The following is a 72089-nucleotide window of genomic DNA, read 5'->3' as shown; positions in this document are numbered from 1 at the left end:
AAACAATTTTACTGTAGCGTTTTGGAGATATGTCACTTTATTCGACTTTGGAGGCCTATAATGACCTCAATTCTAATAAGTAGAAAAAAAGAATGGTCAGTTCTAGTACAGGACGTCCCATACACTATGCACAACTTATTTGAAACAATTTTACTGTAGCGTTTTGGAGATATGTCACGTTTTTTCACTTTGGAGGCTTATAACGACCTCAATTCTAATAAGTAGAAAAAAAGAATGGTCAGTTCTGATACAGGAAGTCCCATACACTAAGCACAACTTATTTGAAACCATTTTACTGTAGCGTTTTGGACATATGTCACGTTTTTTCACTTTGGAGTCCTATAACGACCTCAATTCTAATAAGTAGAAAAAAAGAATGGTCACTTCTAGTACAGGATGGCCCATACACTAAGCACACCTCATTTGAAACCATTTTACTGTAGCATTTTGGAGATATTTCACTTTATTCGACTTTGGAGGCCTAAAACTACCTCATTTCTAATAAGTAGAAAAAAAGAATGGTCAGTTATAATAAAGGACATCCCATACACTATGCACAGCTTATTTGAAACCATTTTACTGTAGCGTTTTGGAGATATGTCACGTTTTTTCACTTTGGAGGCCTATAACGACCTCAATTCTAATAAGTAGAAAAAAAGAACGCTACAGTAAAATGGTTTGCATAGGGTATGGGACATCCTGTACTAGAAGTGACCATTCTTTTTTTCTACTTATTAGAAATGAGGTCGTTTTAGGCCTCCAAAGTCAAATAAAGTGACATATCTCCAAAATGCTACAGTAAAATGTTTTCAAATCAGGTGTGCTTAGTGTATGGGACATCCTGTACTAGAACTGACCATTCTTTTTTTCTACTTATTAGAATTGAGGTCGTTTTGGGCCTCCAAAGTCGAATAAAGTGACATATCTCCAAAATGCTACAGTAAAATGGTTTCAGATGAGGTGTGCTTAGTGTATGGGATGTCCTGTATCAGAACTGACCATTCTTTTTTTCTACTTATTAGAAATTAGAACTTTATAGGCCTCCAAAGTCGAATATTGTGATTTATCTCCAAAACCCTACAGTGAAATGGTTTCAAATGAGGCGTGCATAGGGTATGGGACGTCCTGTAGTAGAATCGACCTTTATTTATTTCTACTTATTAGAAATTAGGTCGTTATAGACCTTCAAAAAGTCGAATAACGTGACATATCTCCAAAACGCTACAGTAAAATGGTCTCAAATAAGTTGTGCTTAGTGTATGGGACGTCCAGTAACTGACCATTCTTATTCTAAATAATTTAAATGAAGTCTTTAAGGGCCTCTGGAGTCAAAAATGTCCTATATCACATGGGGTGTGTATAATGTATGGGACACTGAATACAAAATAACCAAAAACATATGCAGTAAATGTATTTAGAAAGAGACACTTTATTTTTTCTGCTTGTGCTGAAAACATTTACATAAAACAATGTATTGAGATGTGACCTATAAAGAAAAAACATTAGTCAAAGACAATGTGAGTTTTAACCTCTACAGAACCGTGCTATAGCCGAAAGAAGGCTACAGTGCAGACCTGAACTGCAGTGAGAGCGTCCCAGGACATCCTCACGGGCTCGAGCGGCCTGCACGCCCCCTGCAGGGCACACTCTGTGATCAGCAAGTCAATGCTCTTCTGTGCCACCTGCCATTGCACAACAGTGCTGCCTACCAGTGACCACCAGCACCATCCATTAGTGCCGCCCATCAGAGCCCACAGTGCCACCTATCGGTGTCCACTACCAGTGCTCATAAGTATCACCTGCCAGTGCCCATCAGTGTGACCTATCAGTGCCCATCAGTGCCTATCAGTGCTGTCTCATAAGCGCATATCAAAGAAGGAGAAAAATTACCCGTTTGCAAAATTTTATAACTATGAATTTTAAAACTATGAAACATTATTTCTTTATTTTTTTCAAAATTTTCAATTTTTTTTTGTTTGTTGTTTTAGCTAAAAAAAAAAAAAAACCCAGCTGTGATTAAATACCACAAAAAGAAAGCTCTATTTGTGTGAAAAAAAATGCTAAAATTTCATTTGAGTACAGTGTTGTATGACCGCGCAATTGTCATTCAAAGTGTGTCACCAAAGCTGAAAATTGGTCTGGGCAGGAGGGAAGTTTAACCCTTTCATGACTAAGCCTATTTTTGGCATTTGGTGTTTACAAGTTAAAATCCATATTTTTTGCTAGAAAATTACTTGGAACCCCCAAACATTATATATATATATTTTTTTTAGCAGAGACTCCAGAGAATAAAACGGCAATTGTTGCAATATTTTATGTCACACGGTATTTGCGCAGCTGTGTTTTAAACGCAACTTTTTGGGAAAAGTGACACTTTCATGAATTAAAAAAAAAACTAAACAATAAAATTAGCTAAATTTTTTTGCATAATGTGAAAGATAATGTTATGCCGAGTAAATAGATACCAAACATGTCACACTTTATAATTGCATGCACTCGTGGAATGACGACAAACTACGGCACCTAAAAATCTCAATAGGCGGCTTCACTGTGCTCGGCTGTGTTAGCCGCTGTAGAGACTGATCTGAGCTGTGAAGGGGTTGTGCCGACTGGCCTCGCAGCCCCACCCCCTTAAACTCGGGGCGGGCTGTGTGTTTTGTCACTACCGTACTCATCGTAATAGGCGCACACACAACTTTTTTTTGGGCGGCTGGCTAGACCGTGCATTTGCAAACCACGGCTGGCTTGACCGCAGTATAGAATCCTCACTGTCTCACGTAGGCTTACACGCTGTTACACAGCATAGCAGGTCATGATTATCATCATTCTGATACTCACGCAGGCAGCACAGTCAGCATGTGCTCTGTCATGGATCTGTCAGTGTGTCATATTGCTGTTTGGTGCTTACTTTGTTATTGCTGTATGCTATTGCAGGGTTCAAGTTTGTAACACACAGTACAGTCATCAGTTAACAAAGTCAGCACCCAAAAGCCATGCGACACTGACAGATCCATGACAGAGCACATGCTGACTGTGCTACCTCTGTAATTTCCATATTTCTGATAATCATAAGACGCTGTGAGATGCTACACTTTCTTGGGGGGGGGGGGGGGCAGTAAACATGTGCCTCCCAATCACCCCCTTTAACCACTTCCTGTCCAGCAATGTACTGGTACATTGCTGGATTGGGTACATTGCTGGATTGGAAGGGTGATATCTTGGTCATGGCTACAGCAATGATCAAGATATTATTTTTTAGCCCCAACAAGTCTGCACAAAGTAAAAGTAATCCTAGTGGCCAAGAAGCCCCTGGATTACTTTTGCAGGCAATGGAAGGGGGTTTCACCACCGTTGCTCTCCCATGCATTTAGGGGATGTGGGCAGCAACATCCAGTTCCTGGGACACAGTGAGAGGAGCTGATGATGTGCTTCCTACTTACATGGTCTCATATAAGCAAGCCATTACTGGCTTAAACAAACATCTGATCAAATCGATCTTTGTTTGATCAACTGCTTTGGAGGCCAGAGGAGAGATTTGGGGTCTAATAGACCCCAGATCTCTCCAGAAAGATGACCTGTCACTGCCCTATGCTATCAGAAGGGATGTTGTTCATCCCTTCTGATAGCAATAAAATAGATACAAAAGGAAATTAAAGATACAGTGTACATTTTTTTTTGTAATAAAATAAAATTGAAAACTTTATTAAACTGCCTCTGCCCCCCTGTACTCATGCACAATAATGCACACGTGTGCATATGTAAACAGTGACAAATCTGCAGAGGTTGGGTCAGGTGAGGAGCCTGGGGTGGGGACGAGGGCGGGGTTAAAGGGGACCCCGTCGGGTAGGCTGTACGGGGCCCCATGATTTCTAACAGCAGCCCTGTCCACAGTGAGTATAACAAGCATGCTATGCTGCATATACAGACTGGTTTTACTGTTGTGGGTTTAGTAACACTTTCATGCATTCCTTACATGAAGGTAAATAATGTTAATGCATTATTATTCCATCCAGTGCTGCACACCTCTGCAACTCTACTCTACCTTCACTTCCTGGCTTTGCTGAAGCAGAGGGATCAATTGGCTCCTGCTGCTGTCAATCAAAGCCAGTGACGATGGAGCGCTGCTTTCAAATCTCAATCGATACGGACAGCGAGGCTCAAGAGCAAGCCCACATGAGTGCCCCATAGAAAGTGGAGCAGGAGGAGAGCAGCCAGGAATGCCGGCAGGGGACCCAAGAAGAGGAGGTTCGGGCTGTTCTGTGCAATTCCATTGCACAGAGTAGGTAAGTAGAACTTTTTTTTTCTTTTTTCATTAACATTTACAACCACTTAAAGGGGAGGTCCACCCTAAAAATAAAAAAAAAATGCATAAAAAGGCTGCAAGAAAAAAAAATGTTTTCACTTACCAGAAATGGCTGTTGCTAGGCAGATCGTCCTAATCTGCCTCTTCCTATTCCGCGGTGATCTTCTGTCTTCTCCTCCTCACATTGTCTTCTGGGGAATGGGGTGCGGTGCGTTGTGGGAACTGTGTGTCCCACAACACAGCATTCCCCATTTACAGAGCGCTGTGCGACTCGCGCATGCACAGTAGGAAACGGGCAGTAGGGTTGCCACCTGTCCAGGATTCACCCGGACAGTTCGGGTTTGGAATCATGTGTCCGGGTTTCAGACTGAAACCCGGACACATTATTTAGACTGGACTATGGCTTCCCAGCAGGATTGCTGGCTGCAGTTGTCTCAGCTGAGAGTGTCTGTTACACTCTTTCACACTGCCTAAAGGCAACGCTAACTTCCCCCCCCCCCAAAAAAAAAACACAGATCGGAGAGGAGAGAGGGTTCGATCTGCACCTCTTACTCCACCCCTACCCCTTTTTGTCTTCTCTCACTCAATTCCCTGGTGCTGTGCCTCAGAAAAGGAAAGTTGGGGCTGGAAATTTGAAGTCAAGCAGCCTCAGATACATCTGGATGAGAGGTGCTGCCAAAGGGTGAGTGAGCTCATCATACATCCCTGTCTGTGATTGAAGTCTCACCCCCCTTCTCTCCCCTGCCTCTGAGTAAGTACACAAAGGTAAATCAGGGTTCTCAGAGCACCCCTTACATAAGAGTTCCCCTTTACACCAGAGGCCACAGTGTTACCCAGTGTTATTAGAGACTTCTTCGTACATCAGTGTTCTCAGTGTTCCCCCTTAAATCGGGTTTTCCAGAGCACCCTTTATGTTAGAGGCCCCAGAGTTCTCCCTTACATCAGAGTCTGCAGAGTCCCCCCTTACAGTGAAAGGGAACTCTGTGAGTTCAGATGTAAAAGGGGAACTCTGTGGACTCTGATGTAAAGGGGGACTCTTTGCTGTGCGCCGCTAAAGTGTTTAGGTTTGACTTGAACAAAAGTTGGCAACCCTAACGGGCAGTGAAGCCACAAGGCTCTACTGCCTGTTTCCCTTACTTTGAATGGCGGTGCCGGGATCCGAGAGCCAAGAGATAGGTCTGCCTCGGGCGGCCGACATAGCGACATCGCTGGCACCCTAGAAAGGTAAGTGCTTATTAAAAGTTAGCAGCTACAGTGTTTACAGGCTTCATTTAAAGTCCCACCCCATCCCCCCCCCCACCTATTTGCAGCTACAGTGTTTGTAGCTGCTGAATTTTTATTTATTTTTTTCGATGGCCCACCCCATGAGTTTTACATGTGTGAATTCTGCTTCTACAAATATTCTACAAATATTCTACAAATAAAATATTTTTAACCCCCGTCCCCCCCGTAATTTTCCGATCATGGATGGTTTTAGCCTACTTTATTGTGGAAGTAAACTTTTTGTATTTAAAATCTTCTGACAGGTAGGGTATTTATGACAGAAAAGACCGTATTGGTCTCTTCTGCTATAAACGCATCCTTCTGCATGTCAGCTGTCATGTTCACTGAGCCGCGTATGCGCAGCTCAGCGAACATTTACAGCCCCGATGCGGTCCTGATGACATCTGACACATCCAGTTGGTATTTAGGGGGTGTATTCAAGTTGCTTTAGGCTTATGGAAAAGGGAGGCAGACAGAGGATCCTAAGTTTTTGGGCCACGGCAACCAATTATATGTGTTCAGGGTGTGGGTGATGAGAACAAGGCGTAAGGATAGGTCACTTTTTGATAAGCACAACTCACAGCCAGCCTGCAAGTGCTACTGGGGTGGTGTGCCTAGAAACTGCCCACTAGAACCATCTAGCTGGGGTTAAGATCAATAAGAAATGCTGAAATTCTGATTAAGGTCAATAATGGAGCATTTTCCTGGAATGCCCTATTATACAATGCCTTGCGAAAGTATTCGCCCCCCTTGAACTTTTCAACCTTTTGCCACATTTCAGGCTTCAAAAATAAAGATATAAAATTTTTATTTTTTGTGAAGAATCACCAACAAGTGGGACACAATTGTGAAGTGGAACGAAATCTATTGGATTTTTGAAACTTTTTTAACTAATAAAAAAATGAAAAGTGGGGCGTGCAAAATTATTCATCCCCCTTGCGTTAATACTTTGTAGAGCCACCTTTTGCTGCGATTACAGCTGCAAGTCGCTTGGGGTATGTCTCTATCAGTTTTGCACATCGAGAGACTGAAATTCTTGCCCATTCTTCCTTGCAAAACAGCTCGAGCTCAGTGAGGTTGGATGGAGAGCGTTTGTGAACAGCAGTTTTCAGCTCTTTCCACAGATTCTCGATTGGATTCAGGTCTGGACTTTGACTTGGCCATTCTAACACCTGGATACGTTTATTTGTGAACCATTCCTTTGTAGATTTTGCTGTATGTTTGGGATCATTGTCTTGTTGGAAGATAAATCTCCGTCCCAGTTTCAGGTCTTTTGCAGACTCCAACAGGTTTTCATCCACAATGGTCCTGTATTTGGCTGCATCCATCTTCCCCTCAAATGTAACCATATTCCCTGTCCCTGCTGAAGAAAAGCAGGCCCAAACCATGATGCTGCCACCACCATGTTTGACAGTGGGGATGGTGTGTTGAGGGTGATGAGCTGTGTTGCTTTTACGCCAAACATATTGTTTTGCATTGTGGGCAAGAAGTTCAATTTTGGTTTCATCTGACCAGAGCACCTTCTTCCACATGTTTGGTGTGTCTCCCAGGTGGCTTGTGGCAAACTTTAGACGAGACTTTTTATGGATATCTTTGAGAAATGTCTTTCTTCTTGCCACTCTTCCATAAAGGCCAGATTTGTGCAGTGTACGACTGATTGTTGTCCTATGGACAGACTCTCCCACCTCAGCTGTAGTTCTCTGCAGTTCATCCAGAGTGATCATGGGCCTCTTGGCTGCATCTCTGATCAGTCTTCTCCTTGTCTGAGCTGAAAGTTTAGAGGGACGGCCAGGTCTTGGTAGATTTGCAGTGGTCTGATACTCCTTCCATTTCAAAATGATCGCTTGCACAGTGCTCCTTGGGATGTTTAAAGCTTGGGAAATCGTTTTGTATCCAAATCCGGCTTTAAACTTCTCCACAACAGTATTACGGACCTGCCTGGTGTGTTCCTTGGTCTTCATGATGCTCTCTGCGCTTTCAACAGAACCCTGAGACTATCACAGAGCAGGTGCATTTATACAGAGACTTGATTAAACACAGGTGGATTCTATTTATCACCATCAGTCATTTAGGACAACATTGGATCATTCAGAGATCCTTGCTGAACTTCTGGAGTGAGTTTGCTGCACTGAAAGTAAAGGGGCCGAATAATTTTGCACGCACCACTTTTCAGTTTTTTATTTGCTAAAAAAGTTTAAATTATCCAATAGATTTCGTTCCACGTCACAATTGTGTCCCACTTGTTGGTGATTCTTCACAAAAAATTAAAATTTTATATCTTTATGTGTTGAAGCCTGAAATGTGGCAAAAGGTTGAAAAGTTCAAGGGGGCCGAATACTTTCACAAGGCACTGTATGTTGAAAGACATTCTCACTTTATCCCCTTCCCGCCGAGTGTACACAGATGTGCGTACTCAGCTTTCGGGGGTTATACCGGGCTGATGACAGCAACTGCAGACATCATCCCGATACTGTTGTTTAGAGCGGGCGATCGGCTTTCCGAGGATAACAACCGATGCGGTTAAAATCTGCTCGGCTGTTATCCCAGAGGAGCGGGAGGGGACGTCCCCCCTCCCGCCGCCTCCTGCCATTCTTCCCGGGCCTCCCTGTGGCACCGGAGAGCTGATCCACGATCCGGCGCTTCCGACGGCTAGTGACAGACTGGAACAAAGCCGGAAACAGCTTTGTTCCAGTCTCCTTGATGTAAACACGGAAGCGACGTAATGACGTCACTTCCTGTTTACTCGGCTGCCAATGGCGCCGGTTTTAAAATTTTAGATAATATATAGTATTCAGATACACCGTTTTCGGTGATCTGAATACTTTGAAGTGCAAAGGAGGGATTTGAGGTCTTTTAGAACCCCGATCCCTCCATAAAGAGTACCTGTCACCACCTATTACTGTCACAAGAGATGTTTACATTCCTTGTGACAGCAATAAAAGTGATACATTTTTTATTTATTTTTTAAAACACAATTTAATCATATAAAAATAAATAAGAATTTTTTTTTTAAACCGCCCCCGTCACCGCGAGCTCACGCAGCAAAGAAAACACATAAGGAAGTCGTGCCCGCATATGTAAACGGTGTTCAAATCACACATGTGAGGTATCGCCGTGATCGTCAGAGTGAGAGCAATAATTCTAGCACTATAGTTCCTCTGTAACTCTAACCTGGTAACCCGTAAAAAAAAATTAAAGTGTTGCCTATGGAGATTTTTAAGTACCAATGTTTGTCTCCATTCCACGAGTGTGTGCAGTTATAAAGCATGACATGTTTGGTATCTATTTACTAGGAGCAACATCATCTTTCACATTATACAAAAAATTGTGGATAACTATGCTGTTCTGTTTTTTTTTTAATTCATGAAAGTGTCCCTTTTCCCAGAAAATTGCGTTTAAAACACAGCTGCACAAATACCATTTTATTCTCTAGATTCTCTGCTAAAAAAAAAAATATATATATATATATATATATATATATATACTGTATATATAATGTAGCGGCCATAACCCTTTGTAGTGCGGCCTTAACTTATTGGGCTTACCGGTTACATTTGCTTGGCTTGTCCTTCCACTTCCACGTCTAGGGGTACCCAGAGTTGATACCCAACAACTTCCGCACTGACACAAATAAAGTCCTTTTTAAAGGTTTTATTTTGCAGTGATAACATCCAATAACACAGTCTCTCATGGGAACAGAGGGCACGGGTGAAGAACTCAGGCACCTTGAACTGCAGATCTAACAAAGTCTCTAATTCCACCCAGAGAGTAGCCACTCACAGCTGGCCACTTCAAGGTCGAACGGATCTCTAGCCAGAGATCATGGCAGTCAGCACGTTGATCCAAAACTTGAAACAATCCTATGCACGTGTACAGGTTGTAACTATGAGTGAACAGGAACCTTTTTCCTCAGTACCTGGAACGTTCTCCGTCTCCTTAATAGTACTGTAAAAAGTGTGGATTCGTCAATGTCCTTCCCAACTCAGTAACCAGGCACTTCCCAGGATGCGACTTTCTGGCCCTCCTCCGAAGAGTCCTCCCCCGGTCACTTCCACGAGCTATGGTGCCTCTCCAAGCCGAGAGCACACCCGGACACCTTGAATCCTCCCTCAGTTACTGCTCCTCGGACCAGCCGGCTTCGAGACTCGGGAACAGACGGATCCTTACTTCAGACCAGACGGGTCTATTGGGGGTAACTAACAGAAACATGTTGTGGGATGTCGAACACTACACACCACTAATCACTACACTACACACTGACCACTACACTACACACCACACTGACCACTATACACACTGACTACACTACACACTGACCACTACACTACACACCACATACTGACCACTACACTAAACTACACACACTGACCACTACACTACACACCACACACTGACCACTACACTAAACTACACACACTGACCCCTACACATCGACCACTACACTACACTACACACAGTGACCACTACACACCGACTACTCCACACCACACACTGACCAGTGCACACTAACCACACTACACACTGACCACTACATATCACATACTGACCACGACACACTGACCACACTACACTACACACTGACCACTACACACACTACACTAACCACACTACACTACACTACACTACACACTGACCACACTACACACTGACCATCATACGCTGACCACAACACACTGACCACACTACACATCACACACTGACCACTACACTACAAACCACTACACTACACACTGGCCACTACACAACACTGGCCACTACACACCACTGACCACAAACTGACCACTACACACTGACCACACTACACACCACTGACCGCTACACACTACTGACCACACTACACACTGAGCACTACACTACACTACACACCACACTACACACTGAGCACTACACTACACTACACACCACACTGACCACTACACACCAATGACCACACTACACACTGAGCACTACACTACACTACACACCACACTGACCACTATACACTAACCTACCTGATTGCTATACTGACCACTACACAATACACTACCCACAAACCACTACTCAATCAATCTTCTCTGCCTCTGTGCGGCCCTGCTGTCACACTGACAGACTGCCTGTCCCAACAGGGACATGATCGGTGACCCGCCTGGAGGGGAGGAGGAGAAGACGGCGGCCACAGACTGCCTGCCGCGATGGGGACATGATTGGTGACCCGGGCCAAAGAGGAGGAGCAGGAGAAGACAGCGGCCACAGCGAAAGCCAGCCCCGCTCCCCCGCAATTGAGGACAGGCCAGCCCCACCTGCCGCACATGACCCCTTTCACCCAATCACAGGGGTTCGGCCAGAGCATGGTGTCACAGAAAAAATTATTTAGATGTATGGAGCGAGGGTGACACATACTGGCGCAGGATTACACCCACCCTCACACCCCCCCACGCTACACCACTGGATAGGACATACTCCAAACCAGCCTTTCTCAACCTTTTCAACACTGAGGAACCCTTGATATAACTTTCTGGTCTCAGGGAACCCCTGCGAAAAAATACTATATCTACAACTCATGATACATTAGTGTGATGGTCAGTGGGAAGAATACTCCTTATACTTGTGGACACTGGGAATAATTAGCTCTTAAAGATAGATAAAAATATCAATGGTGGCAGTGGGAACTTATCTGAAAGGCAGAAGTTGCTCATTTCTCAAGGAACCCCCAGCAACCACTGGAAGAACCCTGGTTGAGAAACCCTGCTCTAAAGAATATGTGGGAGTGAATTTGGGTAATGTCTGGGTATACACTTTAATGTTTGCAAAACCTTGTTTCTATGTGCAGTTTGTTAAATATCATCAGATCTTGAGAAATTTGCACCTGGATGTAGTTATTAGTTTTATTGTACAGTCTGGAAGGATTCAATGGAGAAAGGCTTGTTATACACACCTATGATTTAGGCAGCTGGATCAAAGTGATCTTTGGGACTGGCAGCGGTAGGGATGAGCCAGGTCAGAGCCGCACTCTTCTCACAGTACTGATCCTGAATGAAGCCTCTGATCTGAGCATAGTACATCTTTTCATCCTCATCAATGACAGACACCACATCACGGACCTGATAGTACAGTCCCTGCAACAAGTCAAACCATGTAGGTTAATGACTCATTCAGCACTACTTAAAATGTTTTAAAAGGAGAATTTTATTTCATTTTGGATAGTGTGTGGAGGTGTTAGCACCCCTGTCCAATTTTTATTACTTTCTGTGTCCCCTCACCATCTTCCCTGGCGCCCTCTCACTGGGAATAAAAATAAGAGAAATCCCATATTTCTGAGTTGTCACCAGAACTTAAAGTGGTGTTCCACACACCAAAAAAAAAAAAATGCTTAAAATTCCAAAAAAAAAGAAAGAAAAATATTTGAAAAAAAAACTGAACTCACCTCTAAATGCCTGTTGCTAGGGGGTCCCTCGTAGTCTGCCTCCTTCAGTGCCTGGGCTCCTGACGTCACTTCCCCTCAGTGCAGGAAGGGCTCAGCTCCACCCCCTCCCTCCTGTCAGTCATCTGGGACACGTGACAGTTCCCAGATGACTGCACGGCCAATCATGGCGGGCGGTGCCACTCGCACATGCACAGTGGGTGCCCGGCTGTGAAGCCACAGCCGGGTGCCCACAGTTGCAATGCCGGCAACGCTGAGAGGGGGGGGGGACGAGCATTCCCCCGCATCGCTGGACCCTGGGACAGGTAAGTGTCCGATTATTAAAAGTTAGCAGCTGCAGTATTTGTAGCTGCTGACTTTTAATTTTTTTTTTTTTTTAGGGGATAGTCCTCTTTAAAAGAGGGGAAATTCTCCTGACAGAGCATTTTTTCCAGTGACAAACATCTAATGCCCTGTACACACGGTCAGATATTCCGACTGAAAAGGTCCGATTGGATTATGTTGTCGGAAAATCCGATCGTGTGTGGGCTCTATCGGACTTTTTCCATTGGAAATCCCGACGGAAAAAGTTTGAGAGCTGGATCTAAAATTTTCCAACAACAAAATCCGATCTCACTTTTTCCGATCGTTTGTAGAGAATTCCGATGGCCATGCCACGCATGCTCAGATTAAATTACGAGACCAAAGCTATTGGCTACTAGCCTCTACGTAGTCCCGTCATACGCAACGAATGTCACTACGCTCCGAATGATCGGATTTTCCGACAACTTTGTCCGTCCGTGTGTATGCAAGACAAGTTTGGCACAAAATCCTTCGGAAAAAATCCAATGGATTTTGATGTTGGAATGTCCGACCGGGTGTACAAGGCATTAGGGCAGATTCGCCTCACTTTGGAGAGATTTCCTCTACTTCTGATTGTGTCTACAGGACAGGAAGTCAAAAGAAAATCTCTGAATTGGACACCGAAGGAAAAAACAACAGCAAAACACACAATTCTAGCTGAAACCACAATCACAATGTACCCAGAAAGTGAACCAATTTTGGAGGTAGCAGGGTCATTCACTTTTTCACTGACTCCCCCTAAAGTACAGGCCCAAGTTTTGCTCCCCGGTACAGTTCATGGTGTGCATTCACTACTTCCAATGTTATGGGGTTGTGACGTTTTACAGTCAGAAGGCCTGTTCTCCATGCTAGAGTGAAAATTAGGCCACCAAGCACGAAGGGATAGCATTTAACCCTAAGGGATAATTATAAAAATAAAAAAATAAAAATGTAAAAAACTTTTACAACAGTGGGTGCAAGTTCCTAAGCTGTGTTTCTTGCATTGCTTCAAAGTTACTGCGGGACATTCATGTACTCAGTTACACAGCACAGAGTAGTAGGATGGATTAGAAGAAAGATTTACTATTAGCTTATAGCTCATTCATAAAATGTTCAACCTCTGCTGCTCTAAAATAGCACTGCATTGGAATAATACTTGCTCCCAGCCAATTCCTAATTATGCCCCTTGAGCGGGTAAATGGAATCGCCATTTATTTATAAACAATTTTGTCATGATTATCAAAATCATGTATTCTGATTAAGCAAGAGTATTTGTTTCAAATACACAGGATGTGTTTATAACTGTCTTGATAGTGTCTAAATGCCAATCACACCTCCAGCTGTAAATGGGCATTTTCCCAGAGAATCTGGAAGTAAAACCTAGGTGCGAAGTGACCATCCCTTTGTGAATATAAATACAATTACAACTTGATTAGACCTTCAAAGAGACGCACAAGACTCCCCCCCCCCCCTTTTAGAGTGTATAAATATAGTCAGATGCCCAGCTTTAGTCAGAACAATATATTTGAATGTATACCATGTACTGATACAAAGTTGTTCTCCCTGCCTATGGCTAAAACCATAGGCTTGTATATTAAATACATCTTTTATAATGTGGTTCAGCAGTCAACATGTTATTGGAATCCCCTAACTTCTGGGGGTTCCCTATCACCTCTCTTTAGAGAAAAATGTGGTTTCATCTTTAGTGAAAAACCCACCATAGGCCCAGTAGTACCCGATGCAGGGGTCACAAATATGTATAAAAAAACATCACACAGACTGTGCTTAACAAGAGGCAGCGAAATTTTGTCCAATTGTGTCGCAACTCTACTTGACAAAATGTCCTCCATTGTGTCTAAACATGACTGTAACATACAATATATTTCAACCAATAATTCTGTGAATAATTCTTCCTTATTTGAAGCATCAATTTATTAAAATAAAATTTAACAGCAGAAAACAGTCAGTATATACAAGAATATACCTTATGAAATAAGGATTCTGAAGTCACTATGGTTGACACGGTCTGCTGCACATGTGTTGAAAAAAGCCCACACCAATGAAGTCTTGGAATTCTGTGGGAAGTCAGCAGTGCCCTGCACCTGTGAAGCTCTGTGGTGTGATGCAATAGGGTGGCTGCCCTCAAGCCGACCCCTGGAGGACATCCTGCCTTGCTGGAGTTGTGCCTCCTCCTCACTTTCCTCCTCTGTTCTCTTAGGCACCCAAGTACAGTCAGTGACTTCATCATCCCATCCCCCTCATCACTGGAGCAAACTTGGCAGTATGCTGCAGCTGGGGGAACATGACTGCTAGTTTCTTGTCCTTCTGTGGCACCCTCTCTCTCTAGGCTCACATTACTCCCTTCCTCAATCTGAGAGCCAACACTGGAGCATTCAAATTGCTGCGGATCCTCCAGCAGCATGTAACCGACACTATGGTCGAAAAATTCTGGTGACTCCTCTGTGCATGATGGTGGGGCTATGGAAGGAGTAACTGTGGACAAGGAGCCGGTGGAATAGGTCGCTTTGGCAGCTGCATTTAACGGCAAAATAGTATGAGCCCCTTGGAACTACAGCGACTTTACTTCCAAGTGCGCTTTCAGTGCACTTTCAAGCGCACTTGCAGTGTATTATATACTGTGTACACCGCCTGCACTGTATTATATACTGTACACTGAGTGCACTGTATTATATACTGTACACTACCTGCACTTATATACTATACACCGACTGCACTGTATTATATACTGTACACCCCATGCACTTTTATACTATACACCAACTGCAATGTATTATATACTGTAAACCGACTGCACTGTATTATATACTGTACATTGACTGCACTGTATTATATCCTGTACATCAACCACACTGTATTATATACTGTACGTTACCTGCACTGTATTATATACTGTACACTGACTGAACTGTATTATATATTCTATACTGCCTGCACTGTATTATATATTCTACACTGACTGCAATGTATTATATACTGTACACTGACTGCACTGTATTGTACTCAAAGTCAAACTGTGGATAGTATGGAAAGGAACAAAGAGCAACAAAGAACATAGACCTGAAGTGTTCCGGGTCATGTGGTCAGTATGCCTAAAAGGGGGCATACCCAAGTATGAAATGTAATGAATGAAATGAAAAGAAAAAGGGAATGGGTGGGTGGGACACAAGAGCCAGCGACCACGAGAGGGGGAAACAGAGGAGCGCAGGCTTTATACAGCCTGACTCCTCCTACAAACACAGGCTGACCTGCGGCCAGCCTTACACTTGTACTCTGAGTAAATCTGTGGATAGTATGGAAAGGAACAAAGAGCAAAAAGAACATAGACCTGAAGTGTGCCGGGGTCACGTGGTTAGTATGCCTAAAAGGGGGCAAAAATAACATAGTAGGATGAAATCTTAACAACCAGATTACACAGTGAATTAATGTCTAACCTGACAAAATCGACAAACGCTTGTGGAATCTCAAAAGTGGCTCTGGGACAAACCCAGAGAAACAAATCGACCTCCACCTACCCAAATACCAAATAATAAGGGTTGGGGCCCCCTGGCGCAAAGTCACAGAAGCCACTCCTACCCTGAATGAATAGCCAAAAGTATGCTTTAGGGTCCAGACCCTGTTTCGCCCAAAAAAATGGGTGGCGGCAATGAAGTATGTACTTAGCTGCAGAAAGGGGAGCGCTAGGAAAAGGCAGCAGAGGACCATCCCAAGGTTTGACAAATGTAACACTAACAAGCTGGTATAAAACCAACGGGCTCCAAGAACCTGATAACAGTGCCCCCCCCCCCCCCATTGCTGCATCTCGCGAACATGCAGATGTAACAGAAAAGGCCGGGGTGCCAACCAGTTGATTGGCTAAAGTAAGCGAGACCCTGGGCCAAAAGCCCAACTCCCCTGGCCTTAGGAACCACAAAAAGCCAGCTATAGCACTGCCTTGAGCACCAAGCTGGTAACCAATGCAAAAGGAGACCTGAGAGTATGTCAGATACGTCACGAAAAATATGACCCACAATGGGAAGTCAGCTGAGCACAGCAGGGGTTCTACTCTGCCGGATCCCTGAGGATGGCTTTAATCGAAAGTGCAGAAAATTAGAAAACCTGATGGGTCATCCAACATGAAATGCTGAAAGTGCTGTGGGCCGATACGAGCTGGAAGAGGCAAAAAACAGAAAAGCAAATAGGAACTAGATGTTAACCATCAGGACTGGAAACCTAGGCTGGAAAGCCTGGAAAACATGCCAAGCAGTGTCATGAGCCTTCCTGGTAATCAAAACAAAACCTAATGATCAAGGCTGCTGCGTCAGCCAAATGGAAAACCAATCCATCACGAAACTGGAACTGAAGAGAAATTGCGACGCCGCCACCTGCTTCTGAGACCCAGGCCTACTGAAACTGGCCTAGGCCCCGAGAGGGTTCTGGGATCCACTAAAGCCCCTGAGCCAGTAGAAGCTGCTGGAGCTGCAATAGGCTGACTTACCAATCGTTCCAAACCATTGCGCAACTCCTGGTCGGACGCAGCTAGGAAATTAAAGGTAGTGTGGAAACGACACACAACTGGTCAGCAACACAACTTGCGAGAGAAACGCGAGCAGACAGAGAAATCTGTGACAAGAATGTAAGCTGCGAGAAGGAAACGTGACTGAAGGAGAAACATGAGTAGCGCGAGCTGATACAAACGTGAGCAGCATAAGAACCAAGGCTGCAAGAAAAACACCACCTGCATAAGAAAGGTTGCATGAGAACGTGAATTGATGAAACAACGAGAGAAATCTAGGAAAAACAAGAGAAATCTGGGAACACGAGAGAAACGTAACATTGCATGAGAAACGTAATATTGCATGAGAAACGTAAATTTCATGAGAGATGCAAATTGCATGAAAACTTACCTGCATTAGAACTAACCGCATGAGAAACTAACCGCATGAGAAACGTGAGTTAGAACTAAATGTGAGCAGTGTAAGAACAGATGAGGAGACTTGCCACCGAACAAGCCAATTAAAAACGATCACCTCAATCTGTTAAACCCATAGGCGTGATGGGTAACCTGCGGTGGAAGAATATGGACAACCCAGCTGTGTGAAACAACCAGAGAATATAACAGACAACTCGCCCATAACATAACAATCCCCCTGGTACCTGATAAGTATAAGGACGTGGGTGCCGAAATGACAGGACCAACAGCGCATGAATGTTAACCTAATGACAACACCACCCTAGTGTATGCAGACGTGAGCCCGAGCAACCTGCAGCGCCAAGACAAGAAATTAAAACGAACACTCAGGACTAAGGTATCCACAGACCGTGGTGGGTAGCAGTACGGTAAGGGTGTAATGGTGAACGTGTACGTATGACGTATGGACTACAGGCGAGAAGATTGTGGGCGTCAATCAATTAAAAACGAAAACCTCAGCCCGTATAGACCTGTAGACGTGACAGATCCTGGATGTAATCCCCAGCTAACGGAAATGCAGCGAACGAAGGGAAATGACATGAAAGGCATATGACATGAAACGTGCGAAACCTGGGAAAATAAAAGAAACGCGAGAAAACGTAAGAAAATGTAAAAAACATGGGAATACATAAAAAAAATGGGAATACATAAGCAACATGGGAGTAAGTAAGGAACATGGTAATATGTAAGAAACATGGGAATACGTAAGGAGCATGGGAATACGCAAGAAACATGGGAATAGACAAGAAAAATGGGAAACGTAAGAAACATGGGAAAGGTAAGAAACATAACATCAGAAATGTAAGAACATGGGAAAAACATGAATTGGCATAAGTCAAAAAAATTGCATGAGAACCACAAAATTGCATAAGAACTATAAAATTGCATGAGAAACAGTAAATTGCATGAGAAACCGTAATTGCGTAAGAACCGTAAATCGCATAAAAAACGTCAACTGCATGAAAACCATAAAAACATAAAACGCACATTGCATGAGAAACGCAAATTTCATGAGACAGGTAAATTGCGTAAGAAACCAATGAAACGTCAACTGCATGAGAAACGCAAAATTGCATGAGCAACGCAATTTGCATGAGACCGTAAACTGCGTAAGAACCGTAAATTTCATAAGAAACCAAAAACATGAGAAAGGTAGAATGCATCAAAAAACATAAATTGCGCGAGACACGTGAATTGCATGAGAACATACACTGCATGAGAACGTAACCGTGTGAGAACGTACACCGCACGAGAATGTAGATTGCCTGAGAAACCGCAAATTTCATGAGAAAACCGTGAATTGTATGAAAAACCTTGGATAACATGAGAAACCTTGAATAGCATGAGAAACCGTGAATTACATGAGAAACCGTGAATTACATGATAACGTAAATTGCATGAGAACATAAATTGCGTTAGAAGCGTAACTTGCCTGAGAAATGTTCTGACCATGCTGCCCCCAAGGACCCCCACAGAATAATGACAGGCAATGAGCAAGCGTCATGTCCTCTCTGCAGCCTGAATTAACCCCTGAAAACCCCCATACTTGACATGCGTGCATAGCACGTGGTAACAGGGCACTAGCAGCATGGCCTCATGTAGGTGAAAAGGCAGCACACTGCAGGCCCTGTCTGTAAAGTGAACTGCCACAGACACCCCAAACCCCAGCCTATATAAATATAAAAAAGCCACCCTGGACTGTACACTGTAACAGCACTGCTGGGGAGTAGGATGGGGGCAGAAAAACCTGAAAAATAACCCATGATGCCCCCCCGATCCACGAAGCCCCCCTGCAAATAAACAAACCCCCCCCCCCGCCCGAGCCGGTACCTGAGCGGGATGGGAGGCATCCGATGCGGGTCCTCGGTAGATGCCACCTACCCACGCTTACCCGAACCACGACCCCCGGGAGAGAGGACCAGCCAGATCCTACAGCCGATCGCACTGCTGCTCTGTAGCGGAAGTGACGACGTGAGCTGTCCTAACCCGGAAATGACGCAACGGCTCACACGAGAGCCAGCGATCACGTGAGGAGGAGGCAGAGGAGGGCAGGCTTTATACAGCCTGACTCCTCCTACAAACACTGCATCAGCCTTACACTTATATACTGTACACCAACTGCACTCCATTATACAGCGTACACCACCTGCACCTATATCCTGATGACCAAGCCCTCCTCATCCTCCTCATCCTCTCTCACCCAGGCTCAGGGTAATAGCAAAGCAGCTGTCAACGCATCCTCTTCCCTCGTCTCAATGTCATCAGTCACTCCTTCCCTAGACCCACCATGTCCTCCTGAGGAGTCCCCCGAACTGTTTGACCACAGTGTTAGGTACATGCTCCAGGAGGATGCACAGCGTTTTGAAGGCTCTGATGATGATACCCAGCTAGAGGAAGGCAATAGCATGAGCGCAGAGAGAGGCGATGCTCAAGAAGGACAGCAATTTGTCAGTCATGTTCCATCAGCTGCAGCAAACTGCCAGGTTTGCTCCTCCTGATGAAGAGGGAGGGGATGATGAGGATAAATATGGCCGGTGGGTGCCAGGGCGGCCGGTTCCGCTGCCGGTTCCGTGGCCGGTTCCTCGGGTGACAGCGCAGCTGGTTCCATGGGTGAAAGCACGGCCGGTTCCGTGGCCGGTTCCATGGGTGACAGCGCTGAGTGCTGGTGTTGGTGAGTGCATGGGTGAGAGGGGGCAGCTGGGCGGCTTAGTGTCTGAGGGCTGCTGACCAATTAGGAAGCCAGCGGGCAGGGGAGCAGGGAAATTACATCATCTCTCACTGCCTTGCATCCCTCCAGTTCCACCCTCACTGTGGGGGAAGCTGTGTGCAGCAGAGAGATTACATCATGTCTCTGCTGACTAACTTCACTCTGGGACACAGTAAAAGACCACCTTAGCAGAAAAGTGACACAGTAGGTGACAATCCGCAATGTGTGGCAGGCAACATGGCAAGTAACAATACACAATGTGTGGCAGGTGACGTGGCAAGTGACATTCTGTAATGTGTGGCACGCGACGTGGCAAGTGACAATCCACAACGTGTGGCAGGTGATGTGGCAAGTGACAATCCACAATGTGTGACAGGTGACGTAGCAAGTGACAATCCGTAAAATGTGGCAGCCGAGGTGGCAAGTGACAATCCACAATGTGTGGCAGGTGACATGGCAAGTGACAATCTGTAATGTGTGGCAGGTGACGTGGCAAGTGACAATCCGCAATATGTAACAGGTGACGTGGCAAGTGACAATCCGCATTTGGTGACAAGTGACGTGGCAAGTGACAATCCACATTTGGTGACAAGTGACGTGACAAGTGACAATCCGTATTTGGTCACAAGTGACGTGGCAAGTGACAATCCGCATTTGGTGGCAGGCGACATGGCTAGTCACACCGTCAGGGCTCCCACTGATTCTGCATTATGGTGACTTGAACCATTTCATTTTATATTACAATGTAATAATAGAAATTATGCGCTTCAATCATCCTGACACCATAACAACCATGGTGCTGTAATGATTGAAGCGCCAATAACAGCCATTTCCCATATATACATTACAAAGAGGCTACCGCGCCACATCCTTTAAGTTCCTGTGCCAGGAAGCATCTCCAAAGAATAAACTGGATTCCGGATATGAAGAAATATATCTTATATGGGCCCGAGCGCTGGAACTGCATAAAGTTGATCTATAGGCACAGTACCCCCGCAGGGGTGTAAATTTCTGGTGAGTGGGGACCCTTGTGGGGGAGCACGCGAGTCACCTGAAGGATATATACTAAGCACTAAAGTCACTTTATGAATATACTCTCCTGCTGGATTTGCACAATTGAGGACTTTTTTTTTTCACTTGTGTTCACTAAAGACTTTAATTTTTGATTGATTTTTTAATAGAGTGGTTTTCATTTATATATTTTTGGTTTCTTGTTTTGTGATATATAGAATTTTTTTGACATATATCTCACGCACTCGAAAAAGTGATTGCCCCCCTTGTTAAAACATACTATAACTGTGGTTGTCCACACCTGAGTTCAATTTCTCTAGCCACACCCAGGCCTGATTATTGCCACACCTGTTCACAATCAAGGCATCACTTAAATAGGAGCTGCTTGACACAGTAAGGTCTACCAGAAGATCCTTAAAAGCTACACATCATGCCGAGACCCAAAGAAATTCAGGAACAATTGAGAAAGAAAGTAATTGAGATCTATCAGTCTGGAAAGGGTTATAAAGCCATTTCCAAAGCTTTGGGAATCCAGCGAACCACAGTGAGAGCCATTATCCACAAATGGCGAAGACATTGAACAGTGGTGAACCTTCGCCGGAGTGGCCGGCCGCCCAAAATTACCCCAAGAGCGCAGCGACGACTCATCCAAGAGGTCACAAAAGACCCCACAACAACGTCCAAGGAACTGCAGGCCTCACTTGCCTCAGTTAAGGTCAGCGTTCATGCCTCCACCATCAGGAAAAGACTGGGCAAAAATGGCCTGCATGGCAGAGTTCCAAGGAGAAAACCACTGCTGAGCAAAAAGAACATCAAAGCTCGTCTCAATTTCTCCACAACACATCTTGATGATCCCCAAGACTTTTGGGACAACATTCTGTGGACCGATGAGACAAAAGTGGAACTCTTTGGAAGGTGTGTGTCCAAGTATATCTGGCGTAGAAGGAACACTGCATTTCATAAAAAGAACATTATACCAACAGTAAAATATGGTGGTGGTAGTGTGATGGTCTGGGGCTGTTTTGCTGCTTCAGGACCTGGAAGACTTGCCGTGATAAAAGGAACTATGAATTCTGCTGTCTACCAAGAGATCCTGAAGGAGAATGTCCGACCATCTGTTCGTGTACTCAAGCTGAAACAAACTTGGGTTCTGCAGCAGGACAATGATCCTAAACACACCAGCAAGTCCACCACCGAATGGCTGAAGAAAAACAAAAATGAAGACTTTGGAGTGGCCTAGCCAAAGTCCTGACCTGAATCCTATTGAGATGTTGTGGTATGACCTTAAAAAGGCCGTTCATGCTCGAAAACCCTCTAATGTAACTGAATTAGGACAATTCTGCAAAGATGAGTGGGCCAAAATTCCTCCAGGACGCTGTAAAAGCCTCATTGCACGTTATCGCAAACGCTTGGTTGCAGTTGTTGTTGCTAAGGGTGGCCCAACCAGTTATTAGGTTTAGGGGGCAATCACTTTTTCACACAGGGCCATGATGGTTTGGATTTTTTTTCACCTTTAATAATAAACACCTTCATTTACAAATTGCATTTTGTGTTTACTTGTGTTGTCCTTGACTATTGTTTAAATTGGTTTGATGTTCCCGAAACACTTAAGTGTGACAAACATGCAAAGGAACAGGAAATGAGGAAGGGGGCAAACACTTTTTCACACCACTGTATATCTATGATCATTTGAGTATATGGTCATATAGGCTTATATATTCTTATAGCCACAATTGATATTTATTTACTACCTCTCATATATTTGCATTTTATAACTTGATGAGTTTATCCTATATAGTTTAACAGTACTTAGACAAAATTTAACACATATTAGTACTTATGCGATTTTAAATATAATCACATTGAGCACTACATTATCACTTTTCACTTTCTCTGCATAAAGCACCTTCTATGGGCACCTATACCCATTTATTTCAACATACTGTCTTTACCCTTTAGGGATTCGGTAACTATAATATATATAAGTCTGTTACGGATATTAGGGGAGAAATCATTGTACTATAAAAATCTGATAAATTGATGGGAAATCTGGATCCTTAGAAACTGGGGTCCACTTTTCCAGGTAGCGCCAAATACCCCATTCTAATATATTATTTCCCATATAAATTGCCCCCAAAAAAACATATTTTATAGCAGTGCCCCTCCCGAGACTAGACTTTGGATCCGCCCCTGGTCAGCGGTAAGGTGCATATTAGCGCTGGCTCATGGTCCAGCAGGCATGGATAGGGACGTTACCTATGTTTCACGGCCCATTGGGTCACTCTTCTGCCAGCTCGGAAGGATGCAGGACAAGGTGCTGTAGTGTTGGAGGTTTTTCCGCCACCATGCCTCCAAAATGCTACTAGTGGTTGTGACACATCTCTCCTCTACCCCCTCCTCTTCTTCCTCCATGGCCTCTTCCAGTGCTTTGTCCTCCGTAGGCATTCAAGGGGCTACGCAAGTACACAGACAAAAAGATGCCATGCCATGCTTGCGCTGGTTTGTTTGGGGGACAGGAGCCACACTGGGACTGGGGCAGATATTTTGTCAGCTCTGCAGGGGCAGGCCGAGAGGTGGTTGGCAACACGCCAGCTTAAGCCAGGAATGGGGGTTTGCGACAATGGCACCAACCTCCTCTCCGCCCTCCGACAGGGACAAATGACCCATGTGCCCTGTGTGGCTCACGTCCTTAACCAGGTGGTGCATGGGTTCTTGGGCAGGTACCCGGGCTTACAGGAGGTCCTGAGGCAGGCCAGGAAAGTCTGTGTGCATTTCCGCTGATCGTTTAATGCCAGTGCTCGGCTGGCTGAGCTCCAAAAGGAGTTGAACCTGCCCAAGAACCGCCTTATATGTGACATGCCCACCAGATGGAACTCAATGTTTGCCATGCTGCAGCGGCAGCACACGCAGCAGAGGGCCATCAATGAGTACCTGTGCAACTATGGCACTAGGACAGGGTCAGGGGAGCTTGTTTTTTTTATCACACCAGTGGGGCATGATCAGGGATGCATGCACTCTCCTGTCACTGTTTGAGGAGGCCACGAGGATGGTGACAATCCGTAAAACGTGGCAGGTGAGGTGGCAAGTGACAATCAACAATGTGTGGCAGGTGACATGGCAAGTGACAATCTGTAATGTGTGGCAGGTGACGTGGCAAGTGACAATCCGCAATATGTAACAGGTGAGGTGGCAAGTGCATGTATCAGTGACACTGTACCTCTTGTCCACCTGTTGGAGCATACGCTGCGTGGAATAATGGACAGGGCACTTGAGGCAGAACAGAGGCAGGAAGAGGAGGACTTCCTTGCCTCTTAAGGCCCCCTTTATCCAGACAGTGTCCCTGCTGTTCCATCACACAGGAAGAGGAGGAGGAGGCTTGTGTCAGCATGGAGGTGGAGCCTGGCACTCAGCATCAGCAGCAGCAGTCTTTTAGGGATGATTTACAGTCCCAAGAAACCTGTGGACTTGTACGTGGCTGGGAGGAGGTGGCTGCGGATCATGTTGTCCTTAGTGACCAAGAGGATTCCGGATCGAATGCCTCAGCTAACCTACGCTGCATGGCCTCCCTGATCCTGCAAAGCCTGCAGAAGGATCCTCGTATTCTTCGGATCAAGGAGAGGGACCATTACTGGCTGGCCACTCTCCTTGATCCATGGTACAAGGGTAATGTTGTGGACCTTATCTTGCCATCGCAGAGGGAGCAGAGGATGAGACATCTCTGGGAGGCCTTGCAGAAAGGTCTGTGCAACACGTTCCCAGAGACTGGGAGGTTACAAACTCCTGGTCCTGGACAACGTGTTGCTGAGGCTTTGATCAATCACAGAAGGAGCGGTGGAGAAGGTGACTGTCTGAACGATGCGTTCAGACAATTTTTTAGTCAGCAGCTCCAAGGTATGATCGGTTCCAGCAACCATCGCGAGTGTCTGATTTACATGGTGCAGGAATATCTAGGAGCAAAGTCAGACTTGGACACCTTTCCCACCGAAAATCCTCTGGCTTACTGGGTCTTGAGGATAGATCACTGGCCAGAGCTTGCACAGTATGCAATTGAACTACTGGCCTGTCCTGCATCCAGCGTTCTTTCTGAACGCACCTTCAGTGCTGCTGGAGGCTTTGTAACCGATCACAGGGTGCGCCTGTCCACCGACTCGGTTGATCGACTGAGCTTCATAAAGATGAATCAGTCTTGGATCACCACCAGCTACCAAGCACCTGAAGCTGATGTAACCGAATAATTTTTTTGAAATGTCACATCCCTTCAAGACTGCCTATGCTGATGTTGAGTGACTGTCCTGTTATGTTGACTGACTATCCTCTTCCTCCTCAGTGATCCTGCTGATAGCTTGGAAGAAAATTTTTGGTTCTGGGTGATGCCACCAGTGGCTAAGGCCCAATTTTTCAGCCCCTGTTTGACAGGGGCATGTAATTACAACTAGAGTATCTGGGAGAGGTTGCAGTGTAATGGCACCAGCACCAGTGCCTAAGGCCCAATTTTTCAGCCCCTGTTTAACAGGAGCATGTAATTACATTTTTTTTTTAATTCTTTATTTAAGGATTGCAGGATATACAATATTAAACTGAGAAAAAAAAAATGTTACTCAGCTCTCCTTGACACCGATCAGTACATAATGCACATTATACAGTTTGAATACAGAAATACATAGCATTAGTGTTACCAACTGTTAAGACTATAAGTTGTTGACTCTGAACCTCTTTACTGACCCTCTTGATAGCAAGGCCCATACCACAAAAGCAATCTCTAATGCATTCCCATCTCGGACTGACCATGAGTGGCAGCATCTAGGGTGGGCATTTTCCAACGGGGGGCAGGGTCTAGTCAAAGCTTCACTAACAGGTTCCACTTATCGGTAAGGAAGGTGAGGAGCCAGTGGGACAGAACCCTGGCAATCACAAGATTTTTTTAAACTTCTGTGGGGCAAGGGCAGAGAGGGGGTTGCGAAAGGGGAAGGTTAGGTCAAGAGGGAAGAAAGCAGTAGGGTAAAAGGAAAGGGAGAGGCAAACCAGAGTAGTTAAAAGAGAGTAAAGCAGAGAAGAGAGACTCCAGTAGGTCCGGTGATCCGGGCCCTCCACTCAGCTCTGGAGAGGGGGCTCACAAAAAAGTCTTATATTCATCTGAAAATCTGAAAAGATTCCAGGGCATCCATCGGGTGTTGTGTTCCTCCTCCCTATCTCCCATGGCCGACGTAAGCTGCTCCATGTGCTGAATGTCGCAGACCCTCGCAAACCGCTGAGCATCCGCCGGCAGGGACTGCTGCCTCCACGCACTAGGGACACACGCTCTGGCTGCATTCAAGAGGTGCTTCAGCAGGAGGACGCCCTTCCGGGGGAGGAGTCTGAGAATGGTGCGTGTCTGTACCTAGCGTGCTGGAGCGCTCCAAGTCCCCCACCGCATGGACAATGCCGCTGTTTGCGGTCCTCCTCTGATCCCCACCCTCCTGTCCTAACCCTCGGCGGAGCCCCACCACTGGTGTGGTGGGTCCTCTCTCTCTCCTACCTTCCCCCTTGGCTTTCTTCCCCCTCGGGTCGGAACACGCTGCATTGCGCTGAGCGGCGTGGCAGGCAGAGATCCGGACCTCCTGTGTGTCTGTGGAGATTTCTGTGTGAGAGCGGAGGGATGCCGGGGATGTCGGCTTTTCGGTAGTACTGGCTGTGCAGAGCAAGGTTAATCTTCTGGGAAGGCTTACGAGTGCTCCGGACGCCATCTACTGGACAAAGTAAGGTACTGCTCTCAAAAGACATTGAAAGGTATTGTGGAAAAAAAAAAAGAGGATCCCAAGAAGGTCAGTAAAAAAAAAAAAAAAAAAAAAACCTAGAACTTAAATCTACAGGAGAATGCTGAATGTCGGGCAGAATTAAAATATACAGATAAACCAGACTGCAAGTAACCACGGGGTAAGTGGTCATATAATGGTCATATAATATAAAGCATTAAAATATTCTGCACTATATTCTCTGTTAAGTAACGGGACGGACTGGAAAATCCGCGAAGATAAAAAGTTAATATACTAGGAAAATACAGTTTCCCCTTTTTTTTTTTTTTTTTTGGTGTAATTGTATGGGCAAGTAAGCAACTAATTACACAACACAACAGTGATCCATCTTAATAAAATAAAATAAAAGGGGACAGATCTTTATATCACGTGAATGCTCTAGATGTAAAAAACAGAGTGAAAAAACGAGTATGCTGAGAATGGAATAAGGGGGTATTAGCGCCATCTCGACGGTAGCACGTAAACACTGCGACAGAGAAAAAATCTTAAAATCACATCTGAGTAGCCATTACAAGAGTAATAAAGGTGCTCAAATATCGCGGTGCCAGATGAAGGGAAAAACAGTAAAAGCAGGGGCTGTTTCGAAATCACCACGCCGGAGCTTGATTACCAGTCCCGGTGCAATGAATAAGTACATTACACAGACAGTAGCTACAGATAAGCAGCACGTTGAAAAACCTCAACACAACAAACCCCAACAGGCGGAAAGCAGTGATAAAAAGGAGAGAGAAAAGAGCAAAAAAGAGAAAAGGAAACATCAAACTCAAAATATCTCCGTACATGACTCAGAAACATTACTTGATGTACCATCAGAAGAAGGAATAGACCCAATAACTGAACTAGATCGAGATGTAGAACCCTTAATAATTCAACAGGTACAACAAGATAACCGCCAAGTATTGCCCACTAAAAATGAGATAATATCTATGTTTGCAGCCCTGGAAAATACTATGAAATCCGAAATGGAAAGATTACATAAGAATCTTGGACACATACTAGAAAGAGTAGAAGAAGTAGAGAAAAAAGTGGAAAGAGATACGAATATAATAAAAAACCAGGAAGTAGAAATACAAAGTTTAAAAAAAGCACAACAAGAGCAAGCATATAAGATCGAAAATCAAGAAAATAGAGACAGAAGAAAAAAACCTAAGAATCCGAGGAGTTCCAGACGCACAACAACGAGAGGATCTGAATGATATAATCAAGAAGATTTGTAACCCCTTAGTGAATAAAGAGATAACTAACGTAATAAATGTAGAAAGAGTGCACAGAGTAAGGAAACCCAAAGGTCTCCCACAAGAAATGCCACGGGACATTATAGTGCGATTCCAAAACGAAGAGGAAAAATATCAAATATGGAGGAACATAAGAGCAAAAACACCATTAAGATATGAAGGGAACGACATTCAGATATTCCAAGATTTTGCACAGGAAACCTTGAGGAGGAGAAGAGCCTTAAAACCGTTATTGACAGTTCTGTTTGAGAATGAAGTGCAATATAACTGGGGTTTCCCTGCAAGTTTAATAGGAAAAAAAAATGGCCGCACAGCAAGATTAAGATTTCTTGAAGAAACTGCAGAATTTTGTAGAAAACTGGGGGTCCCGGTCCCAGGGGGGTGGAGGGGGGAGGAGATGGGGGGGAGATGGGAAACAACCCCGCCCCTCTCTGCCGGGAGGTGGAGGGGGGGGAGGGAGAGGTCGATAGAGATGTAAATTATTGAGAAGGTGGAGTTCTAGTTTTTTGGATCGCCTCTCCCTGCTCGCATTCGCCTTGCCCCTCCCCTTTCCCCCTTGGCTTTGCTGGGGGGGAGGGGGGTGGGGCGGGTTGGGTGGAATTGGGGGGGTGGGGGGGAGGGTGCGGTGGGGGTTGGGGTGCCCCTGGTATGCGGGATAATCACCTTGTCAATGAAAGGCGAGTTGGGTGACGACACCGTTAAACAGAATTCCACCCTAGGGCCAAGGGACAAATGGAACGAGGGAGTTCCAGATAAAAGGTCCCGGACCAGTGGGTCAATTTTACATCTGAAGAGGGGTCAGGGAGGGGGGAAGGACGGGAGGGTAAATGGGAGGGTAAAGGGGGAATGGGAGGTGGGTAGAGGGAGGGGGGGGAGGGTTAAATCTGTTGACAAGAAACCATTGCCACTACTAAAAAAGGATCGAAAAAATGTTAAACACGTATAATGCCGGAAATCAAAATAGTAACATACAACGTCAGAGGAATGAATTCTCCAAAAAAAAGGTACAATATACTAAGGGAGCTGGAGGGTTATTCAGCAGACATCGTGTTTTTACAAGAAACGCATTTGGCTCTAGACTTAAGTATTAGATTAAACACACAGAATTTTCCAACGTGGTATTATGCAGACACCCCAATCAGGGGCTCTAGGGGAGTGGCAATTGGGATTTCTAAAAAAGTCAATTGGAAAGTAGAAGAAATAAAAACGGATCCACAGGGGAGGTACTTATTTGTAAAAGGACTAATAGAAAGAGTTAGATACACATTAGTAAATATATACTGTCCCAATAAAGGCCCAAAGAAATATTTAAACAAAATGCTGAATACTTTAGAAACATGCAAACAGGGCCATATAATCTTGGGAGGGGATCTAAACTTCGCCATGGATCCGTATATAGATAGCACTTCACTGGGCATGGTACACGAAATCAAACAACATAGAACCTTGAAAAAGAAGATGCTGCAGCATCAATTAATGGACACCTGGCGCATACTTAATTTAAGGAAAAAGGATTACACATACTATTCCACAGTACACGATATGTATGTTAGATTGGACTATATATTTGTAGACCATGAACTACTAGAAAATATATTGGAAGTTAAAATAGGATCTATAACCCTCTCGGATCACGCACCTGTAATAATAAAATTAAAAGATCTAGGAAGAGAATATAGTAAAGGGTTATGGAGACTAAATGAGTCCCTTCTGGAGGATGTGGAAACAGAAAACACTATTAAATATGAAATTGAACAATATTTTCTAACCAATGACTCAGAGGAGATCCCAAGGGCTACACTCTGGGAGGCCCACAAAGCCCTAATCAGGGGGAAATTAATATCCATAGGATCCTGGGTAAAAAAAGAGAGTGAAAAGAAGCTAAACGATTTAAAAAAAGAACTTCATTTATTAGAACAAAAACATAAGGGTCAACTCGATAAAAACACATATAAAGAAATAATACATAAACGTATGCAACTAAACAATAGATTGGAGCAAGAAGTAAGAAAGACCTATAAACACGTAGCTAAAGAAAGATACATGTGGGGTAATAAACTGGGGAAACAACTGGCTAGAATAGTAAGGGATAAAAAAGCTATTAATTATATAGAAAAAATCAAAAACGCGAATGGTGAAATAAAATACAGAACATCAGAAATAGCAAACGCGTTTAAAACATATTATAGCGCCCTATACTCAATCAGGAACAAGGAGACTGAAAGTCAGAAGGAGACCAGGAAAATTAAAATACAAGAATACCTGAGGGAAGTTGATCTACCAAAGATAACCCCCGAAATGTCTAATAGCCTAGAGGCTCCAATCACTCCAGAGGAAATTGAGTATGCAATAAAGGACATGCCCAACGGGAAAAGCCCAGGACCAGATGGTTTCACCATCAGGTATTATAAAAAATTCAAACAGCTGTTGGTCCCACAGTTATGTAAACTCTGGAACAAACTGGATGAGCTCCCGAGGAAAGAATCACTCCTAGCTAATATCATACTAATTCCAAAACTGGGTAAAGATCCCTCGAGTTGCTCTAATTACCGTCCAATAGCACTTTTGAATACGGATATTAAATTGTATGCAAAAGTGTTGGCAACGAGGATAAAAAACCTACTCCCAGAATTGATCAACGAAGATCAAGCAGGATTTGTACCAGGGAGGGAGGGCCGCGATAACAGTTTGCGAACGCTGTTATTAATGGGGAATGATAAGGAAACCAATCCTCCAATGATTTTGGTCTCGATCGACGCAGAAAAAGCTTTTGACCGAGTCGATTGGAGCTTTATAATGGAAACATTACAGTCAATGGGACTTGGCCCAAAAATGCTAAAATGGGTAAACAATCTATATACTTATCCATCAGCCAGAGTGGGGGTAAATGGGAGTATGTCGTCCGCGTTCGATATGCAGAATGGTACAAGACAGGGGTGTCCCCTTTCGCCATTGCTATACGTGTTAGCTCTGGAACCCTTATTAGCAAAAATTCGTAACAACCCAGACATAGAAGGTATAAGAATGGGGGGGGAAGAACATAAAGTGGCGGCATACGCGGACGACATACTCCTATACTTGATCAACCCCCAAACATCTCTATTAGGTATGACGAAGGAGATCAGAGACTACGGGGCCCTTTCTAATTTTAAAATAAACCCAATTAAAACAGTTATCCTGAATATCGGATTAGATCTGCATGAGGAAGAAAAGATACGGCATAAATTCCCTTTCACATGGGAAAGAAATAACATATTTAGGGATCAAAATAACAAAAACAATCCGGGGGGTTATATCAAGCTAATTATGTCCCGTTGATAAACGAAGTCAAAGCGGAATTAATGAAGTTAAATAAAGGAAAAATATCTTGGATGGGAAGAATCAATGTGCTGAAGATGGTGGTATTACCAAAAATTATATACAAAATGCAAATGCTTCCGATAAATATTCCTATAGGTTTTTTTTAATTTATTAAGAACATTATTTTCAAAATTTATTTGGCAAAATAAAAAACCCAGGATAAAATTTAATTTATTAACTAGGAAAAAAAATAGGGGAGGAATGGCACTACCTGACATTCACAGATATTATTTAGCAATTATTTTTACGAGATTGGTTGAATGGACAAATCAAAACACGAAAAAGAAATGGGCAAAAATGGAGGAGATATTGACCGGGTCACAATTAAAAAAAAACATATGGATTCCACCAAAATTTAGAGCAATTAGTAGTAGGACGCACGAAATCACTTTAACGGCACTAAAAAAATGGGACACAACACAGCGTAAAAACAAATGGCAATATAATTCACCATTAATCCCTCTGGAGGGAACGAGTTTTTTTACACCAGGGCACGACACATCACTAGGGAATCGAATGAGGGACTTACAATTAAAAGACATTATAAGGGAGGGGAAGATAATGTCAAAACAAGATTTAATGACGAAGCACAATTGGCAAATATTGAAGGACTGGGAATACCTCCAGATTCAGCACTTCGTTAATTCCATCCCAAAACCAATAAGAAATGAAAAAAGGTTAACAGCAATGGAAAAATTATGTACAAAGAAAAGAGCAGTTAAACATTGTGTCTCACAGCTATACGACTGTTTATCGGAAATAGAAGGCCAAGGACATATCCCATTGATAGCTAAATGGGAGAGGGACTTGGGTTATGAAGTTGATGAGACCCAAATGATTAACTCAGTATATCATTCTGTATTTGATATAAGATCAATGGAAGTAAATTATAAATGCCTAATGAGATGGCATTTAATACCAGATAAATTACATAGAATGGAACCATCCAACTCCAAGTTATGCTGGAGAAAATGTGGGAAACAGGGAACGATATTCCACTTCTGGTGGGAATGCCCAGTAATAAACCAATATTGGAGTAAAATTACAGAATATATAGAGAAAATAACAGGGCAAAAAATACCTTTAACCCCAGGGGAATGTTTGTTTTTAGGGGTAGATGTAAAAACGAGTAAGCATTTCAAAAGAAGTATACAAAACTCATTAACACCCGTTTTACTCAATGCCGCAAAAGCTTTAATACCAAAAAATTGGTTACAGGTGAAACAACCCCTGATCAGAGATTGGATCCAAAGAATAGAATATATCAATAATATGGAATACCTAAGAAAAATGGAGGAAAATAAAATGATAAAATACCGCAGAACGTGGTAAAAGTGGAGAATATTTAAAAAGACGAAGCATTATTCCCAAGCATTAATGGAATAAAGAGTAGTGGGTAAGGGGAAGGTCAACAGATGGGGAGAAGAGGGAAGGGTGGGTGTGGAAAAATCTAACAAAATAAGGAGTTAAATAAAGAGATAAGGTAGTAGAATAAGTTGGCAATGATAACCAAGTAGATGTCAATTTTAGTGTTGGTTTTTCTTTTCTTTCTTTTTCCCCTTTTTCTCTATATATGTACGGCTTCTTTTTTTTAATGAAAAATATTAAACTGAATTAAGCTTATAAAAGGAAAAAAATAAAATAAAATAAAATAAATAAAAGAGATTGAGAAAAGAAAACGAAACTTTTGCCACAATGATGTTAAGTACACAGGATAAGATTCAGACAGTCAATCTGATTAGAATCCATAAATAACAAATCTTACTGAGTGGTAACAAAAAAAAAAAAAAGAGGTGCTTCAGCAGAGATTTACAATATTTCCTGCTAGACATGGGAGTCAAGTTGAGAAATATTGCTGCAGGGTTATCCTGGAGGTCAATGTTAGTAAGATTGTAGATGATCCGGAGAACTTGTCTCCAGAACATGGTCAGGGTCGGGCACTCCCAGAAGATGTGTAGTAATGTTCCATTTTGCGTGCCACACCTCCAACACATCGGGCTGTGTGAAAGATGGCAGCTAACACTGTGGGAGTTCTGTACCAGCGAGTCAAAATTTTGTACGTGATTTCTTGGTATATGCTGTATAAGGAAGACTTATGAGCAAAAAGGAGTATCCGATTCTTTTGGTCCTCTGTAAACTGGATATTGAGGTCTCTTTCCCATTTTTTAAGGAATGAGGGGTCCACCTGTGATGTATGTTCCAGTAGGATGCTATATGAACAGGAGAGGGACCTGCGTAGCGGTCCTTCCCCTATGCAGAGCTCCTCAAACGGGGTCAAAGATCTACTTAAGTTGTCAATCCTTGGTAGGGATTTGAGGAAATGGGAAAGTTGGGGCAGTCTCCATCTGCCCATCGCGGAAGCCTCCAGTTCCGTATATACTTCAAAGAGATCTCCCCATTCTCCCGCTCCCATGAAAATAGAGGCTCGCACCAGGTCCTGATCCCAATGGATTTGAAAGGACCTATCTGAGGTGCCTGGCAGAAAGTGTGGGTGTCCTATTATGGGGAAGCTGGGTACCCTCGCCAGTTTAAAGTACCTGCTCAGTTCCTGCAGAGTGGGCTCAATGAGAGGATGCGCCTGAGTCAAACCAGTGAGGCCGGTCCCACTCCAGGGCAATCCCTCAATGGGGAATGGGACTGATTCACGCTCTAGCCGCACCCACAATTTACTAGGCAGGTGTCTGCACCAGTCCACTGTCCTATTCATATGGACAGCCGTGTAATACAATGCCAGATCAGGAAGTCCAACCCCACCTCTGTGTTTTGGTCTCTGTAGTAAGGTCCGGCCGAGTCTCGTGGCCTATTCTGACAAATGTATCTAACAAATGTGGAGTGCAATGCTCTGAAGAAAGTCTGGGGAATCTTGATGGGCAGGGCCTGTAAGAGGTACAGTAATCTCCTCATTACGTTCATCTTTAGAACGTTACACCTACCAAACCATGAGCCCACCAAATTCTTCCATCTCTCTAGGTCTAAAGCGAAGGTTTTTAAGAGGGGTTGGAAGTTTAGTTGATAAATAAGATGTGGGTTCAAGGGGATCTTAGTGCCTAAATATTGGATGGCTTGAGGTGCCCAGCGGAAAGGAAAATTACTGCCTATACGGGCTTGTGTGCTGGGGGGGAGGGAAACATTGAGCGCCTCCGACTTTTGCAGATTGATTTTGAAGTCCGACAGATCTCCATACCGTCGTATTTCAGACAGAAGGACCGGTAGGGAAGTGTGCAGCTCTGAGACGTAAAACAACAGATCCCTCTGCATAGGCAGCGACCCTATGATGATATGATTTTTTTTCTAGCCCTTTAACGCTGGGGAGAGCCTGATGTGTTGAAGCAGGGGTTCTAATGAGAGTATGAATAGCAGGGGGGACATCGGGCAGCCCTGCCTGGTGCCGTTGCTAATTCTGAAACGATTAGCGGTAACCCCATTCACCCTAACTGCCGCTGTAGGGGACAAATAGAGGGCCTTTATCCACGATAACATGGAGGCCAGCATACCAAGGTGCCACAGGGTGGCCAACAAGAAAGTCCAGCTCACCCTGTCAAACGCCTTTTCGGCATCTACAGATAAGAGCATAATCGGGATTTTAAGATGTCTGGCCCTAGCTATTACATCAATGGTCCTCGTAGTGCTGTCTCTCGCCTCTCTATTGCGAATAAAGCCCACTTGGTCCATAGGTACCATGTGTTGAAGCATAGGCCCTAGCCTCTCTGCCAGAATTTTTGTAAATAGTTTGAGGTCACAATTAAGTAGTGAGGTAGGCCTATAACTAGAACAAAGAAGCGGGTCCTTCTCTGGTTTGGGTATGACAGAAATTCTGGCCTGAAGGAGGTCTGGGGGAACGGACTGGCCTTCAAAAATTGCGTTAAGGGCTGTAGTGAAGTGTGCAGCTAGCTGGGTTTGGAATGCTTTATAATAGGGGACTGTAAACCCATCCGGGCCAGGGCTTTGCCCTTGGGCAAACTCGCCAGGGCTGATGCAAGCTCCTCTGGAGAGATAGGTTGTGAGAGTGACTCTACTAAGAGAGGGTACATTCGCTGCTGCGAGGTAGGACACAATAGCTTCCAATCGGTCTTGAAGACCGTCTCCCGATGATTGAGGGTGCAAGTTGTAGAGGGTTTTGTAAAAGGCACGTAAGTTCTCCGCTATGTCTGCTGAGTCGTGGAGTTTAGTGCCCATGGCAGAGGATATGGCCGGGACATGAGAGGCGCTACGTTGAGCCCGTATAGCGTTTGCTAGAGATCTGCTGCATTTGTTCCCATGTTCGTAGAATGATCTATGAGCCCATAAAAGCTTGTTTTTAGATTGAAAAAGGGAATGCTCTCTAATTTGTTCTCGGAGGCCTACTACTTCTGCCTCTAGGGCGCTGTTTGGTTGAGACTTATGGTGTTTCTCGCATGCGTGTTATTTGGAGATCAGGTCAGAGAGGGTTTTTGCTCTAGCTGCCTTGAGTCTGTGTCCATGCTTAATAAGCATTCCCCTAATATAACACTTATGTGCAGCCCACACCGTTAGGGGGTTTGGGAACCGAATCTTTATTGTTCTCAAAGAAATGCTCTATTTACCGGGATATGTCTGAGTGAACCTCCAGGTCCTTCAGGAGGGACTCATTTAGCCTCCAGGTGTTTGGGCTGAATGCTTCTTGATGCAAGCCCAACACCATGGAGATCGGAGCATGATCTGACAGGGCTATATGTCCAATCTGGGCGTTCGTGACCAATGGGATCGTGCTGTGGGAGACCAAAAACAAGTCTATCCTCGAATATGAGCCATGCACCGCAGAGAAGAACGTGTAGTCCCTCTCTTGTGGATGGAGAGTGCGCTATATGTCTATCAAGCGGTAGGAGTGGAATAGCTCTAACTTGGTTACACACTCTCACGGACAGGGCGGAAGTACCCGTCAAGGAGTCTTTGCAAGGGTCAATGGTGAGGTTGAAGTCGCCTCCTATGACCAAGGTTCCCTCCGTGAAGGAGGCCAGGGCATTTAGGCAAGCATCATAGAGCCGGAAGCTGGTCCACGTTCGGCAGGTACAGGTTCGCGAGGGTAAAGGTCTGCGAGTAAAGCGTGCCTTTAAGAAATAGGTATCTGCCTTCTCCATCTGTCTGGAGATCTATCAGCCGCCACGGTACTCTTTTGGTGAGGAGGATACACGTGCCCTTCGATTTGGAGGTGGGAGAGGTGCTGTGGTATGCTACTGGGAAGTGTTTACTGTAGAGTTTTGGTATCTGGTCTGCCCGTAAGTGGGTCTCTTGTAGGAAGACTACATGAGGTCTTTGCCTCCATAGATCCGCTAGACAACTGGATCGTTTTTCAGGGACATTCAACCCATTCACGTTCCAGGAGACAAATTTTAGAGACATAGTGGTGTTTTGACCCCAGTAATTAAAATTTTTGATGCAATGCCTTTCAGCAGGGCTCATTCCTGCACTCCAACTAGAGTATCTGGGAGAGGTTGCAGTGTCGTGGCACCAGCACCAGTGCCTAAGGCCCAATTTTTCAGCCCCTGTTTAACAGGGGCATGTAATTAAAATTTTTGATGCAATGCTTTGCAGCAGGGCTCATTCCTGAACTTCAACTAGAGTATCTGGGAGAGGTTGCAGTGTCATGGCACCAGCACCAGTGCCTAAGGCCCAATTTTTCAGCCTCTGTTTAACAGGGGCATGTAATTACAATTCTTGATACAATATTTCACAGCAGGGCCCATTCCTGCGCTCCACCGAGAGTACCTGTGAGGACTTATAATGTTGTGGCACCAGCACCACCACAACCACCAAAGGCCTACTTTTTCTACCACTGTTCGACAATGTCATGTTATTACAATTCTTGATATAATCATTCACAGCAGGGCGCTCCAGCGCCCACCAAGAGTCACTTTGGGGGCTTACAGTGTTGTGGCAACACCATACCTTAGGCCCACATTTCTGCAGAGCATATAGGGCAGGCTCCTACATTCAAACATCCAACTTACAAACGTCTCCTACTTGCAAACTGAAGGAGACAACAGGAAGTGAGATGAAAAAAGACAAACGGCCCAAAAAATTAAACAGGGGTGATAACCCTTTCCTATGTTTTCAAAAAAGCTTAAAAATAGATTTTTTGACTGGAGCTACACTTTAAAAATGTACCAGTTCAAAATTACAAACAGATTCTACTTAACACAACAAGCCTACACAGTCCCTGTCTTGTTTGCACCTCCTGTATACTGCTGTTCTGAGTATATAGGGCCTGGGGGCCCCATGCCTTTGCTTTTTTAATTTGGGTACGGGGATCCCCTTAATATCTGTACAAGACCCAAAGGAGCTGGTAATGGGCAGGGGGGGCTACCCATGCTATTTTTTTCTCAATGATTTTTATCCGTATTGACAGAACCAGACATTACATTAAAACCGCAAGCAGTTTTAAATGACTTTTTTTCCGTTAAATGTAATTTTGTGCAGGGACTGTTCTAAACACGGGAAACACGTTCCACTTCACAGGCATACTATAGACACCCCCACCCGGCACAATATTTAAAGGAATATTTCACTTTGATTAACATTAAAATCAGTGCTCCCGAAAAAACATCAGTTTTTAAAAAAAAATTGCCATTGATCGATGTCCCCTGGGGCGGGAGCGGGGTCCCTAAATCCTTTTTAGGACAATATCTTGCACATTAGCCATTAACATTAGCACATTTTATTTCAAACTTTCGAGTCCCATAGACTTCAATGGGGTTCTAAAGTTCATACGAATTTTCGGTCCGTTCGAAAGTTCTAATGCGAACAGAACCGGGGGGTGTTCGGCTCATCCCTACTGTAAAAAAAAAAAATTAATAACACATGTATAAAAATTCTCTAGGATGACTATAAACTGGTAATGTTCCTGAGCCAACCTTAGGCCCCTTTCACACATGCTGATGGTATGTCCGTATTTCATCCATCCGTTTGCGGATGAAATACGGACATCCATTCATCCCTATGGGATAGCGGGTGTCTGCGGATGAGCATCTGCAGACACCCGATTTCGTCCGCCTCCGCAACAGTCCGATTCTGCAGACGGAGGAAAATCCTATTTTTCTATCCGTCTGCAGAACGGATCGGACGAACACGGACACACGGTCCGTGCTCGTCCGATCCCCATAGAGGAGAGCGGAGAGCTGACAGGGCGGTCCCCGCACAGTGTGCGGAGACCGCCCTGTCCGCAGCAAGCTCAGCGGGGACAACGGAGCGATCCCCGCTGAGCGAGCGGATCTTCACGGCGAGGATCATTACTGATCCGCCCCGTGTGAAAGAGGCCTAAGAGTAAACATTTTTATTAGCATGTTCTGTGTCTTATATTGGATTGCAGGCAGAGGTTGCATCAGAAATAAATATAAGGGTGACACCTCCAAGGTGTGTAAACTAAGATAGTGGATAACAGATAACAGATGCTGCCTGTAGGCTCTTGTTACATAGTTGGTAAAGTTAAATAAAGGCACCGGTCCATTCGATTCAACCTGTGAGGTTGTGTATGTGTTTAACCAGATGCTGCCATTATTAAGCCAAGGGAAAGGCTAGGTGGTGGTGGGAGATGGAAGGTGGACTTTTCATCTCACCCATGGCTGGGCAGGCAGTTGAAAGATAATGACGTCCTCCGTGACACATTTTTCTGATGAAAAATACCTGAAAAAATAAACTTATTTTTTTTTAAGACAATTTGAAAAAACATATACTCCTCTAGGGAGAGGACTTTAACATGGGCAGGTGGTCATAAAGGTATACAAAATTATATCAAAAATACAAAACATAGTTTAATAATAATAATAATTAAAACAGTGTAAGATACCATATACATTGGAAATGTTTACAGACATAAAGTAACAAGTACATGAAAAATATACATATCCTGTTGTATCGTCTATTTCCTTGATCCAACTGTAAGAAAACATATGTTTGTTCTGACTTAGATACCTAATTTTGTGTCATTTTGTTTGCAGATTTCCTGTTTTCTATTTAATGCAATTTGTCTATACCCCTGATGAAGAGAGTATATATTTACATTCTCGAAACGCGTTGGGTTTTTTGCCCTTCGTCCACTGTGGGGTGTTTTCTTACAGTTGGATCAAGGAAATAGACGATACAACAGGATATGTATATTTTTCATGTACTTGTTACTTTATGTCTGTAAACATTTCCAATGTATATGGTATCTTACACTGTTTTAATTATTATTATTATTAAACTATGTTTTGTATTTTTGATATAATTTTGTATGCCTTTATGACCACCTGCCCATGTTAAAGTCCTCTCCCTAGAGGAGTATATGTTTTTTCAAATTGTCTTGCTTATTAGGATGGGGTTTTGGTAGGCTTTTTTAGACTTGCGGTCTGGGGCATCTTGTTCAATTCTTAATTTTTTTTTTTTAAATACAAAAAAATTCCTATGCACCACTAATACACTGCACTGCAGTTAAATCTGCCAGAAGATGGCACTGCAAGCTAGACTATAAAATTACAGCGTCAAGTACAGGAAAACTGGTCGCTGTATGAACTTAAAGCGGAGTTCCACCCAAAAGCGGAACTTCCACTTATCTGATCCCTACCCCCCTCCGATGCCACATTTGGCACCTTCCAGTGGGTGTACCTGTTTTTTACAGGTACCCTAACCCCACTTCCGGGAGGCCAGGCAATGGCAAATTACATCAGCAGCTCGGTCCCTTTCCTCCTCTTCTGCCAGGCCAGTGAGAGAGTGCAGCGCGCTTCGCCCATTTGCAGTAGGGACCCGGGCATGAAGGCGAAAGGCTACATTTCCGGGTTCCCTTATCTGCAATGGTGGCGGCAGCATCTGACCAGCCGATTTTAAAGGGGCGGGCTGAACTCTGCTTTAACCACTTGCTGACTGGGACTTTTTCTGACATTTGTTGCAATATCAATCAGTATTTTTTGCTAGACAATTACTTAAAACCCCCAAACAGTATATTTAGCAAAGACCCTATAGAGTAAAATGGTGGTCGTTGAAACTTTTTATACACTTTAGTGAATTAAAAAAAAAAACCACTAAAGTTAGCCCATTTTCTTGATCATACATCATGGGACACAGGAGCTTCATTACATAGTGGGTTATATAGGCACCTCTGGTGATTGGACACTGGTTAACCCCCAATTAAGGAAAATTCCTCCCCTATATAACCCCCCCATATGGGAGGCACCTCAGTTTTTTCGCCAGTGTCCATGGTGGTTGGTCACGTAAAACATGTGCTATGAAGAAAGCTCTGTGCAGGTCCCTGCGGGGGCCTAAGGGCTACAATAACCGGATCCATATCTCGGGCCGATATTTTGACTCCCAAGATGGTATGGTACCCGGGCCTCGTCATCTGAAGAAACAAGGTTTTGCCTGTAAGTCCTCTCCTATTGGAAGACTGGGCTCTGGGAAAACCAGACTTGGTGTACTGTTTACACATGTGGCACGAAAGTTTCTGGCAGAGTCTTTTACAAGGTCCAGGTAAGAGGTTCCTCTGAGAAGGAACCCAAAAAATCCTGAAGGTTGGCACAACTCTGCCCGCCGTGATGGGTGAAGGCTGGAATCTGTCTGTTTTCAGCAATTCCTGCGGCGAGGACAGGTAAGGGAAGTTAATCCTATATAAATTATATATTATGGATTTCTTCATTGAGTAGTTGTATGTCTTACCTGTTTTCCACCACTACAGGGAGTAAGAGCAGCCTGATGCATACTTACATTCCTTTCAGATACACACGCTCAGTGAAGCCTGGTTCTCCCAGATGACTCACGTCTCCACTGCGATCTCTGCCACAATGAAGGTAGCGCAGGGGTCCCACATAGTCTGGGGGTCCCACGCAGCTCCGATGGCTATCCCCTTCCCCCCCCTGGATGGCCGGCGGTCCTCATGCACGTGTGCCGAGCGCGCCCCCGTGCTAATGGGGGGGAGTGTGGTTGCGAGCTGTGCACGCCGGTGTGCACGGCGCTGTACTGCGCAGGCGCCAGGCGGTAGTTTTCAAAGCCCAGAGCGCTAGGGGGCTGTAAGTGGAGACACAGGAGCTGTGGGCAGTAAGCATCCTAAGGGATTGGAACCAGACAAACCTAAGACACCTACTCAGCATCAGGTTGTGCAATTTAAGCATATATATTTATTGTGAGACTTTGAGCACAACAGTGATTGCACTTTGTACTAGTACCTCTTCTTTGTAGCTTAGGACTATGTCTCCTCGTAAGAGGGTCTCAGGGGGAGGTAACAAGGGCACTGGTAAATCACCGCCTAGGTCTAAGGGTTCTAAAAATGCCTGTAGGTTACCATCCCCCCCTGCAAGACTGGAACCAGCCTCACAGGATGAGTCAGTGCCCCTGTCAGGTTTTGCAGCCTCTCCTAATATTTCAGCCCCGGTATTTGTCACTGAGGACTCCCTTAGGGCTACATTGGAGGGTTTTGAAGGGAGAATCATGAATTTTATTTCAGCTTCGCTGAAAGATAGCAGGAAAAGGGGTAGATCCCCTCCCTCTGCTGAGATTCCTCTTTCAGATGACACTTCTGACAATGAGGAGAGATCCCTATCTTGGGGCAGGGATCTTGAGCAGTCGGAGGAATCAGAGGAAGAGGAGAGAGTACCCCCCTCCCAGGAGCTCAGAAAACAGGTGCAATATTATACTGATTTGGTGCGTACCACATTCAGAATGCCTGCTGCTGAGGTCGCTACATCCTGTTTCTTCCCTGGGGGTCAGGAAAATCCCACAGACTGCTATTTGCTACAGTAGGTTTTAAAAATTTTTGATTATATAGTTGATGAATTGAGAGTTAAAAAATGTATCCTAATTGTATTTATCCCAACACAGGGTGAACGTGGTGCCCCTGGTGAAAGTGGTGGTGTTGGCCCTCATGGACCTTTGGGATCCCGTGGCCCATCTGGAACTCCTGGACCTGATGGACAAAAGGTATTTTGGGTGTTGTAATAAAAGAATATAAGGGATATAAAACATATGCTTTGAAAATAAAGCTCATGAGCATTACAGCTGTAGTTTAATCAGCAAATCATTCCCTCACCTTTCCCTTTTTCTGACTTCTTCAGATTTAGGCCAGGAATTTATACTAAACATGTTGTTACTACTTGCCAGCACCCTAACAAGTCTTCCTGCAATTATCCTGATCTGTTACTCCTGGTTATAACTCAGCATACTCTCTAGAATCTGTTTCTGACCTTCACGTAATGACTCGGTCTCTAGCTTGGTCTCTGTTATCCACTTCTGATCTGTTGCCTTTAGTTGTGGGTCATTTTACCTTCACCTGCCTGTCTCTTGCCCTGGTCTTCTAATTGGTCCCCAACAATGCTTCTTGGCCACCTGCCCTTTACTGTGGCTTATTATCAACTGTTCATTTCTGAACTATCTATAAGACAGACAATAAATTGAACAGGTAAATATATGCCATGGGACAGAGTGAGTAGCCAACTGGAAGTGGCTAGAACCCAAAGAACTGTAGTATTCCTAAACTGAGTAGAGGTTATCGTGCAGTTTGCATAAATCTGCATGCAGAGTCACAATAAAAATGCATTGTCCTAAAAAGCTACCAAAGTGACCACAAGCTCCAATTCTATAGGTGCAGATGTCATTTAACCAGTTAAAGTTCTTAGAAGCAACAAAAAAAGGTAATCTCACGCGTTGTCTTCAATAAAGCAACTTTATTTAGTCAACAGGCTGCTCTTACAGCTTGTTTGTTCAATAAAGTTAATTCCTGGGAGCGGACATGGTACATTTATGGATGTTTCTAAATCACAACATTAATTAACATGACTCTACTGCACAGGGGCCAAGAATATGATGGTTTTAAAGTTATTGGTTGAGGAAAGTGGAATGTTGGTAACCATCACTGGATATTAATAATGAAATGACAGACATATTTGGCAAAACAGCTTTGATCGTTCTTTAAAGATTTAACACGTTATGACTTCCTCATACCTAGGGAGAGCCCGGTGTTGCTGGTTTGAATGGAGGCGTTGGACCTTCTGGCCCTGCTGGTATTCCTGGAGAAAGAGGTACTGCTGGAACTCCCGGAACCAAAGGAGAGAAGGTAAAATAAGAGATAAGATACTCAACAAGTACCACCAAGTACATGCAAATTTAAACGTTAACCTTACTTATTACTTTCTCAAACCCATTAAACACACACTCCCGCTCCCAAAACAATTGTCGACACTCTAATTTGTTTGAGAATCAAAATATATATAAAAAACAAAAACCCAGTTAGTTCATTGGATGGGTTTACACACAAATAGAATACACAGAAAAAACATTGCAGTGTCTATTCTTACTCTACAGGGTGATGCTGGCAATTCTGGAGATTATGGCAACCCAGGAAGAGATGGCGCTCGTGTAAGTAAATTTTTTATCATGCCTTTTTAAATGGGAAGAGAAATTCCAAATGAATAGGATAAGGATGTCGTGGTGAATAGGTAGAGGACTGCAAAATGTGGTGGCCTTACTTGATGACTGAATTTACTAGTAAGGGATATGAAAACATGGGAAGGGGAAGAGGTAGTCCATGTGGTCCTATTAGATGGGGAGAAACATGTCCTGTGGGTGTCAATATTTGGCCCCACTGAATTGAAGCCTGGCCAGTGGAAAGAGGTAGCAATATTGAATCTCCACAGGAGTACCTACTACACGGGAAGAGGTGGTCCTATGGGGCAGCTGGATGACTGCTTATTTAATAAGAAAAAGTAGCCTTCATGTATGAGTAGAGAACGCCTTTGTGGATGTAATGAAGTATTCCTATTGGGTGAGAAGCAGTGTGCCTGATAGGTGGGAAAAGGTAGACTCTTTGGCTGGAAAAAAGGTGTACAAGTTGAATGGGAAAAGGTGGTCCTACTGGCTGGAAAAAGATGCATTTGGTAGCTGAGACAATTTGGTCTTATTATCTAGGAAGAGGTGTAATTGGTATATTGGACAATTTAGTCCTTTTGGCTGGGAAGAGGTGTGTCTGGAACATGGGAAGAGACAGCCCTACTTTCTAAAAAGAGACAGATCTACTAGCTAGGAATAGGTGGTTTTGCTGGTTGGGAAAATGTGTGCCTGGTAAATGTGACAATGTGATCCTACAGGCTGGGTAGAGATGTGTCTGGTACTTGGGACAAGGTGGTCCAATTGGCTGGAAAGAGGTGTCTCTGGTAAATAGAACAGGTAGTCCTACTGGTTGGGAAGTGGGGTCCTACTGACTGGGAAGAGGAGTGTCTGACAGATGGACGACTGTTTATATTACTGAAAAAAGACAAGGATGTAGTATCCATGGTGACACTATTTTAATATTTTAATTTGTCTTCTTTAGGGTCCAGCTGGTGCTGCTGGTGGTCCTGGTGATAGAGTAAGTACAATTCTTGGATGCAGCTGAACACTGCAGCCTCTATTTTGTAAACCTTCAGTAAGGACAAGGCAATTACTCTGACCCTGATATCTATTTTGCCTTTTTAGGGTGAATCTGGTCCTGCTGGTCCCTCTGGTGTTGCTGGTCCTCGTGGTGCACCTGTAAGTGAAAAATACAAAATTATATTAATATATGTAACTTAAAAGTAGCAAGTGGAGTCTGCCATTTTGTGAGCAGAATCAGTACTTACCAAGAATGTTACCAATGCTTATCAGAGATGTTGCTAGTTTCTCATTATGATACATTTTGGCTCAGTTTTTAAAAAGGCTTGTTATAGGTGTTTGATACACTTTAAAATATAAATATTTTCCTGTTTTGGCTCTGTGCAGGGTGAACGTGGTGAAGCCGGTCCCGCTGGACCAACTGGCTTTGCTGGTCCTCCTGTAAGTAATTAACTTTTTTTTTTATTGAAATATACACTTCTTTTCATTGTCCTAAGGAAATCATTGTAATCAGCCTTTTTCACTTAACAGGGTGCAGCTGGTCACGCTGGAGCTAAGGGAGATAGAGGAGCCAAAGGTCCCAAAGGAGAAGCTGGTTCCCCTGGTCCTTTGGGTGCTCATGGCAGCGCTGGCCCTGCTGTAAGTTATTAAATCTATAAATACATTTACAATGTTTACCATATGCTTTAATATAGAGGCACCAATAAACTGGTCTAATATTTCATTGTTAAAGATCTGAAAGACTGAAATAGATGGTTTGGCTAAGGCTTAGAGTAGGTTGGTGCAAACATCTGTTGGATGTTCCAGAATGGAAAAGAAATAGTAGGACTAGAGTAGACACAGGCATGTTCTGGCCTCAGTGGGTTAGGTGTGATCTAAAATGCAATATATATATATATATATATATATATATATATATATATATATTTTACCTAGCAGTGATAATTACCCAAGAATATTGCTGTACGTTCAGAGTTTTGTGTATATTAGACTGAACCAGAATTATGTATACCATTCGGTGAATGCAGAAGGTAATATGTTATACAAAAGGTACTATAGTAGGATTATTGTTGCTATTTAAAACACAAGCAGTCACAGACAAGTATGCATATTTGACTGGGGGGTACTGGCAACGAATGCACAAAATTTTGCGGTACTTCAGATAAACTGGCATACAACAAGGTATACATAACAGAACTGTTGAGAAATACTAGGCTAGTAACAGTGTTCAATGTTACTTACCTTGAATGATGCAGTCATTGCTGGAGTTCAAGTAACCTACTGACCCAAACCCATAGGATTACGTTTTCAACCAAAGTCACTTATAGCCATAATTAAAAAGTTCTGTCCTTAATATTGTGGGTTTTTTTCTCTATAGGGTCCAAACGGTCCCGCTGGAAGCACTGGAGCTCGTGGTGATGCCGGTCCTGCTGTAAGTCACTCAAGTTGGTCCTTCTGTTAAAAAAAAGAAAAAGCCACTTTGTGATTGTGTTTGTGATTTTAAGAAGCCAGTCATGGTACACTAAATTAGAAATCTTGAGAAGAATTTTTTTTTATCTATAGGGTGCTACTGGATTCCCTGGTCCCGCTGGTAGAGCAGGAGCTCCTGGACCCCCTGTAAGTACACTTTCATCTATAATAGTCTGTTACTGGTAATTGTTTTTAATACAATGACTAAGAAGGGGAATATGAAATGAGAGACACAATGTTGATTTAAAGTCATGTATCCTACCGTATCTAAAGTTACCCAAAACCATTATTTAAAATGTGGATCTTACCCGGTTTCTTTATAAACATTGTCATAATGAAATCCTTGGATTCCTCCCTGATGCTGTATATCCTTATTAAACACCTTATTTTATTTTAATTACATATACCTGTAGCAGGTATAGAGGCATAAAGGAGGGGACAATAAAAGACACCCCAACTAAAAATCGGAATCAATCATATGCCTATCCTATACTTTAGAATGAACTCAGACAGACCTAGAAAGGGCGTGTCTTAGGAAACATGGGAATGAAGAAGATTGATGATGAAAATTCTGAACTTTTAGCTTTATAGAATGCCCACTGTCAAAGTTCCTGATGGCCGTAAAATACCCAACATTATTTTGGAGACATTCACATAAAACACGAATGTTGTACCGCTCCAGGTGAAGGTATCACTCACATGATGCAGTCCCCACGTTGGGTGCTCGCCCCGGCGTGCCACCACAGTGTAGTTATGTGAGGAAAGTTGGTGGCTCACCACACCGTAGAGATGCCAAATCTTTACTCCATATGTTAATCAAGGACAACACAAAGACAGGATGGCTGGAGCTGTTAATGCGTTTCACACATATGCTAGTGCTTATTCATAACAAATTTGCTGGGTAATGTTTGCAATGCTGCTTCTATGATAATAGTGGGTAATGTTCAAACGTTATCGTTTATGCAGACAGTTCCAGTATTGGAAAAGGATATTTGTATATAGGCATGGTGGAGGTGGGGAGAATTAAGATACCTACTGGATCTATTCCATCAACTCAGTTAGTGCAAGCAATTTTATCTTTTGAAGTGGAAGGGCATACTTTTTGTTTTTTGTTGTTCCCCGGTTGAGGAGGTTTACTCTTACTCTCTGCGTATACAACAGAACAGGAAGTTTGGGGGAAATTAAGCAAAGCAAGAATGCAGGTAGCAATAAAGCACCCAACTGATGCTCTTACAAACCAATGTGGGTTACAGTTGCAAGTGTATTTCTAGTTTTTAAATTATATATATATATATATATATATATATATATATATATATATATATATATATATATATATATATACCCTCCGTGAGGTTTTTGAGTCACTATTGAGGATATTTCCCACTGTGTTAGAACAGGTAGCCATTGCTACCAAGGAAGAAAGTGAGGCTAAATCCAAAAATATTAGAGATGCCCCAGAACAAGAAGTGAATGGGAATATTCCAATGGTGACATCTATTTCAGGGACAATTTTCCCTCACTTAAGTAGTTTTCCTCTGTGACTGAGTGAAAGGTTTTTTTCCCCAGAGGTATGTAAACAACCAAAAATAAACTTCCAGGGTTTATTGCATACTTTCCTACTCTATCCAAAACTTAAAAAAAAAGTTTTGGTTTTATATACACTATAAAATAACCATACAGTATAGCAGTCTGGAAACTCTTCTACAGAGAATACAGAACAAATTGTGAACTTCATTTGTAAAAAAAAAGTCTGAGGAAGGCATGTCTCAGTGATCAGGTATCTATTTTCATGCTCCAATGTTGCAGTGAACAAGGAAGTGTGGGAATTAAATTGGCTGCCCTGGGTAGAAACTTCCATAAAAGAAGCTCAGTGTCAGTGATTTTGAATACAAAAGCCATATAAGTATAAAAAGAATTCCAGTAAGCACATCCACAATGTGCCAAACTGGACATAACACCCATTTTCAGATAGTGAAATCAGTTGTCTGCAGCTGCTAGTTTATCCAGCTCAGTTACCTTTCTGCGATTAAGATGAAATGTTTCCTTTGAAGTAAGTCTTAAAATGAACCTTCACAAAAGTTTATTATTTATTGTTGATGTGTTTCACTTGCACTTGTTTTACAGGGCAATGTTGGTTCTTCTGGCCCAACTGGACACCCTGGCAAAGATGGCGCAAGAGGTCCTCGTGGTGACTCTGGCCCTATCGGTCGTCCCGGTGAACAAGGTCAGCCTGGCCCAGTAGGTCTTGCTGGAGATAAAGGCCCATCCGGAGAAGCTGGTCCCGCTGTAAGTAATAGTGCCATTACATTGAATTGTTGATGTTAAAACAAAAGGTGGTCGACTTAGTTAACCAATAGGGATGACCAAATCTGCCCGAGAATGATTATCTGAGGGTTCAGTGAATCTTGTTTGAAATTTGGTGAACCTGAATTTAGCGGCATATTCCAATGAAGACTATGGGAGACAAATCTTGTTAGTAAGCTTTGGCCTTATTGGGGCAAATTTAGTTCAGTTACAGATCCAATAAACTCACACAGTGCTTTCTGGCTCATATAGTTCTTCCCCCCAACCTCTCACAGTGCCTCCCCCCTGCAAGCCCTAAGCCTCCATGGTGTCCCCCCCTCCCAACTTGCTGTGGAGCCTCCAGACCTCCATAGTGCCCCCAACCATGTCCCACAACCACCTTCAGAAACCTCATCCTTTACAAGGCCACTAAGTCTACTGCATAGTCCTCTGACCCATTCCACATCCCCCCATTGTGACATCCAGCCCCATCCAGAGTGACATCTAGCTACATCCAGCCAGCTACAGATCCCTTAACCTCTCATAGTGCTCCAAGCTCATATAGTGCCCCCCAACCTTTCACAGTGGCACACAGTGCCCCCAGGCCCCCTGAAAGCTCTACGCCCCCACAGTGTCCCATCCCCCATTCTTCCACAGTGCCCCCCAGCTTGCTGTGGAGCCTCTATACCTCCATAGGGCCCCCAACTTACAAGTGTCCCACAGCCCCCTTCAGAAATCTCACCCTTTCCAAGGCCACCAAGTCTACTGGAGGGTTCCCTAACATAACCTATTCCACATCCCCATCCCCCTATAAGGACCCCCATCCAGAGTCTTCCAGCATTTCAATTTGTATATCCATTCTTTTATTAAGTGAGCATACATTTATTTTTTTACTGTTGGGGCATCTGGCCTTGAGAACCACTGATTTACTGGATTTGATTAAAGAGTATCAAAACATTTTTCCTTTATTTTTCCCTATCTATGGAGTAGCAGCATATCAACCTAGGACAAAAAGTATGTAAGGACTATAGAACACCTCCCTCTTTATAACATAAGGAAGGTGTTCAGTGGTTCACAGAGGTGAACTAGGCAGAGCCGACAACATTTTTTTATAACACTGCAGAGTGCGCAGGTCAGCAATGGATTTTTTTATTTGTCCAGTGCAGAAATATAATAGTATAATGAAATCACAAAAGTAATAACCCTTTTATATTTTGTATTTGCAAATAGGGACCCCCTGGTGCTTCTGGCCCCTCTGGTGTTCTGGGTGCTCGTGGTATTATTGGTCTTCCTGGAACAAGAGGAGAACGTGGTCTTCCTGGTGGACCTGGCTCAAACGTAAGAACATTGATTAACCATATTTACATTTTAAACCCACAGCAAACATTTCATAAATGTCCTTTATATGACATTAGTGGACCAGGAAGTGACCACACTTGAGAGTACTGGGCAAGACATTTAAATTATTTTCCATATAGAGTATATGTTAGTGTAAAAGAGGAATGCTTGGTCAAGCCATGCTTCTGGATCTTGAAGTTATTCAATGATCACTTTCACTTGATTGTTAAGCCAGATCGTTCTTTCGGCTTGGTATTGTGGTCAATATAAATGGGGTAATTTTAATTTCTGAGTATGGCCGTTTTCAATGGTTTTTGACAGGCTGAACAGGTTGAGACTAAAAAAAAGTTTATCTTGCAGACACTGGGCCTGTGTATGGGAGTTTTATGCACACTGGCAAGTGTCTTGCATGTGCTCTGTGCTTGCATTGGATCTCATTTGCCCCAAGGCTCTTTAGAGATCATTATTGAAATGTTACAGCCATTATTGAAAAGTAGACCAAACTTGGCTAGTATGTACTACACAGGGGTTCACAATAGTGACCTCATGCTAATGAATCCAACAGCAACTACAATGCAAATACAGCACAGTTGCCAATGTGCATATCCTATAGCCAAACAATTTTTTTTTTTTTTTAAGTTTTGGATAAAATAAGACCCCTGTCAAATTTTAATGCTGCCTTGGAATTTTTACATTTCTGAGTCATCCTGGAAACCATTGTTAACGAGACACAAAGTGATGGGAGAGCCAAAAGTTATGCTCATCAACAAAGCAGGTGGTGAAGAGGTATCTTCCAATGTAGACACCATAATAACAGCTCACCTTGGAGGGATTCCTTTTACCTTCTGTTGTGTCTCTTGAAAATGAAATGCAGGAACATTTTCCCAATGGGACAAAGGCAGCAATAAATAAATAAATTAATGAAAACAATTATGGGGGGTTATTAATTCCCTACCAACAAGACAGAATATTTGAATTCTACCTGTGATAATAGGATAGAGGTTAAGGAACAAACATCAACTAGCATAATGAAAAAACAAATATCAGTTCCTGTTGTTTAGAAGTATGATTCTTTTAGAATAGCAATTTCTATTGGGAGCATCTCAATGAACCTTTTTGGTCTACTTCTGCCTTTATTGCTTCCTTCACAAATCCCAATAGGAAGAACATTCCTTAATTCAGAATAGTGCATGGAGCCATGCAGATAACTATTTTTCCCCCCAGAGTTAGCTGTACATCCAAAGCTACTGGTTCACCACAAAGATACAGTCTAATATTTTACAGAAATGTATTCAAAACTGCATATAGCTGTTTCAGAAATATTGAAAACCATGGCTTCTTTGGAGTAGGGCTTGGGGAACAAGAGAAAATATATCTAGATTGCTTAGGGTGGGCTGAAAGGAGCCAGTAAACTTAAGTTGACCATTAAGAATTGCCATATGTGCTTTGTAATCTTTTTGAGAATAGACATTATCCAGATTTTTCTTTACTTATTACCTGAAAAAAACATCAGAACAACATTTTCTAGGTTACTCTGTAGACTTGGAAGTTAATACGTTGGACTGTTGAGAAGTTTAAGTCTCCTGTATAATAGACAAAGTTTGCTTTTATCCACTTTAGGGTGAGCCTGGTCCCTCTGGTCTTGCTGGTTCTTCTGGTCCCCGTGGTCCCCCTGGCTCTGTTGGTTCTCCTGGTCCAGTTGGTCATTCCGGAGAGGCTGGTCGTGATGTAAGTAGTAAATTAAAATCAGGAGGTTTAAAATACATATGAAGGTCAAAGTCTGGTAATATAAGATTATGTAAAAACAGAAGAGGAACAGAGGTGAGAGAAAATATTAGATAAACATTTGTGGATCAATAATCTTCTTAGCCAATGTCTTCTGTTTCCGGATATGTAAAAGTTGCCCATTTTATAGCCAAACTGGATAAACAATGAATTCTTAGGTCACTGTTTTGTATAGGTGTTTTTTATTGATTATTCTTTACAATGTATACAAGTCTGTTAAAGAAAAAAGTAACTAAAGTTCTTGGTTGTAAGTCCTGGATTGTAGTCCTTATTCTGGACAGAACCTCTTCATATGCTTCCACTATTAATATGTTCTCTTCTCAGTGGTTTTAGGTATATATTTTGCCAGCTTAGGTAAAATGTCATTATTTTTAGATGCCCTATTTACTTTACCCAAGATTCCTTTGTTCTCCATTACTTCTATACCACCTGCAATATCACAAAGGCAACAGCCCATCCATATAATTGGTGGATTAATGGGGAATGAGGTGAACAGCTTTGGCTATCTGGCTTGCTACACAAGCATTAGTACTGTAGTTTGCACCCTATGGACATTAACAGTGCCTTAGGATCCTGCCTACATTGACTTGTGGATGTTTAGGCTCTGGTTTCCACTCACTAATGATTCCTTCAAATTACTACCCAAAGCTTTGCATTGAAAGTTAGGCTCCTTGAACTTCAAAAACATGTAAGGGCTACTTGAACTGCCCTGTCCACCTTGCAGGCTGGTCTTTACAATACTTATTACTGTACTTTAAAATAAATAATCAGCTCATTTATGCAAAAAAAAAAAAAATCGTAAAATATTATTTTTTATTTTCCGTTTTATTAGGTAGATAGGAAAGTGTGTTACACAAACTACAAAATGCTCACATTTAACTAATTTCTTCTTGATGTTTAATCAAAAGGCCATAAAGTTACAAACTTGCATTCATGAAAGTAAAAAAGATAAAGTATATCCTAATAACTAACTACATCCAGGTACTTTGTAGTCACTATCACACTGCTTTTCTAACAACAGGATGTTTGTTTCATTAAAATTAACATATTTTATTTTTTTCTTACTTTTTAGGGCAACCCTGGTAACGATGGCCCTCCTGGTCGTGACGGTCTTCCAGGCCCTAAGGTAAGTTTGATGTACCAAATATAACATGATGTGTCAAGAGCTTAAAACAAAAACTGTCTATATTGACAATAGCATTTAATAATCCTGTTCCATGGTGTCATATGCTCAACTGAGAGGGAATGAAAGGAAGAACATATTTGGTTGGTACAACAGCCATTTCTTCCTTAAAGTTCAGATAAAGTCTTGGCTAGCTGCCTTGGGTAGCTGGGCTTGATCAAAAATGTAAACCCATAATAATGTTTCCTGATAACTATCAAGGCAGCCAGAAACCTGCCAGTTTAAATAGTCTTTCAGTACTATGGAGATGTCCCATTCACTTTACCCAAGATCCCTTTCTGCTCCCCTACCACGTTCTGTAGCATCTGCAATTTTTTTGAAGGCAACTGACCTGTAGGATTGATGGTCATGTATCAGCCAATTCTTGAGACAACTACCATTTCTGCCAGCTCAATTTTTAAATAAGTTTTATGACCCAAGAGGAGTTTGAATGCTCTCTGTGGCTCAAGTTAAACATCTAAATACCATTATTATTCAGCTATTCTTCTTACTGCAACATTAACATTCAGTGTTCACTTTTAGGGAGAGCGTGGTTATCCTGGCAACACTGGACCCTCTGGTCTTGCTGGAGCTCCCGGCCCAGCTGGTTCTGCTGGAGCTGCTGGTAAATCTGGAAACCGTGGTGAAACTGTAAGTTGACAGCGTTTATACATTTACAATTTGTTTATCATGTTTAGTGGTATTATCATTGCTTTTTCTGTATCAGACAATAACTGTAATTCTTGTACATCATATAGATAAAACCAAAACAGGCAGATTATTTTCAAGTCTCAATGTCTTGGAAAGAGTAGATACATATACAGTATATAAATGTACTGACCTTACAATATATAGGAAATTGGCAAACTCCAGTTTTACATTTGGGTGAGAGGTATCTTATTTACATTAATTGTATACATTACACCAACATTTCCTCAGTGGCAATGCATATATGCAATAACCAGAAGCACACATGTGTTATAGCACATCACAACATATGTGAATGCCTTGTGGTTGAAGTAGTATGATATAGGTTTCAAGTATTAGTGAGACATTAGTTTGCAGGCAATCTATATTAGAGGCGGTGTTCTTAAACATTCAGTATTCCATAAATAATGTAGTAGACCACATGATCAGGACATTTTTGCTTAAGGGATCAAATGGGTATTCGCCGTAAGTCTACCACTGCTCAAAGTCTACTCTTAAATTAATTAAAGGGGTGTTAGATTGGAAAACAGCAGCAGATAACAAATAGGGGGTAATCATTGATCAGCCAATAGTTTGTGACTTGTTTACTGTATATATCATTTTATTCATGTTTTTCACCATTTAGGGTCCATCTGGTCCTGCTGGTATCACTGGCCCATCTGGTCCAAGAGGTCCTGCTGTAAGTATCTTATATACTGTATATTAACATTCAAAATCTTGAAAGCTCGTTTCATGTTTCGATCTACCTCTTGAACCTTTCATCGAGGTTGCATTATGGGTGGTCATTCTGGATGATCTTGTCACAGGAGTATTTAGCCTACCAAATTTCAACCATAACTAAAATCAGGATGGGAGATCCTTTAAAAACAACACAGAAGAATTAGTGTATGGAACTCACAGCATATATAATAGGGAATGTTGCTGAAAACATATACAGATAATAAAGGGAAAAAGGATTGGTGTTTGTGGTTGTTGTAGACCAGGTGTCTCCAAACTTTCTAAACAAAAAGCTAGTTTACTGTCCTTAAGAGGGGCCGGATTGTGGCCAGTGGAAGTAGAAAAGGTCCCGAAGTAAGTGGGAACAAGCAATGCCCCATCTTTGGTGTGAGAGGAATGGCACCCCATTGTTGGTGTCATTGGGAGGAATTGTGCCCGACCATTGGTGTCGTTGGGCCCCATTGTTGGTGTTATTGGTAGGAATAGTGCCCCATAATTGGTGTAAATGGGTTGGTATTAGTGCATGAAAATAGTGCCCCAAGGGCCAGATAAAGGTAAGCAAAGTCAATTTTATATAGACTCCTGTATTGCCCACCAAATTGATCTCCAGAACCTGCTACCATTTTGTAAGATTTCTTAGGACAAATACCTATTTGGTTTATTTTTTAAAACCATTCTAAATATGTTTTCTATTGTAAACGTCAAAGGTTTATGGTTTAGTCTACAACAGTGGTCTGCAAGCTGCGATTATCTAACCACCTTTTACTTGTAGGGTCCACAAGGTGTTCGTGGTGACAAGGGTGAAGCTGGAGAGAGAGGAGCCAGAGGTCTGGATGGTCGCAAAGGACACAATGGTCTGTCAGGTCTTCCCGGTCCTTCTGTAAGTAAAAAGAATAAAGTCTTTATAAATTATAATATATGTAATTAAAAACATGCAAAGCAAAAAAAATAAAAAATCCTGAGAGCAAAGTAAGTCCAAATACTACTAGGTTTCATTTATAAAGTCACAAAGGAGATTTCAAAATGAACCAGCCTATCATCCAACACTATACGTAGGGAAATAAATACTTCAATAATGTTTTGCATATAGGATCGATAAAACAGGCCTCTATGTCTGCCTCAGTTCTCACTAGAGTTGAATACATGTTGTTTTTTTTAAATGTAGATGTGTGGAGTATGTTGAACTTTACTTACATCTTCATTTAATTACTTAATTTTATTCCACAATATTCCCATTTTTAAAAGATGGACTACAAATCTGATGGATCCAGCCATATGGCCTACCACTTCCTGTCTTTTCTATACTATACTTCCTTATCACTTACCGTATATAGGTTTAATTAGAGCAGAAATAGGTAAGAGCACATATTTGCTGCTCATAAAATCTTTTGAAAAATGAAGATTCAGTAGAACAACATATTGTGTGTAACACACAAATCTCTAAGACGTTTTACAACTAGACAGTGCTTCATCAGAGTATACTCTTGGTGAAAATAAGTTCCAAAGGGTGACCACTGGTCCTAATATATAAACTCTTCTATTTTCAATGTATTATAGAGAACTTTAATTATCAGTGTTCCTTTAGTACAGTGTTCCTTAATTATAGTCAAATTTTCCTTCCAAAGTCGCAGAAAGGCAAATCCAAAGGGATAGTTCTGGACTGGTAAGGAAAATGGAACCCCCAGACAATATAGAGAAGACATTTAAAATTCTAAACAAACAATGCCCACAACACCAAATTATTATTCCTCTAATTCAGAGAGGTTAAATGGCTTTTTAATAATTTACCTCATATTATATTATTATATGACAGGTTCAGGGACCATATCCGGACAGAAATATGGTCGCTGCCTTTGCTTTTGAAGGCGCACTTTCTATTTCTAGTTAATTTAGGGTTAGCCACAACCAGTGGTTCTATCGTAATACAAAGAATGTAATATTCTTTTTTAAAACATAAATATTATTTTCATGAACTGTAATGTATATTGCAATGTAGTTTATCAAATTCCATTCGGCCATTTTTAAAGCCCACCTCCAGCCAAAAATCTTTCCTTTAGGTTTGGATAGAGTTTGGAAGACAAATTTTGTCTGGTTATTTTTTCTGTCTATGACCCCCGTTGGGCAGATTTTCCCACACTTCCTGTCCCTGAGCCATCCAGGCAAGGAATTGAGAGAATGTTAGTCACCAGGAAAGGAAAGATCAAACAGCATTAAAACATTAAGTTCTAACTCTTCCCCACTCCACTAAAAAATTTATTTTGTTTTACATTTTTTTGTCGACAACCTTATTGAAAAAAAATCCTATCACTGCCAAAAAGTCATGGTAAATCTTCCCAACAGGGAAAAAGATGACAATAAGAACCTGATATTCTATCTCACAAAACTAGGGATTCATTTTATTACATCTAAGTAAAATTTTAATAATAGATTTTCTCTTTTTCCTTTAGGGTACTCCTGGTGAGACTGGTCCCTCTGGTTCTGTTGGTCCCGTTGGTCCAAGGGTATGTAATGATCAACCAACAATGTCCAATCAGAGGCATATATTTAGGTATAATGTTTCTTTATTTTATTAATAAAACAACATTTTTTGTTTTTATTACAGGGTCCCTCTGGTCCCTCTGGTCCTCCTGGCAAAGAGGGTCGTTCTGGACATCCTGGTGCCATGGGTCCCGTTGGTCCACGTGGTCCTGCTGGTTTCACTGGTCCTGCTGTAAGTATTTTTTTAGTTTAAAAGAAGAAAATCAAATGTGTCTTTCTTCAGGAAACTTTTGATGTACTATTCAATATAAACCTGAACTCCAGGTTAACAGAATTCCAGGATATCAGCATGTTCCTTGTTATTACAATTGAATGCAGTACACCTGATTGGTTCCCAGTCCTGCCTTTCCCTCTCCCAGTCTAAATAATGCTCTATATGAGATTGCAAAAGGCTGATTCCAAGTCAAATAGAAGTACTTAAGCTTAAAAAATAAATGCAACAATATAACAATGCATACAGAGCTGCATTCATTTTTGAATTTTATATCTGCCTGTGATTGAGCTGTAAAGTCATAATGGAAAATCGTAATTGTACAAGTGCTGGTGATCAATTATCAGGGATTCTTAAATCAAAATTCTGTTCTCACATTTGAAAATTTAAAAAAAAATTGCAATAACTGGGTAGTTTGGTGTCTTACAACTGCAAAAGCAAAAAATTAACGAGGGTTATTAAATAATGCTTATAGATAAGTCAATAGCCTTTAGTGTAAAAGAAAATAATTAGTGGCAATTTTTGATAACTGTCACTTTAGCGTGTTGTTTTATGGTGCAAACAATTTTTAGGATGCTGTTAATGCTAGTATTCACACATAATGGTACAACTGATGCCATTGTAATAATGCATAGGTTTAGCATCAGGTTTAGGGGATAGGTTGAGTTTAAGGGTTCATTTAGGGTTACATTAATGAGCTGGCCGATAACATTTATGTTAAGTTTACAAGTTAAGTTGAGTTTATTGATTAGACTTAGGGGCCAATTTGGGGTTTATACTTAGGTGAAGCTTATGCCTGTTTTTTCTTACTTAGGGTTATGATACATTTAATTTTGGAGTGGAATAAATTAGTGCTTTACAGAAATAATAAATTAGATCATCATATATTAGATGGTTACAAACAAATCAAAAATTTGCTGGTTCACAGACTATGTAAGATCACAGTAATTGCGGTATTTCTCCATTTTTGTTTCTGCAAATCTAAAGAAGATGATGTTAAAGTAGAAGGGTGGCTTAATTAGATTTCATATTTTCTATTTAACAAATAAAGTGCATTATAACATTAAAACTTCAGTATGTATTTACTATTTTTTTTTTGTATAATTTTAGGGTCCACCTGGTCCCCCTGGTCCTCCTGGTCCATCTGGTGGTGGATATGATGGTGGTGATGGCGGTGAATATTACAGAGCTGACCAGCCTGAACGCAAACCTAAGGATTATGAAGTTGACGCTACTTTAAAATCCCTGAACCAACAAATTGAGGTCATCCTGACCCCAGAAGGCTCCAGGAAGAACCCTGCTCGTACTTGCCGTGACTTAAGACTCAGCCACCCTGAATGGACAAGTGGTGAGTAGAAAACCTGCCCAGATTATATATCAGCTTTTCTTAAGATGTGGATAAGGTGATAAGATAGGTTTGAGGAGAAAGCTCGCATTGCAACAAATACTCATTGTAAACTTCCTTTCTAGGATTCTACTGGATTGACCCCAACCAAGGCTGCACTTCTGATGCTATCAGAGTCTTCTGCGACTTCTCCTCTGGCGAGACTTACATCCACGCCAACCCAGATGAAATTACACAGAAGAACTGGTACATCAACACCTCCAACAAGGAGAAGAAGCACCTCTGGTTCGGCGAGATTCTTAATGGAGGCACACAGGTGGGTCCAATTTCTAGCCTTTGTATAGGCATAGAACCAAAGAGTGTTTCCTTTGAAAGCTTTTATTTAACAGTCTGCTACAGTTAGAGTGTAAATACATGTTGAATTTACATCTATAACACGTATGCAGAGCACAATCTGGACTAAAACTCTCCAAACTACCTTATTTTAAGCAGGCTATAGAATAAGCTTCCCGTGTGCTATAATATTAGGTTCAGTAGCCATCTGTTAAAATTCTGCCACAATACATATTTTTTTGCTGAGACTTGTCCATTCTTTATTAGCTCATACTGATGTGAAGCCTTCATATAATGTAACCTCCATTATGTATTTAAGAGAGACAGAATAGTCTCCCTTATTGAAAAAAACTGGGAGATATGCTGTATTCTTTACCTGGGGTAAGCAAAGGCCTGAGGCGCCCAGGTGAGAGAAGCAACAGCACAACTGTCCAACAAAGGTTGGGGAACATGAAACTGCACAGCAGAACACAATAAAACACAGAATAGGGATTTAAAATAACCATTAATAATTAGAGGTCGACCGATATATCGGCCGGCCGATATATCGGCCGATATTTGCCGTTTTTTAAATAATCGGCATCGGCCGATTGTGTTGCTAAAAAGCCGATTCTACAGCGGGACTTTGAAATGACTTCTGTAAGAAGTCAGTGTGAGTTGCCTGAGTCGTCATAGCAACACTTTCCTCCTCTCTGGGCAGACTGCCAAGAAAAGAACTAAATGATACAATGTTTACACTTCTGAATGAATGAAATCATCTCTGTGTAGAAGTTCTCAGTTTAACCATTTAAAGACTAAATCTTTTCTGACACTTGTTGCTTACAAGTAAAAATCCTGTATTTTCTGCCAGAAAATCACTTAGACCCCCCAAAAATTATATATATTTTTTTAGCAGAGATCCTAGGGAATAAAATAGCGGTTGTTGCAATATTTTATGTCACACGGCATTTGCACAGAGGTCTTTCAAATGCATTTTTTTGGGAAAAAAATACACCATTTAAAAAAGTAAAATAAAATAAAAACAGTAAAGTTAGCCCATTTTTTTTTTTTTGTCCAAAAGTTTTGACTACCCGTTTTTTATTTAATATATAGGTTTTTTTTTTTTTTTTATCTAGATCATACATACAAGTAAACTGAGGCGATTCAGTTCGCATTGTGCGCTATATAAGTATTTCATTCATTCATTCATTGGAGGTTTGTTTTGTTTAATAAATGTTTAAAGCGGGAGTCCGCTGGGACTCCGCGTTTTTTTTTTTTTTTTTTTAAAAGCCAGCAGCTATAAATACTCCTGCTGCTGACTTTTAAAATAGTGACACTTACCTGTCCAACGCGCCCGCGATGTCGGCACCCGAAGCCGATCTCTAGATCGACACTCGAGTGCTGCCGCCGCCATCTTGGGTATGGGAATCAGGAAATGGAGCCTTTCGGCTTAATTTCCCGGTTCCCTACTGCGCATGCGCGAGCCGCGCTGCGCAATGAGGACGGTCCCCGCTGCCTCTGGGATCTGTGTGTTTCCCAGCAGGCAGCGGGACACTTGCGGAAGGGGGCGGGCACTTGCGGAAAGGGGTGTAATGTACGCCCCTTTCCGCAGAGAGCTAGCCCGGAAGTGGGTGCAGATACCTGTACTGTACAGGTACCTGCACCCCCCTCCCCCCTGAAAGGTGCCAATTGTGGCGCCGGAGGGGGGGAGGAATCCGATGAGCGGAAGGTCCATTTTAGGGTGGACCTCCGCTTTAAGTGTAAGAAATTTTCTGTATCACTTATGAAGGCTGCTTTCACACTGGAGCGGGCAGACGTTGATGGTAAAACGCAAGTTTTAGCAGGTCTTTACCATCATTTTAGCGGTGCTATTTGGCTGCTAGTGGGGCACATATAACCCAGCTAGCGGCCAAGGAAGAGGTTAAATGCGCCCATGAAGCACCGCTGCCAAATCGCATTGCATGCGCTTCGGCAGTGGTGCCCATTCATATCAATGGGCAGGAGTGGTGGAGGAGCGGTATACACCACTCCAAACGTGCTGCTTGCAGGACTTTTTTTTTTTAAGATCCTGCCAGCACATCGCCTCAGTGTGAAAGCACTCTGTCTTTCACACAGACTGCAGGGGAGCCATTTTGCAGGCACTTTACAGGCGCTATTTTTAGCCCAAAAGCGCCTTAAAAAACGCCCCAGTGGGAAAGGTGTGTTAGATCAAGGGGGATTAAAAATAAATAAATAAAATAAAATCGGCCTAACATATCGGCCCAAAAAAATCGGCATCATATATCGGCTATCGGCCGCCATGATTTCTAAATATCGGCATCGGCCAGAGAAAAACCCATATCGGTCGACCTCTATTAATAATGTTATAAACCTCTTTTACTTTCCCAAAACACTCCAAAGCAAATATGTGACAACTATTGGTAAAATAACAGTTCTGAATAGTTAAAGGTGAAAGGTGTATGACTCTTTCAAGCTTCAGTATTCTCTTTTAAGTATATGTTTATCCAAATATTTAAGCTAGAACATATTCCTTCTCTTTAACAGTTTGAATACCATGACGAAGGAATAACAGCCAAGGATATGGCCACTCAACTCGCCTTCATGCGCCTTTTGGCTAACCAAGCCTCTCAGAACATCACCTACCACTGCAAGAACAGCATTGCCTACATGGATGAAGAGACTGGAAACCTGAAGAAGGCCGTCATCCTGCAAGGATCCAACGATGTTGAGCTGAGGGCAGAAGGCAACACCAGATTCACGTACAGCGTCCTCGAAGATGGTTGCACGGTAGGTCAAGGGGCAAAACAAAATTGGTCCACAATAATCAAAGTGGCTTATTAAAGTTTCAGTCCACTAGACCACAGTTAGTTGACATGTAGGCTGATGCCACGCTTCATCGTTTATTCACCTGGGCTGGTCAGGATTAGTGGCCATCCATGTACATTTACTAACCCCATGGATTGGTATCAAAACAAGCCTGCATCCCATGTTCTGTGACATAGGGGAATGCTTTCACTTCTACTTTGAGTGGTGCCATAAGCAATCAAACAGCCCACTGCTAGAGTCAGTTCTAGGCTTCTTATAGGCCTTGGATGCTCCAAGAGTAAGATTTTCTTCCTGTAATCCCCAGCTCTGTCCTGGTTCAACTGAAGGTTGTGGGTGGCCCTGCCTTTCTGTGCTCTAGCCCCTATTGCTACAATCTCTGTATTATAAATTAAAAAGTCCAGCATGGAGAGTAGGAGCCCATCATGATAGGTACAGCAGGTGAGCAGATCTAGGAACTCAAAGCAGACAATCTGATAGGTAGAAGACATAGGGGTTATTTACGAAAGGCAAATCCAATTTGCACTACAAGTGCACTTGGCAGTGCAGTCACTGTAGATCGGTGGGGGACATGCAAGGAAAATAAAAAAACATAATTTTAGCTTGCACATGACTGGATGATAAAATCAGCAGAGCTTCCCCTCATTTCAGATCTTCCCCTCAGATCTACAGCGACTGCACTTTCAGTGTAAAGTGGATTTGCCATTCGTAAATAACCCCCATTGTCACATGATTTAACTCTCTAGAACAGCCTTTCTCAAACTTTTCCACACAGAGGAACCTTTGAAAAATCTTTCTGGTCTCAGGGAACCCCTGCTACAAATTACTATATCTAAAACTCATAATACATTGGTGTGATGATCAGTGGGAAGAATGCTCCTTGCACATGTAATCATTGGGAAGAACTACCCCTTACAGATAGCTAAATGGATCAATGGTGTCAATGGGAGCTTATCTGAGAGGCAGAACTTGCTCATTGCTCAAGGAACTCCTAGAAACCTTTGGAGAAACCCTAAGGTTCGATGAAACCCTTTTTGCGAAAACCTGCTCCATAATCGAACAACGTTGTGGGTTGAGGGATCTAATTCAGAGATTCAAAAAGGAAAAAAGGGCAACAAAAAAATTTTGGTTGAAAACTGTCATGAATTATGAATTAGTAATTCCTTTGTTATTGAAAAAGAAATGGCTCCCAGATGGAGTAAATGGCCCAAGTAAAATGAAGGACCCATAACTGATTTGCTTTTTACCTTTTCCTTTCAGAAACATACCGGCGAATGGGGCACAACAGTCATAGAGTACAGAACCAACAAGCCGTCACGCTTACCCATCCTAGACATTGCACCTTTGGACATTGGTGGTCATGATCAAGAAATTGGATTTGAAATTGGCCCAGTCTGTTTCAAATAACATGAACTATTACAGTCCAAAAAACTAACTTAAGAACCATCCTCTCTTTGCCCTGTTTTATTCGCAACAACAAAAGCTGACACATTCCATGTGTTTTTCCAACTGTCGATGTGATTCCACCTTGGGCAAAAGAGAAGGAACAATAAGGGAGCATCGTGCAATGCAATTTAATACAAGTCAAAACAAAGTTGGAAGTCTTCCACGAGTTTAACATCACGTTTTGGAAAGAAAATAATTGTCAGCTTTTGTAACAAAAAATGAAAAAACCCAAATAAAAAAACGTGAAAACTTGCACCATTTGTGGCCTTTTGAATATCTTTAATGGAGGAAGTTAAAAACCAACAACATCTGTAGGGTTTAAATAACTCAAAGTATCATCTGATTTCCAGCAAGTCAAAAATGGTGTTGAGTGAGCAATAAAATTGTGCAGAGGTGCTAATTAAGGTACTTGAACATATTCAATGGTGCTAATAAAGCTTAACATCCAACTTTTTTCATATCAAGTTGTATTGTGTTAATTGTCTGGGGTTGGTGGCAATTATTGGAAAAAGACCAAATGCTGTGCCCAGAAGCCAGTAAAACACTTGGAATGGCCAATCATTCTAAAATTCCGGTGTTCATTGTATTTCATGTTATCGGAAAACTCATCATCTTGACTGGGCTGAGGGAGGTTTTTTTTTTTTTTTTTTTTTTAAGTGTTTGTGTTTTGTATATGTGAGATGTTTTAATAAATTGTGAAAATTTTAAAAACTAGTCCAGTGCTCACAAACAATTCATTTTTGGATGGGTAAAAATTTAGTTTGTAGGTGTTTAGGGCCTTCTTAAGTATATGAAAAGGAAACATTGTAGTTTTAGTTGTAGATAGCGTAGGAAAGGGTTAGACCCTCTGTCAAGTTCTCAATAAAAAAGATCTGCTCCTCTATTTTTCCTAGATGCAACTGCCACTGAACCAGACTACTGGTTGGAAGCTAAACGGTGGGGACCTTGAGTGGAGAGTGTGAACAAGATTTGCTTTTTGATTGCTGAAGATTGCTGGGTTGCATTTTTAGGTTATTTTTGGGGCTTTTTCTTGTAGCTTTTTAACACCTTTTTCTGTCACTTTTCAAACAGCTTTTTTTTCTTTGCTTCCTTCAGCCTACAAATTAAGGGGAGTGGTTAATTGGTCACAGGTGCTTGAGGCCTATATAACCTACTGTAGAACTTATTGTGAGCCTGCTCATCTTTGAGCTTGCTGAAACTCAGACCAAGTGGAACCGGACTAAGTGGTGAGTTAAAAAACCAGAGTTAGTGGAACTGGACTAAGTGGTGAGTTAAAACAAGAGGTTGTAACAGGGGTCAAGTGCCTGTGTAGGGTGAGTGTGTACCTGTGTATTCTAAGTACATGAGTATTCTTTGAGTAGCGTGTGTGTATTGTTAGTACTTGTGTATTGTGTGTGTGCACGTTGGTGAGCAAGTGCACGTTGGTCAGCGGGTGCACGTGGGTCTGTGAGTGCACGTGGGTCTGCGAGCGCACGTTGGTCAGTGAGTGCACGTTAATCTGTGATTGCACATTGGTAAGCGAGTGCATGTTGGTCTGCTAGTGCAGATTGGTCAGCGAGTACTTGTTGGTCAGCAAGTGCACGTTGGTCAGCAAGTACCTGTGTATTGTCTTGTTGAGTATTAGTGTAAGGAAGCTAGTTGTTAGGTAATTTGGACAGGGTATAATCCCCAATCCTCATTAAATTATTAGGTAAGATGCCCGGTGGGTTTGGAGATGCGACTCAGTGTACATCTTGAGGCAAGTATGTGTTCCTTGATCATCCGATCAAGGGCGAATACTGCTGTGCAAAATATAAGCACATTGTTTCCCTGGAAGCTCAGGTTTTGAATCTGGCGAAGCAACTGTCAGCACTGAGAAGTCCCTCCATACTAAAGGAGAACCAGGGACATACACGGCAGGTGCCAGCCTGGAAGTGGGTGGAGACAAAGAGGTGCAGGCACTAGGAAAGAGCAGATGGGTGACAGTCAGGAAGGGTGGAGGGGGAAGTGCCAGGGAGGCCGATCCATTCAAATAAGTACGCTCCATTGAGTGATATTGGTGAAACCAGTTAGGGATCAGCACTGCTGGAGCTGTGGGACTCTCCTAGCTCCCGGAGGAAGAACTCCTCCAGTAAGAGTGGGGGCGAAGCGAAGGGAAAGGAAAGACAGATTCTGGTGGTAGAGGGACTCAATTCTTAGAAGGCGAGAGCGGACAATCTGTAACAAAGACCTGAAGCACCAAACTGTATGTTGTCTACCGGGCGATCTGGGTCAGCACACCACAAATCTGGTGGACAGATTAGAAGGAGGGGCTGGGGAAGACCCTGCTGTCATGGTGCACGTTGGCACCAATGACAAAGTCAGAGGAAGATTCAGTGTCCTGAAGACAATTTTATGGACTTGGGAGCTAAACTGAGGAAAAGGACCTCCAAGGTAGTATTCTCAGGAATACTACCAGTACATCGAGCCACACCAGAAAGGCAGTGGGAGATTAGGGAAGTAAACAAGTGGCTGAAGAGCTGGTGTAGTAGGAGGAGTTTGGGTTCCTGGAGGACTGGGACGACTTCTCAGTCGATAACCGGTACTATAGAAGGGTGCAGATCAGCTGGGAATAGGGATGGCCAAAAGCAAGAGGGGTTTTTTAACTAGGTGACGGGGGGTCAGCACAGAACATATTCCAGAGGGTAGTATTGGGGGCATTAGTGGTAAATTAGTGGTAGGTTGACTAAAGCACTTAAATCCAAGGTAAGTATAGTAATAAGTCCTAGTTGCAATCTCAGAACACCCAATAAGAGGATAGTATGCGGCCGGTCTAAATTATGTGGCATGTTCACCAATGCCAGGAGTCTGGCGGACAAGATGGGTGAACTAGAGATACTGTTGTACAAGGAGGATTTGGATTTAGTGGGAATTTCAGAGACCTGGTTCAACAGCTCTCATTATTGGCTGGCAATCATTCAAGGGTATACCCTTTATTGCAGGGATAGAGGATGGTAAAAAAGAGGGAGGGGTATGCCTATATATCAAGAATAATGTATAAGTGAATGTGAGAGATGACATCACTAAGGAAGCTAGGGAGGAGATGGAATCCTTATGGGTAGAGCTCCAAAGGGATGAAGCTAAGGGGAAAATATTACTTGGAATATATGCTATAGGCACCCTAATCTGAGGGAGGAGGGGGAGACGGATCTCCTATCACAAGTTGGATTAGCAGCAAGGAAAGGAGGTGTTATCATAATGGGGGGATTTTAATTTTCCAGACATAGACTGGGTGGAGGGAACCACGCATTCGCCTAAGGCTCGCCAGTTCCTAAATGTCTTGCAAGACAGTTTCATGGTTCAGATGGTAGACGCACCAACTAGAAATAAAGCGTAGGACTACTTTCAGACTTGGACATTGTGGGTGTCGGCGGTAAACCGGAGCTATACTTAGCACCACTTTACCATTGCTTTAGCCATGCTATTTGGCCGCTAGTGGGGCAGTTTTAACCCCTGTTAGCGGCAGAAAAAGAGTTAAAACCACTGGCAAAGCGGTGGGTTTGCGGTGCTGCCTCATTGTTTTCAATGGGAAGGGGCTCTTTAGGAGTGGTGAATACACCGCTCCTATAGCGCTGCTTTTTTGACTGTCCTGCAAGTGCACCGCTCCAGTGTGAAAGCCCTCAGGCTTTTACACTAGAGACACAGGAGAGGCGCTTTACAGGCACTATTTTTAGCGCTGTAGTGCCTGTAAAGTGCCTCAGTGTGAAAGTAACCTTACTGGATCTACTGATTACCAACAATACAGACCTGATCACGGATGTGGAAATATGGGGCAATTTAGGAAACAGTGATCGCAGGTCAATTGGCTTCAGTATAAATCACACAAATAGGAAACATAAGTGGAATACAAAGACACAGAATTTCAAAAGAACGTACTTCCCTAAACTACGAACCTTGTTAGAAGGCACGAATTGTGATAAAATCTTAAGAACAAAGAACGCAGAGGAGAGATGGGTTTGCTTTAAGAGCATATTAAATAAGGGCATTAGCCAATGCATCCCATAATAAATAGTACATTTAAAAGAGCGAAAAAAAGTCCTGGGTGACTTAACTCCAATGTAAAAGTGCATATAAAAGCAAAGGAGAAGGCATTTAAAAACACAAGGTTAAGGGATCATCATCAGCTTTGAGACTTTATAAAGAATGCAACAAGAAATGTAAGGGTGCAATTAGGACGAGTATAGGAAGTATGTAAACAGTAAAAAAGGAGGACAGACCATATAAAGAATGAGGAAGAACATCTGATTACAAAATATGGGGAGATGGCGAAGGTATGGAATTTATTATTTTCCTCAGGGGGGCTTCAATCAACCAATCCTTATGCCACATCACAGGAAGCACCTCCACGGTTAACAGAGGACAGAATTAAAATTAGACTTGGGAAACTTAAAGTGGAGGGCCACCCTGAAAAACAAAAATACATAAAAATTTGGAAAAAAAATCAGAAAAAAAAAATAATGATTTTTTTTTTTAACATACCAGAAATGCCTGTTGCTAGGCACATCGTCCTAATCTGCCTCTTCCTCTTCCGTGGTGATCTTCGGTCTTCTCTCCTCCGTGTGGCGTCTTCTGCGTAATGGGTCACGCTGTGCTCTGGGAACTGTGTGTCCCAGAACACAGCGCGCCCCATTCACTCGCGCATGCGCAGTAGGAAACGGGCAGTGAAACCGCAAGGCTCCAGTGCCTGTTTCCCTTAGTTAAAATGGCAGCGCCGGGACCCGAGGGACGGGTCAGCCTCGGGCGGCCGACATCGCGGGAGCCCTGGACAGGTAAGTGTGCTTATTAAAAGTCAGCAGCTACAGTGTTTGCAGCTGCTGACTTTAAAAAAAATGTTTTTTTTAAACTGGCTCTCCTCTTTAACATTAATAAATCACCAGGACCAGATGGCTTGCATCCGAGGGTATTTAGGGAACTCAGTCAAGTAATTGCCAGACCATTGTTCCTAATTTTTACTGACAGTCTACTGACTGGAAAGGTACCAGATGATTCGGGAAAAGCCAATGTAGCACCAATATTTAAAAAGGGCCCAAAATACATCCCTGGAAATTACAGACCAGTTAGCCTAACATCAATAGTATGCAAGCTCTTGGAGGGGATGATAAGGGACTATATACAAGATTTTAGTAATGAGAACATTATCATTAGCAGTAATCAGCATGGATTCATGGAGAATCGTTCTTGCCAAACCAATCTATTAACCTTCTATGAGGAGGTGAGTTGCCATCTAGATAAAGGAAGACCCATAGACATGGTGTATCTGTATCTGGATTTTGCAAAAGCATTTGACACAGTTGTCCATAAATGTTAACTGTACAAAATAAGGTCTGTTGGCATGGACCATAGGGTGAGTACATGGATTGAAAACTGGCTACAAGGGCAAGTTCATAGGGTGGTGATAAATGGGGAGTACTCGGAATGGTCAGGGGTGGGTAATGGGGTCCCCCGGGTTCTGTGCTGGGACCAAAACTATTTATTTTGTTCATAAATGATGTGGAGGATGGGGTAAACAGTATATGTGGACGATACTAAGCTAAGCAGGACAATAACTTCTCCGCAGGATGTGGAAACCTTGCAATTTGGGGGGTTATTTGTACTATCTTGACATTTTAAGGGCCTCAATGAATGATTGATCAATTTTCAGATATATACTGTATACCATAGTTTGTGGATGCTATAACTTTCCTACAGACTAAATAATATACACTAATTGGGATTTTTTGTTTACCAAAGATATGTAGCAGAATACATTTTGGCCTAAATTTATAACGAAATTTGATTTTATTGGATATGTTTTATGACAGAAAGTACAACATATTGTGTTTGCAAAAAACCCAGTGGTGAACAAATACCACCAAAAGAAAAATGATAAAGAGGTAATTTGCATATGGGCTAAAAAAAATAAAATAACTGTAAATGTTAACCGTATAGATTTATTTAACCACTTAAGCCCCGGACCAATTTGCAGCCAAAGGACCAGGCCCTTTTTTGCGATTCGGCACTGCGTCGCTTTAACTGACAATTGCGCGGCCGTGCAACGTGGCTCCCAAACAAAATTGATGTCCTTTTTTTCCCACAAAAAGAGCTTTCTTTTGGTGGTATTTGATCACCTCTGCGGTTTTTATTTTTTGTGCTATAAACAAAGAAAGAGAGACAATTTTGAAAAAAAAAAACGCATTCTTTTTTCTTTTTTACTTTTTGCTATAATAAATATCCCCCAAAAATATATTAAAAAAAACATTTTTTTTCCTCAGTTTAGGCCGATACGTATTGTTCTACATATTTTTGGTAAAAAAAATTGCAATAAGCGATTATTGATTGGTTTACGCAAAAGTTATAGCGTTTACAAAATAGGGGATAGTTTTATGGCATTTTTATTAATAATTTTTTTTACTACTAATGGCAGCGATCAGCGTTTTTTATTGTGACTGCGACATTATGGCGGACACATCGGACATTTTTGACACATTTTTGGGACCATTGCCATTTATACAACAATCAGTGCTATACAAATGCTCTCATTTCTGTGTAAATGACACTGGCAGTGAAGGGGTTAACCAGGAGGTGGCAGTGTAGGGGTTAAGTGTGTCCTCGGGGCGTGTTGCTAACTGTGGGGGGCGTGGCTGTGTTTTAAAGATCACTGATCTCTGACAATCGTGGGTATCCCTGTGGCGTTCGAGTCCGCGGGACCCGTGATCGGGCTCACGGAGGTCCCGATTGGCGCACACGTGATGGCACAGTGGCAAATTCAAAGGGACGTACATGTACGCCCATTTACCTGTCCGTGCCATTCTGCTGACATACATCGTCATGCGCCGGTCGGGAAGTGGTTAAAGTGGTTGTAAACTCAAAAAAAATTAAATAAAAATAAAAGCCCACAACCTACAAGACAAAAGGCATAATGAGCTAGTATGCAGTGAATATCTCATAAACAGTGCAGGTTTAGGAGATATTCACAGTACCTACAGGTAAGGCTCATTATAGGCTTACCTGTAGGTAAGAGTGGTAGTACAGGGTTTACAACCACTTTAATGAAATCTCCGTTTATGTTCTTTCAACGTTACATTCTTAGATTGAATATGCTTGGATTGTGACAAGTCAATGAAAATATGAAAAAATATAAAAAATATAAAAATATGCCGCCTTCCTTTGCCTTTGGTGGAAACCTTCTTTTCTACAGCAGGAGCCGACTTATACTTTGTATTCCTTAACCACTTGTCGACCGCCGCACGACGATGTACGTCGACAGAATGGCACGGGCAGGCATATGGGCGTACATGTACGTCCCTGCCTTCCCGCGGGTGGGGGGCCCGATCGGGCCCCCCCCGGTGCCAGCGGCGGTCGGTATCCGTTCAGGAGCGATCCGGATGAGGGGGCGGCCATTCGTTCATGGCCACCCCTCGCGATCGCTCCTGACGAATGGAAGTGAAGCGTGACATCACTTCCTCTCCTGTAATGTAAATACAGGCAGAGGAAGTGATGTAATCTCTCCTCCGTGTCGGTATTTTTCGTTCCGGCACCGAGGAGAGAGGATCGGTGAGTTGCACCAACACTACACAATACAGTAGAACATGCCAGGCACACTCTTACCCCCCGTTCACCCCCGGTCACCCCCCCAATCACCCCTGCACCCCCAGTCACAGTGACACCAATTGCATTTTTTATTTTTTTTGCATTGGTGTCATTTGTGACTGTAATAACTGTAGGGCAGTTAGGGTTAGCCCCCTTTAGTTCTAGGGTACCCCCCTAACCCCCCCAATAAAGGTTTAACCCCGTGATCACCCCCCGTCGCCAGTGTCACTAAGGCTGGGTTCACATTGCAGCGGTTTATGAGAACGGATGTGATTTTGCACCGCACTGCAGTGCAAATCACATCCAATCTCTGTGCGATTCGAGTTCAGCCATACAGATAGTATGGCTGAATTCGCATCGCACCCGCCGCAAACTCGCACGGGACCCTTTTTTTGGTCCGCAGCAGAAACGGATCGCATGGGTGTTCACACCATGCGATCCGATTCCTGTCCGAGTTTGCAGATCGCACTACGATATGCAAACTGATCTGGGGGTGTCATTAACATTTCACTGACACTCCCAGCAGTTTGCATAGGGCAGTGTGATGCGGGAACCCTACACGGATTTGTGGCGTTCCCGCATCGCTCCAGTGTGAACCCAGCCTAATAAGCGATCGTTTTTCTGATCGCTGTATTAGTGTCACAGGTGACGCTAGTTAGGCAGGTAGGTATTTAGGTTCGCCGCAGCTTTTTATAGCTTTTTATAGCGCCAGGGACCCCCATATACTACCGCATAAAGCCCCCTGATTGCCCCCTAGTTAACCCTTTCACCAGTGATCACCATATAACTGTTACAGGTGACGCTGGTTGGTTAGTTATTTTTTTATAGTTTCAGGGCACCCGCCATTTATTACCTAATAAAGGTTTAACCCCCTGATCACCCGGCGGGTGATATAAGTTTGAGGGTCAGATAAGGTCTGCGTCGCCCCAGGCAGCGTCAGGTTAGTGCCAGTACCGCCAACACCCACGCGCAAAGCATACACCTCCCTTAGTAATATAGTATCTGATCAAATATATTTAGGTTTCCCAAAACGCATTGTTAGCGGGATCAGCCCAGATACCTGCTAGCACCTGCGTTTAGCCCCTCCGCCAAGCCCAGCCCAGCCCACCCAAGTGCAGTATCGATCGATCTGTCACTTACAAAACACAACACACATAACTGCAGCGTTCGCAGAGTCAGGCCTGATCCCTGCGATCGCTAACAGTTTTTTTTGTAGCGTTTTGATACAGTCGCTGACAGCCTAGGTGCTTTTTTACCTGTGAGTCTCACTAGTGTACCCCTAAATTTAGGGGTGTCTACTTTCCAAAATGGGGTCATTTGGGGGGGTTTGTGCCATCTTGGCATTTTATGGCCTTCAAAACTGTAATAGGTAGTGAGGAGTGAAGTCAAAAATTTACGCCCTTAGAAAGCCTGAAGGCGGTGCTTGGTTTTCGGGGCCCCGTACGCGGCTAGGCTCCCAAAAAGTCCCACATATGTGGTATCCCCGTACCCAGGAGAAGCAGCAGAATTTATTTTGGGGTGTCATTTCACATATGCCCATAGCATGTGTGAGCAATATATCATTTAGTGACAACTTTGGGAAAAAAAAAAAAAAAAAAATAAAAGTTTGTAATTTTCCCGCAACTTGTGACAAAATATAAAATATTCCATGGACTTAACATGCCTCTCAGTAAATAG

The 72089-nt window shown here is 42.8% G+C and overlaps 1 protein-coding gene across 1 annotated transcript; it reads left to right on the top strand.

Moving 5' to 3' along the window:
* Positions 1-27389: 27389 nt before the first annotated feature.
* On the top strand, positions 27390-63285 carry LOC143959382 (uncharacterized). The gene is made up of 23 exons (XM_077468021.1): positions 27390-27827; positions 42162-42260; positions 43285-43392; positions 43641-43694; positions 44647-44682; positions 44790-44843; positions 45072-45125; positions 45216-45323; positions 46063-46116; positions 46248-46301; positions 48282-48443; positions 49671-49778; positions 51399-51506; positions 52636-52689; positions 53269-53376; positions 54059-54112; positions 54923-55030; positions 56598-56651; positions 56753-56860; positions 58010-58247; positions 58370-58560; positions 61101-61343; positions 62640-63285. Exons 1-23 carry the CDS (start codon positions 27390-27392, stop codon positions 62784-62786), a joined length of 2742 nt encoding a protein of 913 aa, XP_077324147.1. The 3' UTR covers positions 62787-63285.
* Positions 63286-72089: the final 8804 nt, after the last annotated feature.

Source organism: Lithobates pipiens, unplaced genomic scaffold (assembly GCF_037356315.1).
Source record: "Lithobates pipiens isolate NorthernLeopardFrog02 unplaced genomic scaffold, aLitPip1_a1.2 Scaffold_72, whole genome shotgun sequence".
Lineage (NCBI taxonomy): Eukaryota > Metazoa > Chordata > Amphibia > Anura > Ranidae > Lithobates > Lithobates pipiens.
This window is presented reverse-complemented; position numbering and strand designations above follow the sequence as displayed.

What these genes read in the sequence shown, in the direction of transcription:
- LOC143959382 (XM_077468021.1), top strand. Translation starts at nt 27,390, where the DNA reads ATGAATAAGTACATTACACAGACAGTAGCTACAGATAAGCAGCACGTT. An exon ending in CTGGTGGACCTGGCTCAAAC is followed by an intron (nt 49,779 to 51,398) that starts GTAAGAACATTG and finishes TATCCACTTTAG; the next exon opens with GGTGAGCCTGGTCCCTCTGG. An exon ending in CCACCCTGAATGGACAAGTG is followed by an intron (nt 58,248 to 58,369) that starts GTGAGTAGAAAA and finishes CTTCCTTTCTAG; the next exon opens with GATTCTACTGGATTGACCCC.